The 62,180-nt window shown below is 46.7% G+C and overlaps 1 long non-coding RNA gene across 1 annotated transcript; it reads right to left on the bottom strand.

The window, feature by feature from the left end:
• Nucleotides 1-26,098: 26,098 nt before the first annotated feature.
• Nucleotides 26,099-50,397, bottom strand: LOC119878790. The gene is made up of 4 exons (XR_005387140.1): nucleotides 50,182-50,397; nucleotides 47,283-47,468; nucleotides 27,665-27,707; nucleotides 26,099-27,007 (listed from the first exon to the last, which is right to left on the bottom strand). It is a non-coding gene; the product is annotated as an uncharacterized LOC119878790 (long non-coding RNA).
• Between the last annotated feature and the right edge of the window lie 11,783 nt (nucleotides 50,398-62,180).

Raw genomic sequence — 62,180 nt, 5'->3', positions numbered from 1 at the left:
ACTTTAAAAAAACAAATTAAAAAAAAAAAACATAATTGTCTACAGAAATGCTTTTCCATTACAATAGCGGCACAGAGAAAGCAAGCCCCAAGCTCTCAGCTTGCCCGGAGGCTCAAAGGTGTACTGACTTCTCATTTCCCTTTTGTCATCCTCGGACACAGGGAGCACCCAGAAACCGGGCAAGAAGATGAAGCAGATACAGCGAGATCATCAAGTCCATGGGGTGGGGTGGGGGAAGGATCTGTGAAGTACTCCTCCCCGCCCTCCAGTTTGTCGATCAGTTTTGGGGTCACTTTTCTGAGCTCACCTTCAGTTAAAGGTGAACGAAGGGCCATTTGGGGGATTGAGTAGACACCTCGCAGGGAGGTGTCTGCAGACTAGGAAATACAAAGCAAGATGCACAGAATGAGATCTAAGGAAGATCTAAGATCTAATGAGATCTAAGGATCTAAGGAAGCCTTGGAAGGTATCGAACGGGGGACCAGGCAAGAGTCACGGAGAACAAATGCACCTGTCCTTCCCCTGGGTTGATGGGGCTGCCGAGGAACCCTGGTTAGGGTGGCTCAAACACCCACAAATGGAGCTTAGGGTCCTGTGCACGTCTCCACCCCGTCGTGCTCTGGGATTTGGGAAGTGGGAAGGTGATGGTTTGTGGTTTCCAGGAGGAGGTGCAGGGTGGGGGTTCAGGAAGGAGAGGACGCGTGTCTTTAAAAGTAAATAAACCCAGCGCAGATGTCCTCTCCTGGCTGGTAGGCAGAGAGACGGCCCTTGCTCATTGGGGAGCATCTGGAGGCCAGGGGGTAAGAGCCTGCGGAGGGGAAGCAAAAAAAAAGCTATAAAGAGAAGGCCAGAGAGCAATCATATACTTAGAAAAATGTCACATTAAAACCTCCGGCTGCCGGCGGCTGGAGGAAAAAGAGTTCCAGACAATAGCTGAGGAACAAGTCGAATCTTGTGTTCATTCCTGTGGTTAACAAGTCTGTACGACCACACAGAAAATTCCATTCGCCTCCGACCTTAACTCCCTGCTTCCCCGAGCTGCAGACACTCTTCTGTTGGAAGGCCCCTTGAGAGGACCCAGGGCATCTCTCCCACCCGGACCTTGCTCTCATCTTGCACCCTCGCATCGTGCAGATCACCTGCTCTCCTCTCAGGGGCCTCTTACTCCATTGACTCAAGCCTAAGGAATGAAGCAGGATTGGGGAAAAGGACACATTCTCTCACCACCCCCCTGCTGCCCACCCCCCCCCAGTGGCATTCATTTTAAACCTTGAGACCCATGGATGTCCCACGAACTTATTCACCAATTGAATAAATGTTTGTTGAATGCCTGCTAGGCCTCAGGCTCCAGACTAGACATTTGGGGAGGACAACCAAGGTCAAGGTATGGCTAAGAACATCCAAGGCAGGGAGCATGAGAAATATGAGCGTCCGTGTGCTGCTAATCGTGTGTCTGACTCGGTGACTCTTGTACCTTGCAAACGTGGGGCATCACATTCTCCTTTCCTTCTTTGGGGTTTTCGTGGGTCCAGCTGACAAGTGTCCTGCCTGCTGGAGTCGGTCCTGCCAAGTATCCCTCTTCCTCACCAGTAACCCCAACATCTGCTCCTTTTCTTCCCCCGCCCCCCAAGACAAGCCTAGGTCTGCTTGCTCCAGGAACTGTCCCATTGGAAGAGGAAGGTTATCAATAATAGTCTTGGGTCTAAGGGGCTGAGAGGAAAAAGTTCTCAATTCAGGGAAGTCTCTTTCAATTCAGGGAAGTCTGAGGACCCACTCAGAGAGGAATAGGATGTGGGATCCAACTTCCCCAAGCGAAAAGTGTAGCAAGTGATCTAATGCTCCAGGAAGGGGGCAAGGTTGGTAGACTGGGGTACCTAATGGAGATTATACCTTCTTTCTAGTCAAACTGGGAAAGATCTGTCGCTTGGCATATTTTCTGCTGCCCGCCTCCAGGGAGCTTGTGATAGTGGTATGCTTACAATTTAAATAACCATTTCTCCCAAGGGGGGAGAAAAAAAGCCCTGTTTTCTAGCTTTTGCCAATCTCCATGGTGTAAACACCCCAGTGGCTGAGTTTAAGGTACCAATATAAGGAGTTGAGAGGCAATGCCCACAAGCAGCTCTTGCTCGTTGATACAAACTAACACCAGACCACTAGAAGCTTCCAGTCTAACACACATCTACAGATAAACACAGGACATAGTGACAGAGTCTCCTGATCAATTGGCATATTGGCATCAGCAGGAACAGCTTTAAGCAAGCCCCAGAGGGGAGTATGATTTAGGGGTAGCAGGAAAAATGACCACGCAGCCACTGGGCAATAGAAAACAGTACCTACATTTCTCCTTTTGGTCCCTTGGAAACATAGAAAACCAGGGGATGTCAGAGCCAGCAAAGACCGTGCCAATAATCAAGACCAATCCCCTCATCCAGGCCCTTCCAGAAGAGGAACTAAATCATGCAGGCACGGAATGATCTAGACAGCCTCTGCTTGGGACATACTTCCGTTGACAGGTCAGGTCTCCCTTCCATGACACTGGAGTATTGAGCAGAAATTTAAGAAACTAGGTCATTAAAAAAAAAGAAAAAGAATTAGAAATCTCTGGGGCCTTCTGAGCACACATAGAGGCCAAGTGACTGCCTCTACAGCTGGTGGAAAGTGGATGAAGGTGCCACCAGCAAGGAACCACAGACTCTGTTCAAATTTGTTACTCAGAGACTTGTCCCAGACACAAGATTTTTGCAGCACAGAAATGAACCCCCATGTCTGCCAGGCTCTGTCTGCCTTGGCTTTTGAATCAGAGGTGAGGAATATGCTCTATCTAGGAAGGCCGGAAAAAAAAATTCCCACATGAAGAACCCCAGCAATAATTTTCTGGGCTACATCTCTTGGGCAAACGTAATGGGACGGCAAAGTCTTTGGTGCTGGGAGCTCCAGCTCCTTTCTGCCGATAATTCATGATCCCTGAGACAATTATGAGCAATGAAAAGGCGTAAGTCAAAGGAACATCAAGTAAAGCTAGATTTAGGAAAATAACACATTACTTTAAATATCCATATATATTTAATCTGTGTTTAATAATGCAAAGAATACATTAGTCAAGGCTTAGGCAGATTCCACGTTGACGTTAGCTGCAGAACAGCCTGGCCTTCTGAAGTTTCAGCCTTGGTGCCATAGGAATGAAAACTTCTGGAGGAATGGAGCATGTCATTGCAAACCTGGGGCCTGCAGAAATGCTAACGGAGGCATTGCAGAGGTCACCACAAAGTCAGGTTTGCTGCAAAAAAATAGAACTCAGGGTGAGCCTAAGAAATCCAAAGCTCCAGTCTCTAGACTGACTGACTGCATTAGCCACCCTCTGCAAGGCAGGGCAGGGAGCAGGAGGTCACTTCATGGGGGGGAGGGGGGGAGGGGAGTGGGCAGAGGGACCAGGATTGCTGTTGCCATTGTTATTTTATACTAGGTCTCCTCTCCTGTCCTCGGGCTTTAATTCTAGACTACCAGATGGGGAATGGCTGCCTGGGTCCCAGGGGAAAATCAGAACATGTCCCCAGTGGGCAATTCCCTGGGCTCCAAGGCCTTGCTGCCATCTGGAGGGGTGAATCAGGTGAGTGTACTCAAGGATGAAGGGGGAATCGCAAGCATGGCCAGCCTTTAGTGTAATCATGCTTCTCCAACAGCTGGAAAGGGAACCAGTGGGGACACCATGCAGTATATGCCAAGTGGCATCTAGGACCTGAGACAAGAGGCTGGACTGTCAAGAAGTAGGAGAAATCCTCATGCTTTGGTTGACCATCACGCAATTTAACAATCACCAAGGCCCAAGTACTTTGTGTTTATTGCACTTTGGACAACTCCTCCCCTAGACCCAAGAGTCTCTCTCTAGGCCCACAGTTCACTCACCATCTCAACCGAGGCAGTCTCAAGAACAAAGCTACAGCAAGAAGGTATCTCAGAGACTATCTAACCCAATCTTCACAGATAAGAAGACTGAAGCCCAGAGAGGCAATGCGGATCATCCAAGCTTACCCAAGCAGTAACAGGATAGCGAGGAGGGAAGCCCAAGTCTCTGACTCCACGGAAAACACTGCCCCCCTGTTAAGCCCTGTTTCTAGTTCTGATGGTCTGTACTGAAGGAAGGCAAACATGCATTAAATGCCAGGCACTCTACTAAGAGCCTGAATATATATTATCTCCAAAAGAGTAAGCACTAGCCTACCTCAATTAAGGTTTACAGTCAGATAGGAGAACTTGCTCGCGGTCTGGCTCTGCCAGGTTCAACTGTAGGGTGGTTAGGATCAGTCATGGCAACTTCCCTAGGTGTCCTTCTGCCTCTGGCACCTCGTGGTGAACCATCCCGTAGCTTGTAGAGAACCCTCCAAATGTCATTACCAAAATTGCAAATGGGGATGTTCTAGGTCTAGTAATCCGAGCACAAAGGAAGCGATGAGGAAAAAATGAATCATCGAGCCCTGGGAAGTGAATGAATGTGCCTCTCACAAATGCCTGGGGGAAGCAGCATTGTGATCGGGTTCAGATATGACCCAACCTATACTCTTGAGTAAGCCCTGGACAACCCTGATATCCCCCCTGCCTTGTACTCGGGAACTACCCATCCCAACTCCATTCCCTGTGAAGTCATTCCAACCAGTAGAAACAGTCCAAGCTTTTTCCCAGCAAAAAGATGGTGGGTGGGGGATGCAAGGACCACCCTCCTAGATTTTGTTGTTTCAAACCTTCTTTCCAAGAACTGAGCCCCTAAAGATTTCAATTATCTGAAATTTCCTCATCCCACACGGGACTCCTCCTTTGGAGGGAAAGCCAAATTACCTCTCAGTGTCTCTTCAGGTTAAGCACGACGTTGAGGAGCATGCTCATTCTAGCAGTGGGCACTTGGAAATAACATGAGCACTGACTCACCAGTCTTTCTGAGCCAGGTATTTTGAATTTGCTCAGGGCAGGAAAATGGCCAGGGGGCTGGGCTGGGGAGGGAAGGGGAGGACCCCACGCAGATGATGGCTAACAACTATCCAACTCTGTTCCAAAAAGGGCGAGTACAGGGGAGACTCTCAGAACATATGCTTCTGCTCTTGTTGTTTCCCTGCCAGGAGTCTCCTAAATCATCATGAAATGGCTGCTTTCTGCCTGCCTCGATCATGTATTATGGGGCATTAATAAATAATGGGAGGTTGTAGGACCAAAAGGCGGGAAAACCCAAAGGGAAGGTGATGGAGAGGCATAATTTAACAAGTAAATGAAAGAAGCTATTAAATCATAGTTAAATTATGCTGGCACCGGAAAAAAAAAAAAAATGGGGTGTGTGTGTTGGAGATTTCTCGCTGCAAAATGCTTTCGATAAAATATTGAAATTTCTCTCCTGGCTGACAGAGGCATCTCCCGATCACAAGGATAGAAGTCTGTGGCCTGTCTGTGGCTCCCATTAGATACTGAGCTCGGGCATGGGCCCGGAAGAGGGAGAGTTTCTAGATGTTTCTCAGTCCATATTTTTCCTAGGATGGGTCCACAGGCACCACTTGATACCCCGTCTGGGACGCATTTCTTGCTGGTGGCCTCAGTAGCCAGGTCACTAGTCTTATGCCTATTCTCCATTGGCTCCTTTTGGCATATTTTGGGGTTCCCACCTTAGAGGAGGGGAAATACCGAGTTGTGACTTAAAAATAACTCTTGTTATGGGCAGCTTTATACTTTCTCAAGTACCGTCATAGCCGTGAACACTTTGACATTTACTATAATTCTGTTAGGTAGGAGGTCAACTCTTCCTGTGGGGAAGTCATATTTTGTTCTTATTTGTGTGCTCAAAACCCAGAGAAGTGTGCATTTAATACATACCGAACTGGATGCAGCATGCTTGGAGAGGTGAGGGAACGAATGAACTCCCGTCTTGTAGCTGCGAGGCTCAGAGAGGTTAAGTGACTTGCCCAAGACTGAACTAGACAGTGTGGGAGTTGTAACCAGCAGCAAGGCTTTCCGAATCTCAACCTGTGCTCTTTCAACACAACATGTTGTCTCTCTTCAAGGTCACACAGTAAACTAGATCAAAGCCAGTCTACGGGACCCCTGTAAATTCACACAAGCAAAAGGCAGACTCGATTTTCTCTATTGGGATTGTGTTTTCAACCGGGGTATAGACTGTTGTTGAGCATCTGAAGGACTTTGGGAGTCTCTGTATCTAAAGGAAGTTTCTAGAATCCTCCGGCAGGAGATCCACACAGAAGCCAGAACACTTCACAGTAAGTCTGTCCCTTTCCTTGTTTCCAGGGATGTGTGCTATGGTCTTGGCAGAAAAACTTACTGCCATCCAACTTCTCAAATATGCTTGGGCCCCAAGCCCCAGTGGGAGAAGCATGTGTATCGACATGCCAGGGGAATAAAGTCACAGCAGAGTAGATTTGTTTGGACAGGCGGGCTTAGTGGTCTGACAGGGTGTGCAAGCTCTCCACGCTACCCTGCATTCTAAGATAGAGCTACTTGGCAAACATATCAGAAAGCTACGGGATAAATCTATGTGGGGTCCCTGAATGGTCAGGAGTACAGAGGTTTGTGCAAACATCTTTCAAGACAGCAAAGGGACCTCTGAACCCCTTTTCAGACAGTGGCAGCTCAACCAAACTGTGAATGCTTAGGATCTTTAGACCAGGAGAGGAGATGGGAAGTTCACTTCAGCAGCCGGCGCTCACTAGCAGGATGAGACTCTGAGGTGGGCTTTGGAATCAGAGAGAACCGGACTCGACCACTTACAACTTGCTACCTATGCGACTGTAAGCAAGGTAGCTAAATTCTTTGAGCCTCAGTTTCTTCCTCTTTTGAATGGGAATATTTGAACCTGCTGAATCAATCGTATCGGATTCAGCTACAAGTGACAGACACACTAAAACCCCAAGTGACTTACACAAGTTGTGAAAGGGAAAAAATAATAATCATTTGGTTGCAGGCAGGTTTTGACTAGTAGGGTGGTTCCGCAAAACCTCAGGAATCCAGGCTCCTTCCATCAAGCTGCTTTCCCTTTCCGGAACACAGTGCTGAGATCACATGGGTCAAGATGGTTTTGCAGGTTCCAGAGACTTTGTCCAAAGTCCAGCCACCATGCGTAAGGGGAATGCACTAGGCCTCTTTTAAGGACATTTCTTAGAAGTTCTACATAACCCTTCCTCCCATAGTCTGCTGACCAGAACTGAGTCAGCTGGCCACATCTGTGCACAAAAGGGAGCTGAGAAATTTCGTTTTTATTCCCAGTGTCCGTGTGCCCAGCTGAAACTCAGAGGTTCTGTTTTTTATTAGAAGGGGGGATGAATATTGGGGGACAATCAGTATAGTCTCTCATGTCTCATTTACAGAATAAAATGAGGTGATGGTTGTAAATCATCTACTTTAGGTCCTAGCGCATAGGTAGTGCTTGGGAAATGCTCATGACTGTTATGCTTAGGGTTGATATACCTCTACCCAGGAACAGATTTCTGTGGAAAATCTTGACAATGCCTGACACTTGACTTTATCCCTGAGACACCATGAAATCCTGCCAGGTTTCTTACTGAGTTGAAAGTGAAGGTCCCAATGAAGTTGAATAGTGAGCTTGGAGAGGACTCAGGAAGAGAAATAAGGGTGAGTAAAGCATTACTAAATGGGACCCATGAGGGCGAGAGTATGAAAACTGTGAAGATTTCAACTAGAAAGCAAGTGACTTCCAGGTTGCCATACCTGTTTTGTCCATCATGGTAGCCAAACCGTTTTCCATCACCAACTGCAAGAGCAAACGAACAAGGAACAAAGCAAAAGCGGGATGATATCTGGGGTTCTCATGTATGTAGGTTTTCGTGCAGGGGATGAGATGGAGGTAGAGAGTGTATTGTCAATTTAAAGAAGATTTTTATTGGCACTTTATGGATAGCCTATGAGTATTGCTTGAATAGAAGAAGAAATGGTAATCTTGCTGGAGGAATATCAGTCAGGGTTCTCCAGAGAAATATAATCAATAGGATATACATATAGGAAACACACACACAAAGAAAGAGAGAGAGATGTATTTATGGTAAGGAATTGCGGAGGCTGGCAGGTCCAAAATCTGCAGGGTAGGTCTGCAGGCCGGAGATCCAGGGAAGAGTTGATACTGTGGTTTGAGTCCAAAGGCCATCTGCCACTGCCTGGAGAATTCTCTCTTCCTCAGAATAGGTCAGTATTTTTCTTAAAATACTCAGCTGATGAGATGAGACCCAGCTACATACGACAAGATCAGCCCTTGACATTTATGAGCTCCAAGCTATTAGAGTCATGAAGGACCCTTCAGCACACATCCAAATCCTGAGCACAGTTCAGGATGACGCCTCTAAAACCTGGGTATGATCTTGCCTTGCTCAGCTCAGAAGACTCCAGAGGCTTCATGGCCAGACAACTTCAGCACTGGCATCTCTTACCCTCACATCAAGGCCCTAACTTTCCTTTCTGGCTTTATCTACCACTCTGCCCCTGCCCATGTCCAGCACTCCAGCCAAACCTTCCTAGACTGGCTGCCTGAATCTTTTCAATGTTTGCCTGCCTCTGTGTTTCCCTTGTGATGCGTCCTCAGCCTTGGAATTCTTCGTCCCAGCCCTCAGTCTATCACAGAACTCTTCAAATGCAGTCTCAGGCTGCCTTCACCAAGAAGTCCTTTCTTTTTCATTCTAATTTGCAAGAAGAATGATTTTTTTTTTTTGTAAAAATATTTCTTCATGCCAGCAGAGTACAAAGTAAAAGATTTCTCTGTGCCATACCTCCCATCGCCACTACCAGGAACCTGTCTGGTGCCAGGTGTGAGAGTTGTGATGAGTTTGGTGAACACGTAAAGCTCTCCTACCCCCAATTAGATAAGTGGAGAAGATCTTGCCAGCCTCTAAAGTGCCCTGGCACCTGCTCTCCCTCTTCTGATACTTTATCTTGTTCTGCATTGTGTCATATGTGAACTTATCTTTATTGATCTCCACACTTGTCTTTCTTCACTTAAATGTAATTTAGGTGAGGGTCATCTATAGGTATATTAACCTATATTTCCCTACCACAGAGATTAAAACTATTGCTTCCCTATTTGGTTTAATTCATCAAATGTCTATGTGCACTTCTCCCGGGCCTTATTCAGCTAGGGACCGAGGAGGAAACAAACAAACAAACAAACAAAGAAAAGCCACACAAGCCAGCCTTTAAGAAACCTGCAGTTTAAGTGACTTCTCTCTCCCACCAAAAAAACAAATCAAAAAATGTTCGCTGAGAATTGTTACTGTCCACTCAGATACTAACTACACAGAAGCAATAGATCCCAGCTCTGTGGAGGTGATACTCATTTGATCTGAAATTGCTTACCTGAAAGTATTTAAGAGGACTTAACAAAGCAGTCATTAAATCTGAACAAATGGCAGTGACTTCAAAATAGGGAAGGGGGCAGGGAATGAGAAGACAAATCGGTGGGGAGGGGGTTAACATTGCAAAGCTCTCTAGAGGAGTGTGACTGGAGCTGGTAGTTGGAGCACCTGGGATGTTATTTATGATGCATTGAAGGCTGTCAACAGCATTCTTCTGGAGAATTCCGCCTGCAAGGGGGAAGTCATTAAAAGAGGAGGCCTTGCTGCCACACCGGAATGGATAGAGCCTTCCAGCTTCTAGTTTAATCCCTCTGACTCTGGAGATGAATTTCTTTTTCTGTTGATCTTCCCTGATCCACAGTCATCGACCCTTATTTATATTTTCAGCCAGTGTAGCATATATAGTGAAGAGGCTCTGGTACCAGAAAGACCAGGGTTCAAAGGCCAACACTGACAGATCCTCATGGGGGGACAGCTAGAGCAACTGAGAACCCACATTTCTTCATCTGCAAAATGGGAATAACAGCATCTAATACATCGGGCTTTTGTGAGGGTGAAATTTAATTGCATTTGTGAAATGATCTAGTGCAAATGATTGGAGGCAAAACACATGCTCGATGAACAGGAGCTATTTTGTTGTTTGGCCCATAACCTCTCACTAGAGCATGATCATTTTCAAGAGAGGGAGAGTCCATCTTCTGCTCCTCTGTGTTCCAGAGCTTAGCCAGGTACCCATACACTAAGAGCATTCATTAAATTCTGCCCAGTTTCCTACCCGGGCTTGAAGAACTGGGCTCCCGGAGGAGATGCAAATACACAAGCTTCCACACCAGCCGTGAAGCCAGCAAGGGGGGTGGTGGGCAAAAAGTATGCCATGCAGATCTACAAGATGGTTTAAAAGCCCAGATAAGGATGAAAATAGGGTATCAGTACAAGCCAGAGTGTGAATGCCCACAGGACGTTTCCCATTAGGCTATGCGGGAGCTTGAAATGCCTTGTCCAAGACTTAGCTTTTTTCAGGTTTTGTTTTGTTTTTGTTTTTGTTTTTTCAAGACAAGGTTAAATATGTAAAGAGAGAGTTTACATTTTGTTCTGCGGAAAGAAGATATTTTTGTGAAATATGACATCTTGTGCAAGAGGCCAAAGCTATAGCTCATGAGAAAACATGGCTTTGAGGCAATGATCTGAAATTTTGAGAGAACAAATCTCAAATCCATGTACTGATCCCAAGGAAAGCAAAATGCCCCCAAAGAAGAGATGAATATGGATGATTTGTTCCACTTTCCTTGGGCCTCATGAACACATATTTTCTTACCGAATCTCACTCTATGTACTGTACACAAGATCAAACTTGGAGTAGATGAGATCAATATTGAAGCTCTGTCTGAGATTTCATCTCTTTAATACCCTTCTCATTTCCTTTAGTGGTAGAAATAGAGCTAATCTCTGTCTTTCAAATAGTTGGTTTGTATTTTTTGATTGGGGAGAATTAAATTGAATTAGATGGGTATGGGTTGGTTTTTAGAACCATTAAGTCTGGCATAATGGACATACCTAGAGAAAACATTTACATAAGAAAAATCAAAGCTGGACTCATTTTTTTATCCAGTGCTCTGACCTCTATTGGAGCTCTGACAAGCGGAATTTAGCTGAATATTTCTTAAGATGGTACATATAACAGAAAATGCATCCATCCCCTAAGATACCTATATAAATCAACATTTCCTTTGCTAAAAGGAAAAAAACTACCGAAAAAAAAGAGAGAGAGTGTGTGAAACAGAGAGAGAGAGAGAGATCTTTTCAAATATTTATGGGCATATTTTCCATTTGGGTCCTTATTTGAATTTTACTCTCATTTAGAATACAATTCTGACAACTCCATCACTTATGCCAGCCCTGGCAATATTCCATGAAAAAACACCAATATAACACAAAATCTAGATGCGAAGAGGATTATGATGTCATATTAAAAGAAGGGAAAGGAGCATTAAAATCAGAGACCTATCTGAAATGATCAGAAATGAAATTCTCTTTAGGATAAAATGGTCTTCCAGCAATGCAGCCATTTAAAATAAGATTAAAGTGATATTTTATAAGAACGAAAGCAGAATGCAAACTGTCTTTCCCTGAATGAACTTAAATTTGCATACAATGAAGGGTAAATGAAAAAGAGAGCATTTTTTAGACTATTAGACTCAAGCTTCTCCACTCTGTTCAGCGATTTCTCCACACAGGCTCCTGCATCACTGACATTCAGGGTCCCTGGTAGTGATGCAAACTCTAGGGCCCCATCACATCAGACTCAGAATGTGTAAGAGGGAGAGGGGTCGTCTACATTTTGAACAAGCCCCCAGGTAATTCTAAAACCCACTGGTGTTGGAGAACCTCTGGTTTGGCAAGTCTCCAGAAAGTACGGGTGGACCAGGACAGAATTCCGAACATGCTTTATATCCCAAAACTGTTCCTTCAACAGTCCTGAGTTTGAACCCTTCTCATCTCTATCCAATCGAGTGACATTAAACCAGTCCCTTAATCTCTTTAGGCCTCAGTCTCCTCATTGGTAAATAGGAAAATGTGTTTCAAAGGTTACCTTGAGCACTGGGGAGGTGAGAGTCTTCTATAAAAGCACTGCATCATAAAAGTCATTCCTTATTACCGTTATTACTACTATATGGCCAAGAGTCTGATCATAAAAGATCATTCTGCCTAACTAGCGGCATTGCCACTGCTAAGAGAAGGCATATAAAGACCATAAACTAAGGAGGCCAGAAAATAACTAGCTGGTAAAGCTCTGTGTGATCATCAAATGCTTGTCTAGAGTAAATATGAGTCAGTTGGCTGGCATATCCTGGGATGCAAAAATATTGATGGGAACGACAAAGGAGGATTGCGTCGGGACGCAGCCACGGTGATGTGCGCATGACCAGAGGATGGGGAGCATGTGGTTTTGCTTCTCAGAAGCGTCTGGACCATGGGGATTACAGACAGGTGACTGTCTTCGTGGAAGATCTGGGGACTGAAGTCAGAGAGGAAAAAGGCAGTTTCCAGAGACTCGTGTCCGAGATAAAGTGTGTCTGGATGGAGGAGGGTGAGGCAGAAATGGCATTTAGAAATCACAGCAAGGAAACAAGGAGGCAGCCTGAGATTAAAGTTGATTTCCAACTCTGCAGCAAATCATCAGAATGCCAAAACGGATGGAATTTTAAGATATTCCCCTGATTATGAAGGATGCCAGTTTAGCTACTGAAAACCAGAGGCCTGCCCTCCTGGTAGGTTTGCTGCACCTGTGGTTGGGGAAGGGAGGAGGGAGGGGAAGGGGGAAGGAGGGAGCTGTGCTTCTGGAATGGGAACTGGTACAGCAGGATCAAAAGCATCTGCATTCCAAAGAGGCAGAGCTCTGGCTTTTCTTTGTGTCAAACTCTTGGAGTTAGTTAAACTTCGGAGGGTCCCTTCTCTTGAAGCTCAGATAAATTGATGGTCTTCCTGGAAGTTCTAGGCTGTGCCCAGCTTTTACTCATTCTGTTCCCTTGTCTGGAAATGCCCTTCCTTGCCCCTGTCTCTGACCTTTGAAGGCGTAATTACTCCAAGTGTGGTAAAGACTGAGTCAAAGTATCAACTCATCCACCACCACCACCACCATCCCTTCATTATATCCATCCCTCCCTTCTCTCGGACCTGTGCCTATGGGCCCATGTTGAGGAGATTCCGTGAGGTCAAAGACTACATCTAATTCACTACATGTCTCTCTAGATGCCTTCTTCCGTATGGTAAGGATGCTCAACACACATACATGAATAATACCACTTCATCCTCTACCTTTACTGGGCTTTGGGATGTTGTTCACCCTGAACTGATAAAACACCATCCAGCAGACCCAACAGAGCCATGGGATTCTCTGTTGATTACAGGGAGGATTTAAAAAAAGCTGCTTCCATGTCAGCAAGCCAGAGGATCACAGTAAAGGGCTGCCTTTAACCAAAACCCCGTGTAAGGAGAGATCATGTATTATTGAAGGCTAAGGCCCTGGGACCCCAGTCTGCCCTTTCTCTGCCATCAGACCTGCCCTTCCTCACACGGTTGCATATGGCCAGGGTGCCTCAGCTCAGCGCATGTTGTGAGATCTGACGTCTCCATAGAACTCTCTCTATTGGTTGCCTGGCTCCCTACTGATTAAAGCCATAGCACAGACCAAATCAAGGAGACTAAAGATGTCAAGTCTCTGAACGTGGCTCCTTTGGACTCCTGGAGGAAGCAGCCAGGTGGAACTCCAGTTCATATGCTGGAGTTTTTAGCTCGGCCTTGGTTTTGAACATCCTAGTGAGCAAGTCCATATTAATAGGACATTCTCAAGCAGGGAAATGCAACTCCAGCTTCTGTTCTCAAAGGGCTCAAAGACTGTCTGCCCTGGAAAGGAATTTAAGATCACGCGATCCGACATCCTTATTTCAGGAAGAAACTGAAGTCAGACTGGAGAAGGGACTTCCCCGAAGGTACATGTTCCTGGCAAAAGTGGGGTCACAGGGGTATAGGTTTTCAACCTCTCCTGCAAGGCCTTCTACTCTAAGGAAAGCGACACTTCAGTTTCCCTTAATAAAGCATCCCAGATCTTCATAGTCCTCCCAGCCTGAGTACAACTTCCCACTTGGTTTACAAAGGGGTCAAGAAAATCCCCTCAGGGAGAATGCAGAGAAGGGACAGCTCACTTGAACGAGCTAAACTTGGCCTGCTGAGGTGCTGTACCTTCTCTGCTTCTTCTGCACACAGCATCCCCCACTGCATGCCACCCTCCCCCCATCACCCACCGCCCGCCTGTCTTCACACAGCACCTTCTCAGGCAGCATTTCTCTGGTCTCCGTCTCTAAATCGACACTGTCATCTGCTGTCATCTCTCTCGGGTTTTCAGTCTCCATGGTAATTATCATGACCTGAGATTATGGTGTTTATTTATTTATTTTGTTTATTGTTTGTCTTCTCATCCCAGAATGCAATCCTCAAAAGGTTAGAGACCTTCTTTGTCCTGTTCTCTTTGGCATCCTCAGCACCTAGAAGACTCCCTATTTTGTTTTTGTTTTTTGTTTTTGTTTTTGTTTTTTGTTTTTTAAGACTCCCTATTTTGTAAGTGACTGAATGAATGAACGGAAGAGCAGATGAACTCTGGCCGTCCCTGACCAGAAAACAGAAGTAGTGTGCACCCAGAGGGGAGGGAGGAAAGGATCTTTGATACCAGCTGGTGAAGTCTAGAATGTTCACACTTAATGGCCACATTCTCTTAGTTAACTACAAGTCAAGAGGAGAGAGAAGATAATGTTGAGCTGACTGTTTGGAGCAAATTGTCTGATTTATTCAAAGAGCTGGTGTGGCATTTTAATGCAGCGGTGATACACCATCATTGGCACTACACACATGCACGTAGGGAATGTGGGTGCCCACATATGCTCACTCACACCCTCCTATTTCCTCCTATTAGATACCCCAAGAAAAACTCTCAAACTAAAAATGTCATAATGTTGACAAATTGCTCAAGGGAATCTACCTCTCCATGGAATCAAAGACAGAAGAGAGGCTGGTCTATTGGGAAAAATAAAACAAAGTCCAGAAATAATTATATTTGTCAGTTTTCGCTGGAAATACTTATTTAGCCCAGGAACTAGCAAAGGAGTCTTGAAAAAACAGACTTTTTGACAGCATTTATCTGTTTTTTCATACAGATATAGCCCCTCTGCTTTAGAGGTACATCCAATACTAAGATGTGAACATCTTACAACTTAAAAAAAAAAAAGGAAAAATTTGTTTTTTAATAAAGAAATGCCCACAGTGCAATTTGTTTCTCATTAAGTGGTGTACTTGTCCAACCATAGCAGGGAATTTAGAAGGAAACAAATTCAAACTCCAGTTCAATTTACTTTTTCCTGTTTAGCTGCAAGCTCAGTAGGTGATCTTATAAGTTGACAGGGGTAACATTGCACCTATTAGCACTCGTCAACCAAAAGTAGATTGTTCGGGTTTCAATAAATGTTTTTTTGAATTGGTTTGGGTTGGTGAGAAAATAAATTAAGTCAGAAACTCTTTGAGGCAAATCACATATTGAAATGAGCAGTTTGATGCACAACTCCCCATCCCCCCTCCTCAAGAAAAAAAGGAAGAAAGCATAAGCCCTGCTTTTCTAAGCTGTGAGAATTTCTACTCGTGTTACATCTGTGAACACTTCATAAGGCAATGTCTACGGTTTGATTTTTATAGCCCGTGTTTGATTGGAGTTTGCATGACATCTGGGGCTGTATTTTTAGAGAAATTTTGAAGCTAGTGATTTCCAGTGTTTAATCACCAGAGTATTTATTTTCTACTATAGCGTAATTGTCCATGGCTCCACATTTATCTTTTACGGGAGCAGTGCAAAATGAAAATCAGAGTGAATTAGCAACTTGCTCTTGTATCTGTCAAGGCTCAATGGCTCTTACCTGCTCTAGAGGCTAAAAGCCAATGTGCTGACCTCACCATGTTGGAAAAATTGAACACATGGCTGTTGTCAAGGACAAGACACTGTCAGTCACAAGAACAAAGGGAGCAGAAAAGGCTAATGAGGGAAGAGGCTACACACCCCAGACAGGTACACGGCACCCCGCCCCCTCTGCTCAAAACCTGGGGTCAGGGTGGTGGCCCTGCACAAGAGAAGCCTGCGCAGAAACCGTGTGCACCCCCTTTCCACCTAGAAGGAAAGCACCACAAACCAGCAGCCTGCTCCTCCAGTGAGGGAGTGAATAAACACTTGCTTTTCCTTTCCAGTCTAACAGCCTGGTGTGCACACAAGTAAGAACCACAACGAAGGCCGCTCACCTGCGCACTCGCCAGGGCTTCTCCTACCCAGCATTATGGTGTTTGGGGGGCCGATTTCTTTTGTTCGGTTGGTTGGGTGTTATTGTTGACCTCTTTTCTTCTGCTTTCGATTAAGCTACCGCAAGTCAAGAGATAGTGGCCCCCTAGACCAAAATCTAAGAAGTGATTTGCCCAGGATCATGCAGTAGGTTAGGGAAAGAGCCAATCTTTGCAAGATTCCTTCACATAAACCAAAACAGGTAAGGTGGGGTGAAGGAGAGAGAGGGCACGGAGAGGGCTGACATTTATAAGAGCTGCATGTAAAGGGAAGGTTTTAAGAGAGAATTGATGGATGGGGTTTCAGCAGCCCAGCCGTCCCCTCCCACTTCTGGCTTCTACTCCCCCACCCCGCCCTGAACCCCCCTGTACACTGAGTTCCGTCTGGGCAAGTCCTGAGCTTCTGGAATGTGTCTTCGCCTTCCTTATCTGGGAGCTAATCACTAAATAGCAGGTGGCGGAGATTCGGTTTTTCATCTCTCTTGTTCTCTCCTCTCTTTCGCTCATTTCCTCCGGGCTGTGAATTTCTGAATCCCAAGCAGGAAACCTCCCTGATGTGTTCCCACCTGGAACATCACTCTCCTTTTCTTTGTTTGGAGAGGACAGAAAGATGCAGGGAGAAGCAAGAGAAGAGGCTGCTTTAACTGAAGAGGGGAAGAAAGACGTCAGTATTTAAGTAATAACCCACACACTCTCTGACGACGGATGCACACACATTTTTTGGAAATCCAAGCGTTCCTTCTTTCAACTCCTAGATTTCCCTACTCATCTCCCCTCCAGCCTTGTCAGTCTTACAAGACAAAGGGTGTTTACTGGGTGTCACTTCAGTTATCAACACTCGGCGCAAATAGGTTGACAGAGGAAATAGGCAAAGTACCCTTGCAAGCCTGTTTGGGGTTGAAATAACAACTAGAGGATCTAGAGGCTCACAGAGATCAGCTTACCTTTTGCTCCTACAAATGTTAGAAACTGGCTCTTGAAAGAAGCCGTCATCAATGTCCCTGTCTCAGCCGGTATTGGGAAGTTCCAGGCCTTCTAAGCTGCGCACTCTGTCCTCTTCATGGATCTATCATTTAGGGAGGGAGTTCGAGAGGTCAACTGGGGCTGGCTCCCACTTTTAGCTATCATGTGCCTCTAAACCCAGAGGCCAGTGTTTGTGGTCTACTGAACATTAGGCTCCCTGTGGGGGAAAATGGAACAAAATAGGGGATGTAAATCTAAATCCATGATGTCCAGTCTGTGGGCTCCCATTGATGGGGGCACCGTATTTGCATGAATCAGTACCTGCAGACGGACTAAAGAGGATGACTCACGTACATATACTCTGACACTTCTTTTTTAAGAAAGATTTTATTTATTTATTTGAGAGAAAAAGCAAGAGAGCACAAGCAACAGGAGTAGCAGAGGGAGAGGGAGAAGCAGGTGCTACGGAGCCCTACAGGACCCCGGGACCCCGGGATCATGACCTGAGCTGAAGGCAGACGCTTAACCCACTGAGCCACCCAGGCATCCCTACTCTGACACTTCTAGTGTATTAATTTATTCATTCTACAAATAAGGCACAGAGGGTGCCTACTTTGTGCCAGGAACCAGACTGCATGCAGAGTATATAATAGATAGTAAACAAGTCAGACCAACTCTGTCCTCGTAGTGCTTCCAAGTCCAGTGGTGAAGACAGGCACAGAGAGTCACAGAAATGCAGGGTGACAGCAGGAAGTCAGCTTCAGGATCGCATATAGAAAAGACTGTGGACATTGCTGCTAGAAACATCGGGGTGCAGGTGTCCTCGTGTTTCACTGCATCTGTATCTTTGGGGTAAATCCCCAACAGTGCAATTGCTGGGTCGTAGGGCAGATCTATTTTTAACTCTTCGAGGAACCTCCACACAGTTTTCCAGAGTGGCTGCACCAGCTCACATTCCCACCAACACTGTAAGAGGGTTCCCCTTTCTCCATATCCTCTCTAACATTTGTGGTTTCCTGCCTTGTTAATTTGCCCCATTCTCACTGGTGAGGTGGGATCTCATTGTGGTTTTGATTTGTATTTCCCTGATGGCAAGTGATGCAGAGCATTTTCTCATGTGCATGTTGGCCATGTCTATGTCTTCCTCTGTGAGATTTCTCTTCATGCCTTTTGCCCATTTCATGATTGGATTGTTTGTTTCTTTGGTGTTGAGTTTAATAAGTTCTTAATAGATCTTGGACACTAGCCCTTTATCTGATACGTCATTTGCAAATATCTTCTCCCATTCTGTAGGTTGTCTTTTAGTTTTGTTGACTGTATCCTTTGCTGTGCAAAAGCTTCTTATCTTGATGAAGTCCCAATAGTTCATTTATGCTTTTGTTTCTTTTGCCTTCGTGGATGTATCTTGCAAGAAGTTACTGTGGCCGAGTTCAAAAAGGGTGTTGCCTGTGTTCTTCTCTAGGATTTTGATGGTTTATGTATACAATGGAATATTACTCAGCCATTAGAAATGACAAATACCCACCATTTGCTTCGACGTGGATGGAACTGGAGGGTATTACGCTGAGTGAAATAAGTCAGTCGGAGAAGGACAAACATTATATGGTCTCATTCATTTGGGGAATATAAATAATAGTGAAAGGGAATAGAGGGGAAAGGAGAAGAAATGGGTGGGAAATATCAGAAAGGGAGACGGAACATGGAAGACTCCTAACTCTGGGAAATGAACTTAGGGGTGGTGGAAGGGGAGGAGGGCGGGGGATGGGGGTGACTGCGTGGCGGGCACTGAGGGGGGCACTTGACGGGATGAGCACTGGGTGTTGTTCTGTATGTTGGCAAATTGAACACCAATAAAAAAATAAATTTATTATTAAAAAAAAAACAAGAAAAGACTGTGATTACCAGCCTTCAAATTCCTTCAAAGGTGATAGCCTCTACTATTAAGCATTTGCTCCACCCATGCATTTCTCAAATGTAAGTATCTTTATCTGCAGGTCTATAAATTTTTTGAGATTAAAATGTGCTCCCCATCCTGAAAGCGGTTGGACACCGCTGACCTAAATCATCCCCAAGAGATGCCTTTTCTATCCCAGATGAATGAATTAATCGCAAGAAGGGATATTCCGCCAATATTCCGACAACTCCCAGCTGGACCATTCTTTCTTAGATTTGAGCTTATGTTGCTTCATGGAAAAGTGAATTTCAGAGCTCTCTGTACCCCGTCATCCAGGAATGCCACCTCTCTGGGGAACCCCGGAGAAATCAAGAAAGAACATACTCATTTGGTCATAGATTCCAGCTCCCCCGAGGACAGAGAGCAACCCCACCTCCACGCTTGACTTGGGTGAGGTTGGAGGCAAGGGCTTTGTGGTTGATTCTGGTATGCTGTAGAAGAGCCGACCTGGAGCCACGGGACGTGACTTGTTGCTCTATTAGACACGCTAGATAATCTCCTGAAACAAAGAAATAAAGCAATGATTCGATGGGAGGATTTTCCTGTCAAGAATTATGATTGCAAAAATAACCCAGAAAATATAGCTTTATTTGAACAGGGCCAGGCAAGATAATAGACCGGAAGACCTGTTAAATGTGAGGTCCCGTTTAAATCAAAATGATCCACCAAATCTCAGCTCCCAGTGGGGTCTCTGTTTGTGCATTCAAGAGTAGAAATACGATAGGAACAAACACTTTTAGCGTCAATTCTGTCTTAGACAATGTGATGGGCAAAGAGCAAGGAAATGTGGCCTTTCAAGTGGCTTCTCTTAGTAAAGAAAAGGTAAATAAACAGCAATGCTCATCTAAAAGATAATTAAAGAGTATTTGAGGCTTCGTGACATGGGCACAGCAGCAAGATTGCAGGGGTAGGGGGGTGCTGGGGGAGGGTGAGGGGGGACTGCGCAAGCCAACCTGTGCAAGAAGCACTAAGCTTTGAGTTCTGTGTCTAATCTGAGTCTTTAAACCTTTGGCGAGTCACTCCCTTCTTAGGTTCAACTCAGTTTCCTGACCCATCAAATGCCAAAGTTTACTCCCAGCTCCTGGCGCTAGGATTCCAGGCCCCACACCAAAAGGAGCTTCATAGAAAGGTCACCCTAACCCATCAGCCACCGTGGTGCTTCCTGTGAACTTCTCACAGCAGGACAGGAACTCCGCCTATCTGCATGAGGCCTGCCTTGCAGGAGAAGGTATTCTCTGACTGAACCCAAAAGTCTGTATCCTCAGGTCCTCGCCCCATGAGAAAGGATATCAAAAAGCCACGTGGTGAGGATGATCTGGGGTCAGCCTGTGGAAATAGGATCTGTCCAAGCAGGGGCTGGAAATATAAATGCATGTATCGTAGGTCTCCCTCCCTTACCTCCCCCCCACTCCTACCGTGGCTATCCCCCCTAAAAAAAAAAAAAGAAAGAAAGAAAGAAAGAAAGAAAGAAAGAAAGAAAGAAAGAAAGAAAGAAAGAACACAGCAGATCTTTGGCACACTTAGACCTTGCCCATTTTCAGCCCTTGTCTTTCTTTCACTGAGGTAATATCTTTACCTGCTGCCAACTGGACCTGTCGGTGTATGCAACTGTTGCTTCATTCTGACTCATCACAGCTCGCTTTGTGGCACTGAACCCAGGAGCCACTGTTCCCTGGTGATCTTTGGCCTACTTCTAAGACGCTGCAGGGCAGTCAGGAAGCTTGGAGCGGTGCACTGACTTTCCCTCGGTGAAGTCAAAAGCCTTGGGCACAGCTACCTCCTGGTCCCCTTTAAGCCCTGCTGAGAAGCCACAATGGAGAAGTGCCAGGAACCCGTCCTACATCCTGTTAATGCCATAGGAAGGGACTTCCAAAAGTAAAAACTGGACATCCAAAGCCCCCAGAAGGCAACGCGCTTGCCATGACCTCCAGAATCAACTAGTTCGGGAAGTCAGGCACAGTGGAAGAGTGCTTGCATTTCGAGATCAGATAAACCCCAGTTGGACCAACTGGGGGTGCAACACAGTGCAACACAGAACTGGTCATGGTTCCACATGCTCTGCTGTTTTTTTTAATTCCATCCTTGATTGTCCTACCTCCTCTTTCTGGAATTCTCTACCCCATCCCATGGCCTCTCTTCACTGAAGTAACTCCTGCTTATCCTACTCAGTTCAAACATCACCTCCTTCAGGAAGCCCTCCCTGACCCACCCCAGCTGCATTAGATGCCCCTCTTGGTGCTTAGCCTAATGCTCAATGTATGGCTCTGTCATTGCATTTACCGTATTATTGGGTAATTGCTGTCTTCTTCTCCTGCCCCGAATTTCTTGTTGGCCAGAACCAACACATTTTAGTCATCCTTTTTTCTCCAGTGCTTAATGCATCACCTAGTATGTTCATTAAGTGAATAAATAATCTGTCTCATTCACTTATTAGCAGTGTGTTCTGGGCAATTGAGTTCACTTCTCTGAACCTCTGTTTTTTCATCTGTAGATTGGAAGTAAGAATCCACCTCTCGTTGAGATGTTGTTCAGATTAGAAGTAGCGTATAGAAAAGTCTACTGCATTGGGGATGCCCACGCATGGCAAATTCCTGTGCACGGAGCTGTGGATCTGCACGGGGTATGAAAAAGAAAGAAAAAGAAGCAAGCTCATTTATGTGCAATGAAGACTCCTGCTGTCAGCATGCAGTCCTTTCTCCCTGGAGATACCATCCCAGCCAATAGCTCTCTCACTGCAGGAAGCCTGGAAGTCTCTTTCTTTGTTTGTTGTTGTTGATTTTTCGTTTTCTTTTTCTGTAAATGAGAAACACATAGCAGATTGTTCCTAAAAGTTTTCTCGGGACTGCAGGTCTCTAGCTGGGTTGACTGATTAGCAGAGTTACTCTTGTCATTTCTCCCATTGACATAAGGCCCTACAAGTCTAGACACCCTTTCCCCCATTCGCACATCTATCCTAAATAGGTCCTTTCAAGTGAGGTCAGGCTTACCCAGAGAGCTTCTGGTGATTTATCCACACACTTCAGGAAGGAAAAGAAGAAGCAGCTTCTGGTGATTTATCCACACACTTTGGGAGGGAAAAGAAAAAGCAGCAGGGATCTGAGCCCCTAGAAACTTGACAAGTAGCCTGGCATTTGGAGGGTTTGCTCAACGTGACCAGAAAAGTTTCCAAGCAATGGAGATTATAAAGGGCAGATTTTCAGAAGCCAGGTAATCCTGTGGTGTCAAGTGCTGGCCGCAGCCTGTAATATCATGCCACAGGACCATCACTACCCATTCCCAGTCCCTCCAAGACATACGTGCACAGCGGCACCCCCCCACTCACATGGGCGCGTGCACGCACGCGCGCGCGCACACACACATGCTATACAACCTCCCTTCTGGGAATATGCAAGGCCCTCCATTGCTCAAATCCCCACCCATCCTCTGGTGAGTCAGGCTGAATCAGATCCCTTGAGTTATCCACAGCATATGCAAATCAGGGTTCATTTATTCATCAATCTTTTATTAAGCAAGTTCCCAGTGCCGGCTCTGTGCTAGGTACTGCAGGCCAATGCCTTCTGGAACTGCAGGCCAAGCCACTCCATAGGGGAGAAACAATTGTGGTCAGAAAGTATGGTAAGGCGAGGGCTTGGCATGAAGGTATGGCCTGAGGAGAGATCTGTGCTGAGCCAGGCACAGATCATTGGTGTTGAATTCATTCTGCAAGGACATGCAAGAGGGTGCCAGACTACTCCTGGGGACCTGCGACACAGCCATCAAAGCAGGGGCTGGGTGCAGTGGTAAGATAGCAGGGCAGGGCCACGGATCGGAGGAAGAGTAAATCGGAGGGCTTCCCACAGAATTTCTACCACTTTTAAACTCAACTAAGGCCAAAGAACCAAGAAACACTTAAGCCACTTCCCCATGGTTGCCTCCAAAGCATCCTAGGATCCAAGAAGTAAAGAGAAAGGGGCTCCTTACAGAGAAAGTGACTGAGTGACACGAGGCCTAGCTTGGATCTGGCAACATAGGCTACTCTGGAGGGTTTTAAACATGTTAGCAAATGCACACAATCATCCCTGGGATACCCCTTCCCTTGAATCTGGGCAGGTTTCTGACTTGCTTGCAATCAGTTGAATGTGTCAGAAGTGATGTTCTGTGACTTCCAAAGCTACAGGGCAAAAGGCCTGGCAGTTCCTTTTTCCCTGGAGCACTTACAGTCAGAGCCCTGGACTCTGAGCCACACATCAGACAGGCCACCTCGCTGTAAGGCAGCTCAAGCCTGTGGAGTGGCCACGTGTGGGTGTCCTGGCTGCCAACCCACTGAGATCCCAGCCCACAACGAGTGCCACCTGCCAGACCTGTGAATGGATGAGATTCCTGATGACCCCAGCCCCATGCTTCCCCAACTGAGGGCCCAGATATTGTGAAGGAGAGATAAGCAGTCCCTGCCATCTCCTGTTTGAACCCCTGGCCCACAAAGTCTGTGAGCAGAACGAGACAGTTTTGTCTTACGCATCTGAGTTTGGGTGATGTGTAGTGAGTGGCAGGGCCTCAGTGATCCAATGATCCCAGAGGTGAGGCTGAATGGTGTTTGGAGAAGGAGAGGGGGACGCACAAATAGAGGATGACCCTGTGGGACAATGGGAGAAGGACAATGTTCTGAATGATGCTGTTTATACTCTGTTTCCTTTTGTGAAGTGAGAAAGGAACCGAGGGCAACCCCATTTCACATGGGATGACTGGTCTTGCCTCTGTTGGCCCAGCCTTGCAGTGAGTGCTGGGCACTCACGCCATGGTGGCATGGCCTGCCCCTACTGCCTCTCTGGTCTAGGACAGGGGCTTCCTGCCCCTCAGAGGGCCTCCTCTGGTGAGAAGCCAATCAATGGGACGTCAGTGCTATGACGGATATGATTTGAAAACCTGCAGTCAAGAATTCATCATCAGCCAGAGAGGGAGGTCACTTCCGATGACTTAGATCTAAGCAGGAGCTTCTGCTTTTTGTCCCTGACTGTCTCCCAGGGGTGCTTCAGGAGGTGATGAGGATTATGTCTCCCCAAAGGTGTCCCAGAAATCATCCAGTTATCTCTGAGATGGTTTGTAGTCATCTATTAGAAACCCCTCCAATAGCCTTGCTTTAGGAGGAAAGGGAGGAGGTCCTCAGTGGACCAGGTTAGGGGTCTGGGAGCTGGCCCAGCAAGAGGACGACAGATTGGGGAGCATCCAGGACCTATGGAGTCCATGAGGACCATCTGGCCCCTCCACATTCAGTGGGGAACCCAAATCTGCAGGGTCCACCTACTGACCTCTGTTTGGATTTTCTGAGCAGCTCCATCTTCCAAGGATCCACGTGTATTGTCAGAAGGGCTTTTCAGTTTGCTCTTATCTCAATTTCCTCCTTTAACTTAATGGGTGACTGAGACCTGAAGCTGTAGACTCTGAACTAGAAGGGACCTTAGAAATCACCTCGGGCAATCCCCAGGAAGGGAAAGTGACTTGTCCATGGTCACACAGCAAGGATTCATAAGGGTCAGAACTGGAACTAAAACTAGGGCCCCTGGCTCCCAAACCAAGGCTCTTCACACAGTGCCATCAGACCACCCAGATGGCCTTCTCCCTAGAGAGCATGAATTCAGAGAATAGAGCTCAGCCAAACTCCTGCGTATCAAAGGTCCCATCTGCAAAACCCCACTCCTTCTCTCTCTCCTCCCTACGCTAATCCTAGCCCCCAAAACCTCTAGAATATTTTGGAGTAAGCAGAAAGACGATCTGCCAAGGCAGTGTTCTACTCCTTAGGCATCCTTAGAATCAAAGCTCCTGGTCATTCTAGGAATTAAGATTTTCCCACCTACCCTTTCTCCCCACCTGCCTCTGACCTCATGTCTGCTTTTTTCATTTCTTTGGCCACATGAAGCATGTCACATGGCCACACTTCTGTATAGATCATTTCCTATAAATGCAAACAACACTATATCTGAACATACGAATAAAACTTAATTTTGGCCATGTGCTTGTTTTGTTTGTTTTGTTATGTTTTTTTTTCAATAAACCACATCCCTTGAACACATTTTCAAACCAAGTAAATACCACGAAAAGAACATGATTATTTGCCGACAATGGAAAAATCACTTAGACATAAATGTTGTAATAGGAGGGCAGCCTGACTTATACTTGTTTGTGTGTCTATTTTTCCCACAGGAACTGGCTTCTAAAGAGTTCACATCAGGTCTTTTGCAATTCTGCATCCCTTACAACCTCACATATCTATGTTTGTTAAATTATCTCTCTATAACTCTCTATAACTCTATAACTCTATCAATGTTTGTTAAATTGAATTTTGTTTAATTTAGTGAGCGCTCGCTATGTGATAGGCAGAGTGCCAGATGTTTTCACAGCTTTTTAAAAAGTGACTCCCATGACTATCCTGTATCAGGTATTTACTGCCACTGTAAGATGTTTTACAAACCACCCTAAAAGTCTAGTAGTTTAAAGCAAGACTGTCTTATCTTGCGTGGGTCTCCACGTTGGTCAGCCAATGCTGCTGATCTAGCCTGGGCTCCACCCATCTCAGGGAAGCACATTCATGCACCTGTGGTTCCCTGGAGGGCAGCTGGGGGAAGCTGATCTAAGATGACATAAGCCTGGGTGACAAGAATGATTGGGGCCTCTCCCCACATGAATTTTCACTCTCCAGCGGGCTTCCCCAACCTTACGTTCGGGGTGGACATAGTAGGATTCCAAGAGGGCAGAAGCTTGCAAGTGCTTTAGAGCTCTAGGCTCAGCACGGACATGCACTCATTTGACCACACTTTGTTGGTTAAAGCGAGTCACAAGGCAGCCCAGACGCAAGGGCTGAAGAAATCAATTCTCCCTCTTGAGGGAAGAACCAACAAAGTCCCATTGCAACGCATTGAAGGATTACGCTCATTTTCACAGTCAATCCCCACCACGTAAGTCCAATTTTAAGATGAAGAAAGAAAATGGATGGAGTTTAAAGATTTATTTAAAATGTTATACAATTGCATTGTGGCGAGGGTTGCACAACTCTATAAATTTACTAAAAATCATTGAACTGTATACTTTCGATGGCTGGCTTTTATGGTATGTAAATTTTCCTCAGTAAAGCTGTTTAAAAAAAGCTGAAAAAAATTAAATCTGTTGAAGATCATTCAACTCATAATCCAAATCTGCATTTAAACTCAGGTATTCTAGTATGAAATTCAGCAGTCTTTCCAGTGAACTATATTTATCAGACATAAAGTATCTGATTTTCAGAATCAGAGGGTCTAAGGGTGAAAGAGATCTTCTACAGATTATTTTGTTCGTCCCTCTTTCTTCAAGCAGTCGAATGTGTAAGCCTTCTGGTGCAGGTGCAGACTTCTCTTCTTAGGCTGAAAAATAGAAACAGCACTACGAGAAACCTGAGCCAGGTGGAAAAAAAACAGGTCTCGTCTTCTCAAATGCTTTTAGGATCCAGGATGATCGGTACTGATAAAGAACTCGGACCCATTGTTTTTGGAACCAGAAGCTGCAGATGGTTCTTTCCATTTTAGCTCCTCTCATCTTACACTGACCATATCCTTTTGCCAGAGTACCTAGTGGGCTTAGATTCTGGTATCAAGAGCAAGAGCATTTATCTTCTTATTTTATTACCCAGTGTCCAAATCGAAGTGTCCTCCTTGGAGCTGAAAGTGGTTGCAGTCAAATTAAAGCTCACCTAAGGAACTTCTTTTGGGATTGAAAACCTCCAACAGGAAGACACTGGGAATAACGACAGTTTGTAAATGGTGGGTTTGTATAATCGGGGTCGTTCTCTTGTGCGCATGAAGGGATCCATTAGAATAACAAACAAATGGGAAGTGCCATGGTTTCCTCTTCTAGGTTGGTCTTGTTTCTGGAGGGGAAAAAGTGAAATCCTGAGGAGATGCATCCCAGCTCACCATCAACAGCTTTGAAGAGCAAATTGAGTAGCTCTCATCAATCATGCACAGACGGCATCAAAAGCTGCCAGAGGAGAATCATTCACCCGATGTCAGGCCTAGTCAGGCAAATGTTATCAAACGCTCCTGCTCGATATCATAAAGCAGCATCACCCAGAGAAAAGTACATAAAGAAATCGGATCATGTGAAGAAGAGAGGCAAGTAAGGCAGAGAATAGGATGGAGTGGCAACGAGGGGAGGAGGGAAGAGAAAGAGAGGAAGCAAGAGGGAGAGGATGGGAAGCAGGAGGATAGATAAATAGACAGCAAGAGATAGCCAGCAAAAGCTGGAGCAGACAGCAAGCCCTGGGGAAACAGGAGAAAAACCAATCAATGGCTAAAGAGAGGCTAAACAGAAAGGAAAGCTTTATAGGGGCGAAGGCCATGCTGGCGGCCATCTGGCCTGAGGACTCGCAGGCCACAGAGACTTCAATTGGAAGTGAGAACAGTTCCCTTTCTGCATCTGGAGGAGCACCATCGAATCTCCGTAAAAGGCACTGAATGGAAAGCAAAGCAAAAATACACACTCCCTCCTCCTTCTTCTCCAGCTCCCCAGATTATCCCTCACCTACCATGAAGGGCTATTTGATCATCCTGGCCGGCTTTACTCAGGCTCTGAAAATCAGAGGGAACAGTCATTAGGAAGCCAGCCCGATGTCCACCTAAGCCTCCCACTGGAGTGATTTCATCTTTTATTACAACAAAGCTAAGGCAGTCATGTATCAGCTCAGGCTGTAAATCTGCCTTCTTCATAGATCAAGTTCGATTTTCCAACTAATTGGAGGGAAACAAATCCACTTCTGGGTCGAACCAAGCAAATTTCCCCTTTCTTGCGAAGCACCTGGCTCTGTCTTAATCAAGAGGTAAGGAGCCGGGTGCCTGTGTGTTCTAATGTGAAGCTTTGGGGAGCCCAGTGTCAGTGAGGTGTCGGCAGGTCTGAGAGAGGGGAGTCCGTGCAACATGGGAACAATATGAGGAGTGGGGAGATGGAGGGGCTTTCTCCAAAGCAAACTTTGCTCTTTATACCTTTTCACCACATAAAGAGATACTGGAAATAGCGATGCATTGAGAAACAGGGCCCTGAGACAGCCTGGCTCCTGGCACCCTACACACATTTGCTAAACTAAAGCAAAGATACTGGGAACCGTTTGAGAGTGGTTCCCAACACTTAACTGCAGGGCTTACATAGGAGCTGAGAGACTAAGTGATAAAATGTACGAGCCAGCCACTGACATGCATCATTACATATAATCCTCACAACGACCCTACGAGAGAAACATCTGTCTTATTACTATTCCCGTTTTACGGATGAGGAAACAGATGCCAGAGAGGTCAAATGATGGGCCCCAAGTCATAGAGTGAGAGCTCGGAGCTAAGCCTCACCCAGGGCTGGTCTTCCACAGCCACCATGGGTTGAGCAGCGTGATGGAAGGGCAGCGTGTCTCCTGTCCACCTGGAGCACTGCACGGGATGGAGAGGAAGGGGACAGGTCAGAGCCTCAGTCCAGTTGGGCAGGGGCAGGGCTCTGAGTAAGATGCTAATGATTCGTGTCATAAAGAAGATGCCAAATTTACCATATGAAATTTTTCTGAGCTTGGGGAAAATGGTGCAGCCATAAGCCAAGACAGAAGGCAGCATTATTATGGGCAGCAACAAGTTTAGGGAGCTCTCTAAACTCTTCTATTTCCCTTTATGAAAGCAAAAGACCAGAAAATTATCCATAATTACAGAGCCATCAGCAGCGAATTGCGACATCTCTTGCATGGGCCAAGGTGGCAAAGGACTCCTCAGCATTCATCAGTGTCCTAAATTCCTCCTCCCGCCCCTGCTTGGCCTTGGCCACCCCGGCTCTAGGCAGCCCACCCCCCACAGCAGTGGGGGCTGGAGCACAGGCTGTGGGGGCAGACAGACCTGTGTTCAGATCTTGTCTCTTGATCCCTTACTACCTGAGTGACTTCAGACACTTGGCTCGGTGCCCGGGAGCCACTTGCCTCATCCGTAAAATGGGACACTACAAGTTGCCTTAGACCCAAGTGACGTTGGGATAAAACAAAAAGATGAATGATGAATGTATGAGGTCGAGAACAATATCTAGCATATAATAAGCACTCTTTCCCCAAAGCTATCATTATTGTATTTTTTTCCATCCCCTTCATCTTCCTTATTTGAAGCTAAAAGAGGAAGAGGCAAACCAAGTGCAATTGCTTACATAAAAGCCAGATAGAGCCTGGCTATTCCACCGGAGGCAATAATTACAAAGCTGCTTCGGAGCACAGAGAGTTCCAAGAACAGAATACACATTTGGAACGAGTTCATTAAAAAATTGCTTACTCATAAAAGCTGCTATCGTTAGAGCCTGACAAATGGAAGACACAGCGCCGATAAATAAGAGGCTGGCGGTAAACAAGCCGACTACACCAAGAGGTCGCTTGATTTCTCTCTTCCCATCCGTCAACCGTTTCCTAACCTTTTATGGGGTTATAATAACAAGTTCAGGTAGGTTTTATGTGCCTGTTTACTCTGAGTTTTCCCCCAACTCCAAATAGAGGGAAGAAGTTTCCAGATGTCTCTGCCAGGACCCGGAATGGAAGGGGAATGAGGCGGCCCTGCTCCCAGGGCTCTGGCCCAGGGTGGGCTGCAGGCTCCCCCCACCCCTCGGCCCTTCTAGAGACCTGGAGCCCTGGGCACCCCCGCTCCAGCACCCCCTCAGCAGGCCACTCCAAGAAGAATTGTCTCCCCACCAGCCTGTACCCCACTGCCTTGCTCCAGCCCAAGCAGGTCACCCCCGTGGTGCTGGAGGGAGTCCCAGCTGGGAAGTCAGGAGATCGGGGTGGTAGCGCAGCGCAGCCACTTGGGAGCCAGATATTGTCACCGAACTGCTGCGAGCTTCGGGTTTTGTGCTCTGTAAAATGGGGGTGACACCGACCCCCTCTCAGCATTTCTGGGAAGCTTAGAGAAGGTTACACCCGAGAACTTTTGCTTGGAGAGTCTGGCACGTGTGGCCACTGCTGCAGTCAGCCAATCACGGTGATTAAGCGCCCCCAATCCAGGCTGTGTCCTGTGAACTTGAGGGGAAAGGGCAGTGGGAAGTGAGGGGAGGACCCCCAACTATCTGCCCTCAGAGATTTGAGTCACAAAGAGGTAGAGACCACTGAGACTTCAAATTGCTTTTGAAGAGTTTCTAAGTGCAAATACGACCAAAGGAAATGGGACAAAGAAAGCTGGGTCCTGTCACCCCTCCCCTGCACCACCCCCCAGCCTACTCCATCCCTGCCAGGCTGGACTACACCTTGTGCCCTTGCCCAAGAAGACCAGCAACATCAGAAAGGAAGCAGCACAGTGCTTTTAACAGGGCCTCGGGCCAAATAAACTTGCCAGCATTTACCAGAAACCATGGCAAATCGTAAATTCTTATGTAATGAAAGCCAGTAATTTCCACGCGCTCCTTTCTCACCCAAACCCCACCTCCCTGACTACTGTTTTTCTGGAGGTTAAAACAAAAAGGACGTGTCACTTAGTTACACAAATCAACAGCCAGTTCAAGCTTTGAAACCTTTATTTATTTTGTAAAAAGGGGACTAAATACTAAGTGATACCTTTCGGGAGCCAAATAGCTTCCAAAACAAAGTTTCCAGAATCCCAGGCTGGCTTTCCGTGTGTGGGTGCTTGGAGACAGGAAATGGCTGGCTTGGGTTCCAGTATGCAAAAGCTAGGCTTTGAGGATCCGCTGTATTATTCTAGAAATCTTTATCAAATCCCCGTTATGTGCAAAGCACTGTGCTAGGCCCTAGGGTATAAAGACACGTCCTACACGTGCTTATTTCTTGCTCAACAGAATCACCTGGGGTGGCAGGGATGGTATATAATGCAGAGGCCTGGGTCCCACCATTAGATAATCAAATTTAATTGAAATGGGATAAGGCCCAGACCTGTCATTTCTTTTTTTTTTTTTCCACAGGTGAATCTCATGCTCAGTCAGGGTGGACAATGAACGCACAACGAACAATGCAGGTGGGGTGGGTATAGGAGTCCGGGCTGGAAAGGAGCAGGGCCAGTCCTGGCAAGCTTGATTCATTCCCTCCACAAAGAGCTACAGACCAAGGACTGTGTTAGGTGCTGGGAATACAAACGAGCCTAAGACCTGGCTCCCGTTATCAAGAAGTGGGCAGAGTAATGAGACAAGTACAATTATTCCGTGTGTAGGTTCTGGGATGAACTTGAGCACACAGGCAGCTCCTGGCTCACTCTGACAAGCCAGAAAAGACTTCTCAGAAGAGAGGATGCCCAAACCACATCCTGACAGAAGAGAAAGAGCTAAGCAAACATAGGGACAGATAGAGCAAGCATTCTACCCTCCCAAAAGCCCAGAGGCTAGAGAGAGCTCCTTGAGTTCTGGGAAGTGCTGCAGGTGTACAGAGCCACCAAGCTGACAGTGGAGGGCCGGCTGCTCAGTGGGGCAGGATCAGAGCATGATGGGCTTCCTCCCATCCCAGGCCACTTGGCCACTTGGCCACTGCTCCTTTGTCTCAATCCTCAGCGGAAAGCTCGGGACCCGACACATGATCAACATGTAATAACTATTTTTTGGACAAATGAATAGAAGGCAGAAAACAGAGCTCTGGGGCAAAACACTTAAGAGCTGAAGAAGAGAACCTGCAAAGAGAAGGTGTAGTCAGAGGGACAGGAGAAAATGAGATTAGTGGAGATTAGTGGTCCAGAAACCCAGGGAGGACAGAACTTCCAGAAGCAGGGAGCCAGTGTCAAAGGCTGGAAAGAACCCAAGGGAACACAAACAAAAAGCCAGCTGTTGGGGAGCGACAAGGTGGTCATGGCAGTTGACCTGAGGGCCACTGCACCCTGGTGCTAAACAAGAAGCACGGTGGTGGCAAACTCAGGGCAGAGGGGATGGCTAAGGGAAGGAAGGGACTGTCCAAGCAGACTCATCTGTCACGAGGCTGACCCACAAAAGGGCACATGAGAGGTGAGAAGGTGGTGAGAGAGGTCAATGAGCCTAAAAGAGGGTTTGATTTTTTTTTTCTTCTCGAGATGAGTTTTTGTAACATGTTCAACTGGAAGTTCCTGTAAAAAAAGGTCAGACACGTAGGACAATGTGCCAGAATGAAAAGAGCAGACCTGCCAGTACTGTATGACTCCAGGACCGTTCTGTAACCTCTCTGAGAGCCCCAGTTCTCAGCAATAAAACAAAGGACAATAACGCTCAAATTGAATGGATATTGTAATAAGTAACTCAAATATGCCTAGTGCATGATTGGCTCCTGTAGGTTTTTATGGTAGTTGTGGGTTTTTTTTTAAACTTTTGATTGAAAAAGGAGGCCAGGGATCCCTGGGTGGCGCAGCGGTTTGGCGCCTGTCTTTGGCCCAGGGCGCGATCCTGGAGACCCAGGATCGAATCCCACGTCGGGCTCCCGGTGCATGGAGCCTGCTTCTCCCTCTGCCTATGTCTCTGCCTCTCTCTCTCCCTCTCCGTGTGACTATCATAAATAAATAAAAATTTAAAAAAAAAAAAAAAAAAAAAAAAAAAAAAAAAAAAAAGAAAAAGGAGGCCCACTTGAAAGTTGGTGGGGGATGGGGTGCCTGGGTGGCTCAGTAGGTTAAGCATCTGCCTTCAGCTCAGGTCATGATCCCAGGGTCCTGGGACTGAGCCCCACATGGTGTGGGGTGGGGGAGGAGTGGGAGGGGAGGTCCCTGCTCAGTGGGGAGTCTATTTCTCATTCTGCCCCTCCCCCTGCTCGTTTTCTCTCTCTCAAATAAATAAAATATTTTTTAAAAGTTGGTGGGGGAGAGACTTGTGTTCTCTCTCTTCTCTTAGGAATTCAGTCCATAAACATCGTACCTACAGTTCATTTTCTTCAATCAAGTAAGGACCCTGTTCCCTGCCTCATAAAGCTGGGGCTTTTAGATTTACTAAGAACATAACAGTAGAAGACACTTGCAAAAGTTGGAAGTGTCGCTGATGTGATATGATTACTATCCAGGCGATACAAAACAGAGAACCTTGAGAGGAGTGACCAATATTTCCTTAGAGTCAGGTTGAATCATGGGTTCATCCTTAAAAGCTATGAGACCTTTGGGAAGCTGAACAGAGTTTCTGCATCTTGATTTCTAAAAGTACCAAAAAATTTTTAAGTGTATGAGGTTCTCTGAATATAGTGAATGTCAATAAATGTTACTCTCTTCTCTGATCTGGACATTTTAAAAACAGTATTATCTTCCATCTACATAGAGTAATAAGAGTGGGATTTGGCTTGGTTACAAAGGAAAGATAAGGTGCAGATTTAAGTATGTGCAATGATCATTAGAAAGCTAAGGAAGTAAAAGCAGGCTATTTTTAAACCAGGCTAGTCTGGGGAACCTTCGTGACAATTTTTTAGCTTTAATAACAGGCCACATATTTAACAGAAGTCTTGATTCAGTCAACTCTTGTGCCAAACTAGCACCTTGATCAGAAAATAAAGATCGGTCTCTCTTGGGGCACCTGAGTGGCTCATTTCCTTAAGCATCTGCCTTTAGCTCAGGTCATGATCCCCGGGGTCCTGGGATGGAGCCCTCAATGTTGCACTGTACTCCCTGCTCAGCGGGGCCTCTACTTCCCCCTCTCCTCTTACCCCTTCCCTTCCCCCTGCTCATTCTCTTCCTCTCTCAAATAAATAAATAAAACCTTTAAAAATAAATAAATAATAATTTTTAAAAATAAAAACCAAAAAAAAAAAAAAAAAGTTCAGGCCCTCGGACTCGATTCTAAGCTCCTTGAGGGGACAAAAACAGGCCTTACTTACAATTTCCCTCCAGCTCTAGGTTCAGTGCCCGCTGAATCCTTAGGAGGTACTCTACAGTGGAGCTGGGGAGACCAGGGCTCCAATCACTGTAGCATTCTACGAAGGTGCCGTGGACAAAGCAATGCACCCTGCTTAAGCAAGTGTCCTCATCTGTAAAATGGGGATGATTCAAGGCAAAAGTTGGAGGAAGGAACAGAGGGAGGGTCTGTAAGGAGCTGGGCTGGTGACCATCAGCACATCATGGGAGCTCTGCTTGTTGATAAGGCTAGAACCACCCAGCGTCCCATACAAGGGAGCCCAGTGAAATCAGGGTGCGGACAGAGGAAGTAGAAAATGAGCAGTCAGATCTTACAGCTAAAAAAAAGAGAGAGAGAAAAGAAAGTTCAAGTGAATTTTTTCTCTATTTCACTAAAATAATATGCTCCAAGCCTGAAACCTTTTTCCTCCTGTCTACTGCCCAAAACTCATTTCTCCAACAGAGATCTAAGCTACCATAAATCCCAGCAGGGGTCAAAATGGCTGACACAATTTTAACTACAAGAGAGCACAGCATAAATGGCATCATTATTATCCCCAAGGGCTGCTCTCTGCCTTTTCGAGGGGACAAAAGAAAAAGTCATATTTTTTAACAGGGAAATATACAGTATTTCAGAATTTTTGAGGGACAGATTCAAGAACTCAGAAGCTCAAAGGCTGTTAAAAGAAAATATGACCAGACTTAAAGGGAACAATCTTTCTGCTTTTTTAAAGACTCCTTACTGTTGTTCTACCCAAAAAACCTAGAGATACTGTTTTTAAATAAAGTCTAAATAATGTCCTATGATTGCATGGTCCTCTCTGTTCCTCTGTGCTTTATAACCAGATCTCTTCTAGTAGCAGGCACTCACTCCTTCACTGGGTCCACATGCTTTCTCCTGGGGAGCTTACCGTGCAGTGTGATTCGGACACTAACTACCCAGAGCTACCTCAGGCTTCATGAGTTAAGGGCACAGTCACCAGACAAAGGCCACAAGTTCAGGGGTCCTCGGGAACCTGCACTTGTGAGCAGCTGGCCAAAACGCAGGGGTTCCCATAGCTCCCTCAGGCTCACTAATTCAGAATGATTCACAGAACTCAGGAAAGTGCCGTACTTACATGAGAGTTTTGTCATAAAGGATATAAATCCCCAGGCTGGCCAAACAAACATACATGGGACAAAACCAGGGAGGGTCCTGAATGTGACACTTTTGTGTCCTCTCCCAGTGGAATCAGGATGCACCACCCTCCTGGCACATGGATGCATTCACCAACCCAGAAGCTCAAGCAAGCTTCAGTGTCAGAGTTCTCATTGGGGTTTCATTATTCAGGCATCATTAATTGAATCATTGGCTACGTGGTTAAATTCTTTTCCCTCTATTCCCGTAGACTGGGCCACAGTCACATAGTTCAAAGCTCCAATACTCTAATCATATAATGAGTCTTTCCGGTATGGCCATCCCCCATGATGAAACTATCTAGGGGCTCATTATGAGTCATTTCATTATCATAAATTCAAATGAGGTCCCAAAGGCCCACCATGAATAACAAAGACATTCCCATCTTTTTGGAAATACCAACAGTTTAGAAGCTCTACCCCCCACGAACCCAGGACAAAGACAAGAAAAATACTTTATTGTACAACACAAGGGAAGGTTCTAAAAAACTTAGAAGTTAGAAGGTTCTAACTTCTAAAAAAGTCACTACTAATGCTCTAGATCCAATGATTGTTTACCTGTTGACACTTTTAACAATTAAAAAGTTCCTTGCTGGCATTTCAATCTCAACTTCTGGCACCATCATGCCTGGCCAACCTCATTTCCAATATTCCCTATCACAAAGTCTGCACCCAACCCCTCCTGCTGTGCCTCAATTTCTCCCAGAGAAGTCATGGAATGTTGAGATAACCTCAGCAGCATGGATGAATGAGACCAGAAGAGGACCTGAGACAGAACCCACTCTGATATTTAAGAATAGGCAGAGGAAGAGCAGCCTATAGAAGAGCCTGAAGAGGTAGTGGGGGGAATTTAGCTGCTGCACTGCTGCATGTGGTCCCAGAGACCCAGGAAACAAGCTTCAACACGCAGAGAAGGACCAACTACGTAGTGTCAGCTACGATGGGGAGGTCAGAAGAATAATGGCTAAACATTTCCAATAGATTCAGCAGTAAAACAGTCATCGCTGACCTTGCTGAGAGCAATTTCAGTAGAGTAATAAGGGCAGAAGCCAGATTAAAGTGGGTAGAATAGAGAAGGGAGAGGAAAGAAGTAGAGCAGCAGATATATATGTCTCTTTAAACAGAAAGCAGTCCCTGCAAGGTGCCATGGGACCTGACAGGAGCTGGATCTTCAGGATGGAAGATGTAAATGTGTTCAGGTGTTGATAGGGAGAGGCCAAAACGGAAATGGATGGGGTGGACTGTAGAGGGAAGAGAGAGGGAGCATCTATCAAGCCAGGCTACCAAGACCTGGGAAGAAGAGCTCCAGAGGACAAGTGGAAGGATCTGCCCAGATGGGGATGCTCCTCTTCCATGACAGTGGGAGTCAAGGAGGGAGGCACGGAGGTAACTGTCACACTAATTTATAGGTTTGGGGACAGTTAAGTGGCAGAAAGGGAGTGTTCCCATCATTGGCTTCTTCTACTTTCTCTGTGAAGTAGGAAGCAATGCCATATGTTTAACCTATGAAAGTCAAACATCTGAGCGAAGGAGGCACGAAAAAGCTAGCGGAGGGAACTAGACAGAGAACGGGCTAAGGTACCATGCAACCATCACAGGGCTCCAGTGTTGATCCAGGAGCATCCCAGACCTGCGAAGCTGCAGTGAAATTCATCCGTAGATATGGGTTTCTCTACAACAGGAAGCAAAACTGGTAACAAAGGCTGACAGTTCATCAGAGCCAGGGTTAGGGTTTCACCAACCGTGTAGAAAAGGAAGCCAATGGCACAACAAGATTGGCTGGACAGAGGCTGAAATAACATGAAGCTGGACAGGGGGTGAGGAAAGGGCTTATAGTTATGAAGAAGGCAACTAAAGGGAGACCCAGGGCCTGAGAGTCCCCAGTTTGAGAGATACAGATAGTGTAGACTATGGAGTGAAAGCAGAAAGATCAAAGAGATTAGGATACGACTTAGAAGATGGCCAGGTCCAGGGTGGAGCCATGCATGTGTGGGGCTCAACCGGAGAAGAAGTGAAGGTCACGGTCCATGAGAAGCCCCAGAATGAGGAAGTCAGAGCGGTGCTGAGGCACCCTCATGACCCCTGAGCTAACCCAACATGAGGCAAGGGGTTCAGATGCAGGAAAAGACTGCGAGCCACATGCCACTACATTTAGTGAAAGGGAGGAGGATGAAGAGATTGTTACATGATGATCAAGAAATACAGCAGAGACATCACAAATGAGAGGTGTAAGGGCCAAATCAGACCAAGAGCCAGGCTCTCTCTGGCTGGTTGGGGTTTTTTTTTTGCCTATTTGTTTTATGATAAATGACTTCCCACCATTTAAATATCAGGAGAGTGCATCTAAAACTCTGTATTCTTTGGACGCCTGGTTGGCTCAGCAGTTAAGCATCTGCCTTTGGCTTAGGGCATGACCCCAAGGTCCCAGGATCAAGCCCTGCATGGAGCCCACTTCTCCCTCTGCCTCTCTGTGTGTGTGTGCCTCATGAATAAATAAATTAAACACACACACACACACACACTGGATTCTTTGGAAGGCTGCTCCTAAGAACTATCAACATCTAGCAATGTGGGGCTCATTTCCCTCCACCATGATCTCCAGAGCAGAGGAGCAATTGTGACCTTTGAGACCTTTGAGACCAGTTGTGACCTTGCTGTCTCTGGTTCACCTGAGCCCCCTTCGGTGCTCACCCAGGGCCCTGGCAGGCCCTTGCAGGCATTTCATTAGTGATCTCTAGGAGAGGGCAGGAAATGCCATTGAGCATGAGCCTTAAGTGGGCAGAAGGGTTTCCATGAGTCATTCTGGGGAGTCAGAGTAGGGAGCAGAGCCAATGCCAGCTGCTGACCCTGAGTAATGGGAGAGCACGCAGCTCCCCTTGAGAAGGGAGAGGCGGGTTCAAACAAGAAGATGGAGGGAGTGGTCAGTGAGAAGTCAGAGATAATGACTGAATCTCTTGCTCATGGAAACTCCAGAGAACAGACATAAATTTGTGGTAGGAGCAGGGCCAGGGAGAAGAAGCACAGGGCAATGGTAAAGGACAAGGGGAAGCAAGTGCCTGGAAGTCCCTTGGGCAAACGGATATTTGAGATGTGAGGCATCTCATGTTAAACCTCAAAATTTTCTGATTAATACTTCTTGGGAGCAACTTGGTAGTCGGGGGGTGACGTCACCGAGCTGGACCCTGGGTTCCCGAGGCAGAGGGACTGCCAGGACAGCTCAGGAACCCCTAAGAAACACTCTGAGCCTGAATCACAGAAAGCAAATTAGACTGAACTTCTCACCTTCTTTATCCTCCACTCGGGCCCACTGATCCCAGGATCTCGGTAGGAAGAGCCTCAGCCTGGCACCTGCCCGTTATCCAAGGTAAGAACCCTCCCGACATCCTTCCCAACAACATCACCCTTAGTGACCGTGGGGGTGGCGCAGAGCCCCGACAACCAGGGCACGAAGGAGCGGTGAGAGCACAAGCCAAACACGCGCTGTGTCTACTTCAAGATTTCACCAGAACTTGGCTAAAGGTCCCGGAAAAAGGCATGCAACTCTTCTCTTTCCTCATCCCTCACCACATGAGCTCCCGTCTCCATCCCAGTAAACCTCCCAGGAATACATCTCAGCCAAAATCGTATGTCTTAAATGGACTTCACTGAGCAGGCCGAGAAACCTGCCCACCCTGTTAGAGGACCATGTCCGGGGAAATCATAGTCTGGTGTTTAGACACCCAACTCGTAAACCTCAGGCACACAGCTCGTCAGCACGGCGAAGAAGGCCTACGTATGAAACCAGATTAGAGAAAGCATACGTGTTTCAACCTGCTTTGCTCAAGGAGCCTGTCAATGGAAGAAAGCATGGTGGCTTACCCCTCTGACAATAGGCAGGGAGTCATCAAAAGCTCCCTTCTCTTTGCAAGCAGCAGAGCCTCTTCCCCTGCTGTTGGCTCATCTTACAAAGAGCTGCTCGCCCATCCCTTCCTGGACTCGGTCCAGCCTCCTCCTGACAGGGCCTGGCAGGTGTCAGGACCCCATGGACCCAGGGGCCCTGGGAGCTTCCTGCAAACTCTGGTGCGGCACCGCGGGGCATTGGGGGACATGGCATGAACTCAAGAACCAACGCGGAGACAAGGCTGGTCCTTTATGTCCCTCGCTCTCCAACAGCGTAGAGCATCCCAGCCCCTCTCTAAGGCCTTGCTATTAAATCTTAAACAAACTCCGATTGATCTTTGATCTTGGAATAGCTTTCCACTTGGATTTCTGATGGTAGATTTCCTCCTCCTTTTGCCTTCCTGCTGTTCTCTCCTCATCAAGAAAAGAAAGAAAGAAAGAAAGAAAGAAAGAAAGAAAGAAAGAAAGAAAGAAAGAAAGAAAGAAAGAAAGAAAACAAGAAAGCAAGCAAGCAATAAAAGGAATTAGAGAAGAACTCACAGCTTCTCACCTTGTCTCGCTTCAGTCTAAACAAGAAAATGTCTTATTAAAAATAAAAAAAAAAAGTGGGGGTGGGCTGGGCAGGAGAAAGGTGATATTTAATTTTATTGGGGAGAACGAATCATTGCTGGAGAATGCCTGTGGCTAAATGAGACCATCAAGCCGAGAGCAGAGCAGCGAACCGCGTGCACAAATATGAAGTAATATCTTTCTACTCGGAGGGAAACTGACACTCAATTTCAGAAGCTTCTGGCAGGCGGCTCTGAGTTTGGAGAAATCACAGTCCCCTCCTTGGAACCATTTACCACTGCTTCTACTCTCTGCAGTGAAAGCTTAAAAATGCAAATGAAATGGGGCCATTTAAAGAAAAATATCCCTGCTAACTGTGCTCTGGGAAAAAAAAAAAAAAAAGCCTATAGCTCAGAGGGCAATCTTAAAGTCAATGAAACTCGGCAGCGCTGGATGATGCTTCATTCTGATGGATAATATGTGCTGTGCTTCCCTCTCATGAGTTTAGAAGTATTTAAAGAAAAGGGTAAAATCACCCTGTTTAGGAGATTAATTTCTTTTCTGAGGGAAAAAAAATGTCTGTTTTTGCTGTCACTTCTGGTCTGGTGAAAAGTAAAAACCAGAGCTTATTCTAAATGTTTGCTGCCGAACATTACCAAGGGTAGGGAGCTGGGGGGAGAAAATCCCAACCCTGAAGAGGTCAAGTCCTGCTCCATCTCTCCGGGGCAAAATCACGCTTTATATTATACAGGAAGCCATCGTCAATGTAGTTCTGGAGGGAAACTGATAATTTGTGCCACATTTATGGGACACTACATGTCAGGGACAGAGCTTAGCACTTCCCATGACTTCTGACCTCTCCCCATGCTGGCACAGGCAGTAGGTCTTACCACTCTACCCATTTCACAGGTGAGGTAACAAAATTTAAGGAGATCAACTTAAAAAAAAAAAAAAAAAAAAAAAGGAGATCAACTAACCTGCTCCAGGTTGCTGGAAAGTGGCTGAGCTCTGAGCTAGACCGAGTTTTAAGTTCAGGCTGTCAGCGCTGGAGCCAAAAGCTACAATGCTGTGTGGCCAACATCCTCTCAAAGCCACTTCATTTCATTTCAATTCTATTCAGGAAGCCTCACCACACCGTAACATTGACACCATTCAGTAAATTATATCTCGCTCTGAAATGTCTTTCTTTGAAGACTGCACTTTGAACACAAGGTCGTCAGGATTTGATGAGCAGGGGCTATCAACCTAGATCTGAGGGACCAGGTGGGAATGGGCCAGCCAACCAAAGGATATGTAGCACTTCCTGCCCTTCGTGTGCTTAGGATCATCTCTATTAAAGCCATTTTATTCAAAAGAAAAACCTAACATTGATTTGGAGCCGACATTCTTCTTAAGGCAACTCGACTACATTTGCCCACTTTATGGCAAGATCTTAGAGCCAGGCTGCCAACATCACCACCTTCTCTAGTTCTCAGGTAAAAAGTGCAATCTGAATCTGACAAGTACTGCTGACCCTTGAACAACATGGGGGTTAGGGGCACTTGCCCCCCACCCCTCAACACAATCGAAAATCTGCATAGAACTTCTGATCCCCCCAAAGCATTGATAACAGCCTACTGTTGACCAGATACCTTACCAATAACAAAAAATAATTGGTTAACACAGATTTTGCATGTTACCGGTATTATATGCTGTCATGGTATCATAATAAAGTAGGCTAGAGAAAAGATAATGTTATTAAGAAAATCAAAGGAAAAGAAAAGACATTTAGAGTACTTTACTATAAAAAAATATATTACTGGGGGAAAAAATAGCGACGGTGTAAATTAAGACTATCATTAAAAAAGCAGTTGGCATTATCTTGAACATTTAGCAATGTGTATCCTACAACACCAAATTTCTACCCCCAGGTACATTCGCTAGAGAAATTCTTGTACCTGAGGACCAGAGGTCATGCCCATGAATGTTCCTAGCTGCAGCGTCTGTAAAAACCAAAAGCTGGAAACCATCCAAACGTCCAACAGTAGAAACAATAAATAAATTGTGGCATATATACACGAGGGAACACTCTGATCTATTGAAAATGAATTAATTACACTTTCAATGCATGTATCAATGCCAATGAATCTTGTAAACCTAATGAGCTAAAGAGAGAAGTAACAAATGAAAACATATTATATGATATACAGGCCTTTCAAAACAGGCAAAACCGAACTATGTTGTTTAGGGATGCATGATAGATCATAAGGCTATTTCTGAAAAGGCAAGGAAGCGGTCATCACGAAAATCCGGAGACGGGTCATTTCAGGGAGGAAGGAAGGGATCTTGATGGGAAAAGGTGCAAGGCAGGAGTGAGGAGCTTCTAACGTAATGGCCATGTTTCAATATTAGACCCAGATGGGGGCTAAATGGGTATGTATTTTTTTAATATTCATTAGACCATATATATCGCAACCCGTATTTGTCATGAAACATGGTCTTATGTTTGTATGATATATGGTATATGAATACACTCTTGCGTAGATGATACGCTATCAAGAAAGGATGCTGCCTGGCTCAGTCCGTAGCATGGAGGAAGCCTCCGTTTTCATGCAATTATAGAAGTTTTGAAGTCACTGACACAGTCTCCTCTAATCCTGAAATTCCCTCCAGGACGTGCCACCATAAGGCTGTCCAGCTCCTGCTTGGATACCTATAGTTATGGGAAACTCAGGACCTCTCATGGCAGCTCATTTCTTCTGTGGGTTTTTTTTTTTTTAAGTTTGATTCTGGAGGCAATGGAGTCCCGGATTTATTAATTTTTTTTAGCTGCAGTAGGACGTCAATGGTATAAAATATCGCCCTCTTCACGGTTTTTAAGTGGACCGTCCTGTGGCAACTAAGTACATTACAGTGTTCTGCAACCATCACCACCACCCATCTCCAGAACTTTTTCATCTTTCCAAACTGAAATTCTGTCCCCGCTAAATGACAACTCCTTATTTCTTGGCAACCACCATTGTACTGTCCGTCTCTATGAAATTTGACAGCTCTAGGAACCTCACATAGGTGGAATCCTACAGTACTGATCCGTTCATGACCGGCTTATTTCCCTAAGCCTGATGTCCTCAAGGTTCATCCATGTTATAGCATGTGTCAGAATCTCTTTCCTTTTTAAGGCTAATTTTCCAGTGTATGTATATATCCCATTTTGTTTGTCAATTCATCCATCTGTAGACGGACACTTGAGTCGCCTCTACCTACTAGCCATGTGACTATGATCACGAGTGTAAGCCCATTTCTTCTTGACTATTACTGAGTTTTTCCTTATACTCAACTAAAACCTGTCTCCTTGTAACTTCTGCCTGTTGTCTTCACTGTATTGCCTTAAGTTCTTGCAAGGCAAATCCTCCGCCTTTTCCTCACAAGGACACCTCAAGTATTAGAAGACGACCTTGACATTTTAGTTACCTCTACTTTAGTCCAGATATTACAAGGTCTTTTGTTATTTCAATCATTCCTCATATGATGTATTCTCCAGTCTTCCATCAACCCAACAGGCTTCTTTAGATACAGTTCAGATTTCATTAACTTTTATGAAAACCACATCCTGCTACATTTTCATCTTCTGCTTATCGTCCAATAGAAAGTTCTTCCCCTGGAAAGCCCTCTTTCTTTCAGTATTAACATCTGCAAAACCAGGTCTCCTGATTTCAATGCCTGTGTGATTGATTTTTTGAGTTTCAATGCAACAGATTAACATTTTAGATGTGTTAAATCTCATCTTCTTGAATTTGGTCCAGACTTCCAGTCTACTGAGATCACTTTTAACGTTATTCCATATGACTCTTTGTCATACAAAGAAATTGAAAATCCTATTTGTTACTGTGTCCCTTCGGAGTATTGATGCAGTAGTGATAGAACACAACATGGTTAAGGTGAAGGTAAATTTCACTGACCTCTCCTTCCAGATTATCATTTATTAACATTCTTTAACTGCATTAATTCAAGAACAGGAAGCCCACTGAACTACAACATCGCTTAATACACCTATTGGAGTTTTATCCACTAAGATATCACAAAAGACTTTGTCGAACATGTTGCAGAAATCAAGACATGCTAGGTTTGTGGACCTTCCCAGATTTGCCAATGTGGTTGATCCATAATAGGTCCATTTATGGCAGCAGTATCCATGCTGGCTGCCAGACATCACTTCAATCTTTTCTAAGCATGCCTAAAGCATGAGTCTCACATACTGCTGAAGAGTTTTATCAGATCTGATGTCAAGTTTTCTTGGAGTTGGCTTCTAAAACTTCCTTTTTGCTCTCTCTGAAAATTAGAAGACTATTTTCCTATTTCCTGTATTCTGGAAAACTTTCCATTCTTCATGATTGCTGAAAATAAGAGTTTTGTGATTTTCATCTGCCAGTGTATTGAATACATGGGGATGTAAGCTCCTGGACTTGGACACCGTGAACTGATCAAAATGACTGCATATTAATATCTCTTACCCACTCCTAATGCACATATTCCAACTTTTCTCATTTGACTTCTCTCTTCCTGATGAAGAGTGAATTTAAACCCCCATTGATCTTCCATCTTCTCTAGTTTATCCATTACCTTCACAATTTCCTCAAAGCAACTGGCTTCATCTGTTCTTGGTCATTTTAATTTTCACTGTTCTTCTTGCACTATTAAGCCCTTCCGTTGGTTGGGAAAACAAGACTTGCAGTCCCCACAAATAGACAAGGAGGAAAAAATAGATATCCAGGTACCAAGATGCACAGGCTTTGATTGGTTCTCTCACTGTATGGTGGAGAAGGTCTCTTCACACCAGCTGTGCAACTACTATTAAAATTGGCATAAGAGGACAACAGAAAAAAAAACTGGATTATTTCAAAGACATGTAAATCAGACCCACTCACTGCCAGCTTATTAACCTGGGGAATATCAGGCCTCGATGTTTTTATAATTCAAATGATGAGCTGGACTCCATCTCCTAAACATGGGCACAATTGCCCCTCTGGACGGGGAAATTCTCAGCTGTGTGAAACTACACCAAAACATGTGGTGCGGAAGCATGTAGAATGCTTAGCATCCATCATTTCAGAACAGTAAACTCAATTGCGTCCTCAGTCACTGTGACATTCTAGAACAGCCATATGCATTTCCAAGTGCCCCTGGTTGAGACCCACTGACAGAGGATCTTTAAAGTCCCTTTTAGCTTTGAATTTCTGGGTCTATAATTCTTTGCAGACAGAAGCTTTGAAGTTTTAAATCATTAATAACTCTATGTTAAGTTTTAGTCAATAACATATTACATTATTGAAAGTCATTTTCTGGATGAAATAGAAGTCTGCTTTTTTTTTCGGCAGGCACACAAAATTTTTCTCCATTTTTTTAAAATTAGCAGGAGTAACTAATTACAAATCTAGACATTCAGAAAAACTAGTACACAATTAATCACTTCAGCCAATCGGCTGAAAACACTAGATGAATAAAAAATGTTGACAAATTCTTATCACAGTTCACAATATAGGAAAGCACGTTGCTAAATCTATATGTCCTTTCCCTTTGTTTTAAAGGAGTGGAAGCTAAACGAGTCTCTTATTCTCAACTGTACCTGGAAATTCTCCTGCAGATCAAAGGAATTTCCCCAAATCCAGGAGAATTATCATCCTGCTCAGAACTGTATATTTGCCTTGTCTCTGAGCAAATAATTTGGTTCATTAACACTCCGCCTTCCAAAGAGGCTTATTCTTTATCCTTCCCCTTCCCAGTACCTTCCTGTCCCCACCTCCCTCACACACACACCCCAGTCCCTTCCCTCACCCCCATCACCACCACCACTGGCATGGCGTACACCACCACCCAAGGAGAGCAGAGCCATGGCCGACTGGCTTCCCCTCTGCAGAAATTGGCACAACTACTCCTAGTGCAATGCAGGGGTGTCTGCAGCCAACAAGCGCAGAAAGTGTTTTCCCTCACAGCAGAAGGCTAACCTCCTACAAAGATACCTGGCCCCTTCCAAGTCTTCGGAGGTAGCCCAGACAGAGAGACAGGGTTGTGAAACTGAGGACGCCTCTTTTCTTTGCTTTTTCCCCCCCCTTTTCTTGGTAAGAGAGTAAAAATGGGGACCAAGTGATTTTAAAACAATGCATTCTCTCTGGCTTCCTTTCCCTTCCCATCAGCTCAAGGATCTAGCATCAGCAAAACATGTCATGTCATGTCCTGGTCTGGAGACAAAGAGAGGAGAGAATTCAAGCACTTTGCAATGGGTGAGGCTTTGAGGCTCTTCATTTTTCCCATTGCTCTTTTCTTCCTGGTTTGGGGGCAGGGAGAAAGAGTGCAAAAGCTTCAGGGGCTGCACAGATAAGAGATGGGACAAGGGAAGTATGTCCCTAGCTACTCAGAAGACATTGGAAGTTGGGCCCAAACCTCAAATTCATTTTTAGTTTTGTGCTGATTATTCAGCAGAGACAGCCAGCCAGGGGCAGCTCTTCTCCCAGCAGATGGATTCAGATCACCAGCCTGGATGGGCACCAGACTTTGGACAAAGGCTGTGGAATCCCTATGGCTTCTGCCACATAAAGAAGAAATATGATTCGTTATACTTCCTTGATGACAAAGCCAGTGAAGACGGGCTTACACTGTAGCTGTTGGGATCTAGGTTAGATAAGGAAGTCACTGGCAAGGAGCCCTGAAGCAAAGGAATGTTATGAAGACTTCCAGCCAGAGCTCTTAACATCTGAAGAGCTTCTCATCTCTCTCCTAGGTCTGGTGTGGTCTCTCCAAGAGGTGGTCATTGGTAATAGCTTCGTTTGTCTTTCCTTCCTTTCTCCATTTCTCCCTTTAGCAAACTCACCTTCAACATCTATCATGTCCCTGTGCTTGGAACTCGCAAGAGGGAAAGCGAAACCTTCTCATTTTGCTCCTAATCCAGGTAATTGAGATTTGTGGTCTGCACCCATCTAGTAGCTATGGGGATGGACCAAAAGTGGTGGGTTTCAAGACCTGTTAAGGGTCTTGAACCTGATGGGATTTGCAGACGAAGAGGTTGTGGAGAGTAAAGGATAGAAAAGAATCAAAGGTGACTCCTAAATTGCTGGCATGAGTAACTGGGTGAAAGTTGATACCATTTACAAAAACAAAACAAAACAAAACAAAACAGCGGGGGACTATTTAGGGAGGGGGACACAGGTTTGAGGGACAAGGTTGGGGGAAATCTGATTAATCCAATTTTAGACAGGTGGAGTTTGAATTGCATGAGAGATATCCAAGTGGGGATGTTCAACAGAAAGTTGGGCAAATGGGCCTTAGACTTAGAACAAAGACTGAATTTCAGAGGCACGCACTCAGGGAATTTGTTAAGTGGGAAGAAAGGAAGTGTTGGTGAAGATCCGTATATCTTTCCAGCCCCCAAAGAGATAAGAAGCGCCACATGAATATCCCCTGGTGCTTTGGGAATTGATCACCGGCCTAGATTTCAAAGAAAGATGCTTAATTAATGAACACTCCATGAAATCACAAAAGGCAGCCTTGGTTGGGCCCAGGGGATCAGCACCTTTCAGCAACAGGCAAACGAACGGCCTTGAGCAGAGGCAGCCGCACAAAGCCTCTCTTTCCATTTTACCAGGCCAAGCCAGTGATGGCGGGAACTTGCAAGCGTCATAAGAGCATATGGTAAAGAAGGCTTTACAAGCAACATCCCCTGGGCTCCACTTAATGGCACCACCAAAACCAGCTTCCCCAGAATGATTTCACAAGGTAGGGAGTTAGCATCAGAGTCAATACTTTTTAAATTGATTTGTTGAAGGGAAGTTGACCTGGCTCCATCCCAAGAGCTTTGATATCTCCCCGTCTCTCTTGGCCTTGCCTCCACTCGCACAGCAGCACCACCAGAAGCAAAGAGGTTCTTCCCACGTCCAGCACGGAGTTCCCCACAGCATGTTTCCTACAGGTAGAGAACTTTGGTGGGTGCTGTTGGAAAAAAACGCCATTAGTAAAGGAGGGTGGAATGAAATGGCAGGGGCAGAGCTGAGCAAGAGGAAGAAAGAAGGGTGGGGTGTTCCCCACCACCACCACCACCCCCCCCACCACATGGCAGTGTTAGGGTGTGGCTGAGGCTGCCCGCCAAGCTGTAAACCTACTTCAGTTCCAGCTGCTTAGATGTCACACCAAGTCCCCCCTCCCCTTGGGGGCTAAATGTGTTTATTCTTGGCTGAGGAAGATTTCAGTTTTTCAAAAAGGAGAGAGGAAATGAGAAATCAGAAGAAAATCCTTAAGATCTTGTTATTAAATGGCACTTAAATTTTTCTGTCAATATAAAAAGCACCAGAAACAGAGATGTTCCCGCAACATCCGACGGCAAAAATAGGCTTCTAGGTTACCAGGAAGTTTTTCTACAGAAGAGGCCATTAAAACATTAACTAATAAAAGAGAAAAATAGCAAATCTCTTTGCAGGATTTCATTCAAGACCTATCTCTTCCCAACTTCTGGCCAAATTAAAATACATGTATATAAAATCTTCAAAAAAAAAAAATTACACCAGAAAGGAGCCCCCCTGGCCTGACTGGTGACAGGGGCATGGTAAGAGTCCCATCATTTTTCTTCTCTTTCTTTTCATTTTGCATTTTTAATAAAGTTTTTACTTTTCATTTAAAAATAAGGTTTGTTTGGGTTTTTTAAAGATTTTATTTATTTATTTATTTATTTATTTATTTATTTATTTATTTATGAGAATCACAGAAAGAGAGAGAGAGAGAGAATGGCAGAGACAACAGGCAGAGGGAGAAGCAGGCTCCATGCAGGGAGCCCAATGTGGGACTCGATCCTAGGACCCCAGGATCACGACCTGAGCCAAAGGCAGACGCTCAACCACTGAGCCACCCAGGTGCCTTAAAAATAGTTTTAGATTGACTTTTCCTTTCTTTTCAATTTCCTACAATACTGTATCATCAAGTCCTGACTTTGAAAAACGCAGGAGTTGAGGGGGGAAAAGTTGAGGGCTGACATGAGAAACCAGCCGTCAGCCTCCCAAGGGTATCAGTGGCCTCCGCGACAGCATTGTTGGTAGGGCCAGAGGAAGCCAAACTCTGGATATTTGCACAAATCAGAAGTGCCATAAAAATATCCCTCATTTTTAGCACTCCACAATTGAGAGAAAGAGCTTCCACGTGCTTTAGTTCATTCTGCCAGCCATGTGACGGTGACCATGCTGTGTTACACACAGGCCCAGAGAGGCAGAGAGACCCAAGGGAATGACTCTCAAAAGGCTGGAGCTATGACTGAAATAGAGGTGTTCTAAATCCAAGCCCATTTGTCATACCCCCGGTACTGAAGAGGGATTAGGGGTCCTGCTCAACAGGGCAAAAGACAGATATTAAGAAGCAGAAATGCCTGTTACAGTCATGCTAAGCCAGCATCTGCAATGAGCACTTCCAAACTGGCCACATGAATCCTTCTTCAAAATGCTGTGCCTCCAGCATGACCCGACACACAGTGTGCAGGCCAAGTGGTAGCCCTCTCCTGCCTCCTCAGCTAAGCCTGAAAACAAGCCTTGCGGTTTCCCATGGCTGGTTCCCCATCCTGGGGATGACTAATGCACTGCGGCAAGAAAGAGCTATGGCCCACACCTCCAACCCCAGGCGACCAGGCCCACGTACTTCAGCAAAAGAGGTGATGTATCTCCCGTTGGGTCCTCACATCACCTAGCTCTCCAGGCCACAGAACGCTGATACAGAGCAGTGCTTCTCAAGCTTTGACAAATCACCTGGGGATCTTGTTAATCTGGGGACGCAGATTCTGCTTCAGTAGGTCTCAAGAGGGGGCCTGAAATGTTGCCTTTCTAACGAGCTCCCTGGTGCTCACTCACTGCTGGCCCCAGGACCTTTGAGTAGCAAGGAAGGGCTGGAGACTGTCAGAGCTAAAACAGTTAATAAAGATGATTCTTCGCAGTTCTTTTCACACTGGGTTCCTGGGAAGCTGGGATAAGGTATTTCACAGGATAATTTCAAAAGCCGAGAGGAAACCAAGAACCCCTCCGCACCCCTGCTTCAACCAGAATGGCCCTGCTCTTCCATTCCGGAAATTGAAATGCTTCATTATATCTCATTTGATAAAAGAGTTCCTTCGTTTTATAAAAGTTTGAAAGCAGGCAGCCCGGGTGGCTCGGGGGTTTAAGCGCCTGCCTTCGGCCCAGGGCGTGATCCTGGGGACCCGGGATCGAGTCCCACGTCGGGCTCCCTGCGTGGAGCCTGCTTCTCCCTCTGCCTGTGTCTCTGCCTCTCTTTCTCTCTGTGTCTCTCGTGAATAAATAAATAAAATCTTTTTGAAAATAAAAGAATAAAAATTTGAAAGCTACTGCGTTAGTACAACTGCCTCAACTTACAGAAAAGGAAGCTGAGAGTGGGTGAGTCATACAAGATGACACAGCTAGTTGGTGGCCAAGCCAAATCGGAGCCTTGGCCTCTTCTTCTCCACCCTAATGTCGCTCTCTTTGGGCATTCAAAAATGCCATGATTCAGTGGTTTCTCTTTCTTTTGGGTTTACCAAAGTAAACCCACCAGAATCCCACAATGCCCAGGAAAGTGGATGTCCTGCCTCTCCCTACCAACGGTTGGCTGTTCAGAGTTGCCCTGCCATCTACACCTGACAAGTCAGGGCAGCCAGTGGAGGAGGGAAGAAGCTTACCTGAGCAAGGTAAAAGTCAGGAGCGTTCCCAGAGGCAAGAGGAGGGTTAGCCATGGAATCGTTCCACAGATGGGCAGGCATGTGCTTGCAAGACCTCAGAATTCCTTGTCTCCTAGGAGGGGCCCTGACTGACTCACCAGGGCACTTACAGACAGCTTACTTCAAGCTGATTTGCAGCAGGCATGCTAGGGCAGCTGCAGGGCCCCAGCCAAAGAAGAAGGCTTGTCACAGGCAGGAGCTGGGGGAGGTGTGTGGGGGCGGGGTGGGGACACCCGTCTCCAGTGAAGAGCATGTCTAGTACAAAGCCTGTGACCATGAAAGTTCAGACTCCCTGAGGCCAGTAAGGCTGGGGCCGGTGGGTGATACAAGAAGGCCAGAAGCCCTGGTCCCTGGCTCCAGGAACCCCACAATCTGGAGGGGTTGTGGGGCGGTAAATGGTATATGCGAAAACAATTAGAGAACAATACAAAACAGCATGTAATTAAAAGCTAGACTGAAGGATTCAGAAGGTAACAGCCAAAGCAGGTCAGTGCAAGAGATCACCACCGCAGGCGGGAGCATCTGGGGGGGAGAAAAATGTGGTAAAGACCACACAGCAGCACAGAGGATGGGTAGAGCAAGACCAGGGGGGAGAACGAAGTCATCAGTGGTGATCCATGTGGTCAGAAGAATCAGTGGCTGCTATAAACAGCACGTGGAAGGGTGCAAGGTGCATTAAGATCTTCAGGGCAGCAAGGGAGGGCGTGGCTGACTTGAAACCAGACTCCTCTTAGCAGAACCACCACTGATCCAACCCAGGCCAGCCCGATTTCAATCTTGCCTCCACCTTTCCAACAGAACTTTTCTCATTTCTGAAGCTCTAGGGCAACTCCGAGAGCTCTGCCGGGATATAGGCAACGGAAGAAACTCTGCAATGCCACCTCAGGGTGGTCCTGAGCCGAGGTCAAGATCTCACATCCAGAAAAAAAAAATCAATATCTGTGCCTTATTTCTGGCTCCAGCTGAAGCCTCTCTATCCAAAGACTTGGATACACCCAGAGAATAAGATCAGGTCAACCCCAGGAAGGACACCTACCCCAGAGATTCGGAGAGACTAAATGCTTTGTTGGAAACCGCTCAGTTGGTTATGAAAGGGAAATCCGTCACCATTTCTCTTCTGTACACTCCCATCTTTGGTCTGACCTGAACGGAAGAGCCAGTCTGCTTAAAATCTCAGCCCCGACGCACGCACAGTCTTCACACATCTACATTTCTAGGTAGGTACGTTTGGGTGAAACCCACTGCCCAAGGAGGCACTGTCCAGTCTATAAAGCTAAGTAAGAATGGAATTGCAAGGCCTTCTACTTCCCGTTTCACCATCCCCCTGCCCCACCTCATGGTACCATCTCCTGACCCCGGCACTGTGTTCAGCCCAAACTCAGCGGCCTGGCATCCTTCCAGCTCATTGGGGTCCCCAAGGGTTGTAAAAGAACAAACCAGAGAATCTGTTTCCTTGTCCCCAGCCTCTCTCTGACCCATCGAGCCCAGTAACTTCCCTCCTGTCCCACAGCAACTTGACTAGGGTCCTTCTCAAACTCTCTCCACAGCCTTCTGAAGGTTAATAGTCTTCTGTTAGTAGTCACCTAAGACTGATAGAGCCGGAAGGAGCCTCAGAGTCCATCCTCTCCAGGCCCATCTTTCAACAATTGAGAAAACAAAGATCCACAGATGTGAAGTGACCTGTCCAGGGTCACACACAGCCTTGGGAGTGGGTGTGGGCTGGAATTCTGGTCGTCTCTCTCCCAGACCGTGGGGAGTCTGAATCAGCTTATGAGAAGATGGCAAGGTTGCCCAAGACCTCCCTTGGCCCCCACCGAGCCCTTGAGGCCATCTGCAAGTGAAGACACATGTCTGATGACTACATGGTACATAAAGATCCTGGTGGTGGGAAGGAGATGAGGCTGGATCAGCTATTTGATATTATTTTATTTTGCTTTAAAGAGCCAGCCAGAGGTGATGATGGTGCCGACCTAGATGTCACACCTTTCCTGCACGGTCACCTCAGAAAGGATGGCAAGGCCTACCCGAAGGTGAGTCTGTGCAAACCGCCTCGTCAAAGAGCGACATGGTAAAGCAGAGCTTATTAACACCCTGGCGATATCTCGCAACAATTGTGTGATTAATTCAGGTCACTCCCTCGATGCTTCTTTGCAGACATTCAAACCACTCATTGTCCGCAAACCGTTTTGTCAAGCCCCAAGCAACAGAAATCCCACGCTCGCTGCATCTTCAGTTCTCCTGGAAAGAATCTGTGTGGGGCTGGCAGGCTGGTCCTGAGTGAAATGAGCACTGGGCTGAGAGCCCAGGACACCTGGGTTTATTTGTTATTCACTGAGTTACCTGGAGCAGATAGGTTTACCTCTCTGCAGTTCACCTGTGTGAGAAGGTTAAGGTGGAGGCAGAGAAGGAAACAAAAGAAACTCCCCAGCTACCTGTCGTTGACTGATACCAACATCCTCTCTCTGCGTCCCGTCAGGGCGGAATGAGAACATGGGAAACTAGTGGTTATTGAATCCCCACCTTGTGCCAACAAGGGTTGTGCTGGGAGGCTCACACCAGCCTGTGACATGGTGCCATGTGCGTCCCAGATGTGGAGAGCGGGATCAGAAACGTAGAGTTGGCATCCAGAGTAACACAGTTAGAGAACAAGGGAGCTAGGATTTATAGAAGTTTCTGGAATTCGGAAGGCCTTCCTTTTAACACTGTATCACACTGCCTTCAAAAAAAGATCAGCTCTTATTACAGAGAGGACTGGGGGTGGTGTTGAGAGACGGAGGCTCAAAGATCCAAAAAAGACAAAGGCCAGTTAGTGAAGACGGGTAAGTGGGTGAGTGACGATGGCCAGAAGGTAAAATGGTTGCCTTCTTTAAAGGGCCTGAGATTCAGGCCCAAAAAAAGTGTTCTGATGCAGGACCTCAGGCCCTGGATTGACAGATTTTTTTTTTCTTCCTTTTGAGGGAAAGCTGAAATCCAGAATTTTATGTGAAACTGTCTGATTTCAATCTGTTCCCCTCAACTCAAAAACATCTAAACATCTTGCAAGCTGAATAACAAGAAGCCCAAGCCCAGATTTACCCACAACCCGCGGTTTGCAAAGTCTGGGTATTTAGAATAATCTCCTAACCAAAAGAGTGAGAGGGACTGGAACACTTCATGTTGGGGCCCTAGGAAAGCCTCATCTCTGGATTTCCTTTTTATTTTATTTTTTTAAGATTTTATGTATTTATTCATGAGAGACACAGAGAGAGAGAAGCAGAGACACAGGCAGAGGGAGAAGTAGGCTCCCTGCTGGGAGCCCGATGCGGGACTCGATTCCAGGATCCTGGGATCACGCCCCGGGCCGAAGGCAGGCGCTCAACTGCTGAGCCACCCAGGCGTCCCTCTGGAGTTCCTTTTTTAGAGACAGTGAACTTTCTGGAATGTTCCAAGCTGGGATACAAGGGTACTGTGATTCAACCAACCCTTTTAAATGACCAGAACTCACAGCAGCAATTCCTTTCTCTCTTGTGGAGTTTGGGGCAGCCATATACGCATGCCCCTAAAGCCAGTAAGAGTACCCATTTTTTTCTAATAAGCAACAAATTATTTGAGGGGACTTGGTTGAAAACTCGTTCTAGCCCTATAGTTAAATTCAATTAGACAGTAATTATAGGGAGTCTGCACACATCAGAGCTTAGCTGGAAGAGAAGAGGAGCGCCACAGTTTCTTCAAATGTTTGGCCTAAGGTAAACCTATAATTTTACCTGCTGTCGTTCTGGCGGAACCTTCATGGGAAAGCAGACATTCTGAGCTTTGGATTTTCCATCAGAGGACAACCCAGTGAATGCCTCCTCGCCACTGTGTGGCGTTGGCTCTCTTGTGGTTCAGAAAAGACATGAGCAGGTCTCTTACCTCCCTTCAAAACTGGCTGGAAAATAGGGTGGGCTCGTATTTCCAAGCCCAGATAGAATGAGGCATCAGGCCTGTGGAAAAAAGAGGAAATTCTCATTGCTGTATCCTTACCACTCCCTACAGTTTTTTTTTTTTTTTTTTTTTTTTTTCCTCAAGGTGTGGGAAAGAGGACACCCAGATGCATGCATACAGACACACATGAGAGACTACAAGGAAATCCTCAGGAATGTCTCTCATTTTTGTTGTTGGTTTTGGGGGGGGGGGGCAGTGTGTTTTTTTTTTTATTTAAATTCCATTTGCCAACATATAGTATAACATCCAGTGCTCATCCCATCATGTGTCCCCCCTTAATGACAATCCTTAAAAAGAGCTTATTTCCTTGTAGACTTTGCATTTTCACATGGGCTCCTGGCTCTCCAATTTGAGGGAAACTGTGAATTGGTGTTGTGCTGGCTACAAAGCCAACAAGAGGCAGGAGAGCTTTGCTAAGCTTGGAAGGTTTGATGTGTGTGCCATTAGAACTGCAATTTATTTATTTATTTATTTATTTATTTATTTATTTATTTATTTTAGAACTGCAAATCTTGTTAAATAGTCTTCCTCGGCCAGAAGTCCACAGGCTTGTCCCTTTCAATAGCCTTTACACAAACTCAAGGCTTTGCTCTGAAGGGAACATCTAGGCGAGTGCCTAGTGAGGGGGGATGTATTCTCAGGGCTTTCCAGGGGGCTGGGTTGATCTTGTGGAAGTAATATCATGCTATAGCTCCTCCCTGATCCCCATCTCATTTTCATTACAAAATCCATTATTGAAAGGAAAGGAAGTTCTAGTCAACTCATCAAGCAGGCATTTAACCCTGACACTGTGGGGCACTGTGCTAGGTTCTTGGTCCGGGAGAGAAAATGACCCCAACTAGGGAAACATAAGGGAAGAGGCAGCAAGAGCCCAGGCCCAGGCCCACGGAGTCAGAAAAAGCCTTTTCTCAAATCTAAATTTTCACACTTACTGGTTCTATTACGTCTTCTGAGTTACTTAACCTCAGTTCCCGTATCTGTGAAAAGTCTATGCCCTGAGGATGCCAGGAGCAAACCATGAGGACAAACCCTGGTATAATTATTGTAAGAGAGGCTATCGGGACATGTGGATGGCATCTGGCCCTGCCTCAGGAGGACGCCCCAGCCCTGCGGCGGTGGGGGGGCCCGGCACCCACTTGCCCACCGCAGTAGGAAGAGGTGCCACGGAGAGGTCCACATGGAGGGGTCTGGGAATTCTCGAGATCAGGGAACTTTAGACACTTTGGGAAGGAGAATGCTGCTTCAAGATCAAGTATATTCAGAATTCAGAAGAACATTCTGGGCGGAGGGAGGAGGGTACCGAAAAGCACAAGAGTACAGAACCCTATAGATGACATCCAGAGACAGAAAGCAGCCGGGTGACAACAGGAGTTTGGGTTGCAGGACCAGACCCAGGCCCCTCCAGGGTCCTCAGCATCCCTGCTCCAACGCGCGGAGTGTCCCGGGCAGCTGGCCCTAGGGAAGCAGCACGCAGCACCACGGAAGGCAGAAAAGTGGGGGTCGGGCCTGTGCTGGTAAATGCCTATACCGCTGCCTCTCAAGAGGCCCCTGATTTCTGGCGCAGGGTTAAGTCCTCCCGCTGCGGCTGATTCCCCAAAAAAAAACCAACGTGTTCAGCAACCAGATGGCAAACTATTTTCTGGGAATTTTAATACTCGGCTCTCATAAGCCGGGGTGGCAGCCAGCTGCAAAAACATCTCTGGGTTGGCTTGAGGAACACGGGGGACGTGCCCGCATCAAACACTGAACCCGGACCACTTGGATGCACCTCGCAACCCCCAAGTCCATAAAAACTCTGCGTTTTAACATTTTGAATCTTAGCTGTGATAAGCCTTCATGATGACTGCAAACCTCTTCAGAGTTCTGGGGGGACCGTTCCCACGCGTTACCTAGCATTACCCCTGTGCCCATCTTACAGACGAGGAAGCAGAGCGGCAGAGGCCAAGTGATCACGCTGCATAACTAGCCTTAACGGAGTCTGGGCTCAAACCTACCTCTGCTTCCCTTCCCACCCCCTACCCCCCCATTCCCCCCCGCCCCATGGGCTGTGTCACCTGACCCCCAGTGTCTTTCAGTTCAGTGAGAAACAGGAGTCCCTTCCCTTCCTCCCCCCATCCTGAGTTTCAAGCAGTGCCCAACCGACTTAGGCTATCATTGTGTCCCAGCCTTCGGAATGAATCCCAGGGTTTAGGCTCAAGGCCGGGTCCTCTTCTTCCCCAGCTTCCCCTCATGCCATCCCCCACCCCAGTAACACAAACCCCAAACAACCTTCGCACCGCTTCCCTCCTGATTCTGCCGAGAGACGACAATCTCATCACCCAGGAGCAATTTGCTTCAGCCCTGCCGCATGTTCCTGCTTATTAAATTGTAGGATTATCCCATTCCCCTGCAGTGAAGGCTCCTGGCCTGTTTTATTGCTTATGTGTGCTCAGAACTGCTGCACTCAGCAGCAGAGCTTGCTTCCCCAGGAACTCGGGCAAAGATGGATGAGCTGGCACCTGCTAGCACCTTCTGAGAGCCCAGCCTGTTGCCCCCCGCGCCCCCCCCAAATGAGCCCCCAGATGAAAGTCTGGTTTCTCGTCGTTTCGTCCCATTTCTAATTGTTTTGTTTAAGTGTGTCAGGTTCCGAGAAGAGACACCCAGACTGGATCACTTCCCCATCCAACAGCTCGGTATGTGCAAACGCACCTTCAAGGAGGAAGTTCTGCGACTACCTGCCTCCCCCCCTTCTTTTTCAGCCATTCTGCCCACCTGACCGCCCTTCTGCGACTCCTGGGAAGCCAGCCTGGGAACAGGCTTGCATCCTCGTTAGCCGTCGCACCGCGTCCGCATGCACGCGCACACGTGCACACATGCAGGCGTACATGCACACCCTAGCCCGCACCGCATCCGCATGCACGCGCACACGTGCACACATGCAGGCGCACATGCACACCCTAGCCCTCCCGGGCCCTGAGCTAAGCAGCCCTGGTGGCCTCGAGCCTGCTTGTCTCACTTTACCAGCTCACCAGTCGGTTGTCTCCCCCGACTGCCAACCGTCCCTCTTTATTTAGCAAATTCGAACTGGCATCTCATGAAACAGAGAAAACACGACGACAAGGCAGCCAGCAGAGATTGCCACCGCGATTACCTGCGCAGGGCCATCCTGCAGAGATGCTCATGAAACAGTCTGGCTTACGTTTTTTTTTTGTTTGTTTTGTTTCCTCCCAGGCAGAGTGGGCTCCTTCAATCGCCTCCCCTGCGTCACTCTAGGCCCCCCAGGTGGGTACATCTGACCTCTGTCCAATGACCCACCCCGTTTTATCTTTTACTTAGGAAGAAAGACAACCAGTCCATCCCTGCTGGGCCCTCTGCCCCCAAGAATACCCCACAACAAATCCCCTCTTTTCTCCAGTTGGCCTATTTCCTCTTGAATTTCCGAGCTCAGCCGTTGGCACCTCCTCATGAAGCCTCCCTGATCTACTGGGCAGGGATAGAGACTCCTCTCTGGACTCCACAAGGCTAGTGCAGGGGCTCCCAGCCTTGCCCCTCCGTGTCACCAGGCTGTCTCCCTCACTGCACCCAAAGTCTTTGTGCTCAGGGACCGAGTCTTAGCCACCCACTTATTTCCCAGCACCTGGTGGAGTGAGTGTCTGTCACATAGTAAGTGCATGACATTGAGGGAAGCTATGACTTAACAATGACACCCATCTCTCCTCTGCACTGTCCACACCCTCGAATTCTCCTAAAGGCGGAACCATGAGTTAAAGACAGAAGAGGCAAGTGCTCCTGAAATCTCCTCCCTCTACTGTTTAATAACTTGGACTGTTCCAACTTATCAAAGCCTTCTTCAATTAAGAATGCTCCTCTCTTCCAAAAAAAAAAAAAAAAAAAACCCTAAACAAAACAAAAAAAGAATCCTCCTCCCACTCCTCTGCTTCCTCTGGCTTTTCTAAAGGAGTGTTCAGATGTTAATGTCGAAAACTAAAATTTCTGGCACCTGGGTGGCTCAGCAGTTGAACATCTGCCTTCGGCTCAGGTTGTGATCCCGGAGTCCCAAGATCGAGTCCCACATCAGTCCCAAGATCGAGTCCCACATCAGGCTCCCCGCAGGGACCCTGCTTCTCCCTCTGCCTGTGTCTCGGTCTCTCTCTGTGTCTCTTATGAATAAACAAATAAGATCTTAAAAAAAAGAAGAAAAGAAAAAGAACATTTGCAACAACCATTCCCCGAGGAAATGGAAGTTCCCCAAACCCTGAAGGCCTCCAGGCAAGTTGCAGAGATTGTTTGGAGCAGATAATAGTGGGAAATGTCCAGAGTGGCTGAGCTAAAGACAAGAGGGCTTCCCTAAGATGTGTCTTGGGGTTTTATCATTTGAGGGGATAAATTAGGCCTTGAGAGAGAGGGCCTGGAAGAAGAGACCATCCTTAGCCTCCAGAGAATACGCCCACCTCAGGAATGGGGCCTCTAGCCCAAGCCCAAGAAAGGAAGAGCAAGGTGATGAGCTCTCAGATCCCATGGAGCAGGAAAAGCTCTGGTTGCAGCTGCTGGTTCTGATCAATCCTTGAGGAAACAGTGAAACGAAGGCGGGGGGTTAGACCCAGACCCAAGCCTCGGTAGCAAAGGGCCACACTCCGCCACGCAGGCCCCGCTTCATTTGCACCCACTCGACAAACACTGAGCACCTATCACGCGCCAGGAGCTCCTAAGCATAAAGCATATAGGACTTTCCTTTCTTTTAAGAATGTCACGGTCTCTTGAGAGAGAAAGACAAGAAATCAGTAAGTATAGGATGATGTGTGATGGAGGTGTGCGCAGATCACAGGACGCCCCGTGCAGAGCGGGGGTGCTGGGGAAGCGCCCCGTGTGCGGAGACCTGGCTAGGCAAGACCAAACCCTTAAACCGCCGGCTGCACAGCCCTGCACCAGGCTCTGGTCAATTAAAGAGAGAAGGATGAAATGGGAGGGAAGGTGGGGTCAAGATGGGAGGAAGAGACCTCGGCTTGATTTATGGACTCGGGTTGAGGCTTTGCTCCCACCTGTTCAGACAGGTGTTCTGTACCACCTGGTGGGAGTGTATCTGCTCCTTCCACTCACCCCTTGAGGAGAGACTTCGCCCTCTCCTGGGCCCTCGATTGCCTCCAGAACCATCAGATTTCTTTTGCTGCCTGCCCGCATCCTCCCTAGTCTGTTGCTAAAAAGGCACTTCCCTGGAGAAGTGGGAACAGGGAAAGAGATTGCCCCTAATTCTACCCTTTGGGGCCACTAAGAGCCAATATGAGCCTCCCCTACGTGGCAACCTTCATATCATTGAAAATGGCTCTCACATCTCCCCCCGCATCCCCCAGGCATCACTTCTTTAGAATAAAAACCCCATTTCTTGATCTTTCCCCAGAGTGACATATGATCAAAGCTACTCAAGCATTTTTTTTCTCACTTTGAGATTTGTCTTGGCCCTTCTTAAGGTGGGAAACCCGTAACTGAATGCAATGAACCAGGTGTGATCTGATCAGCCCAGAGTAGAAGAGGAATCTCACCTTCCTTATTTCCTGTCTCATATTTCTAATAACACAACCAAGATGGAATTTGCTCTTTTGGGCAACTATCTCACGTTCGTGGGGTTTCTTAAAGTGTATCATAAGTTCAACCTAGGTTGGGTTTGTTTGGTTTTGTTGTTTTTGTTTGTTTGTTTCCTATTTCTGCTGCTGCTAAACCACATCGTACCCGTCCTACCTTTGTACAGTTACTTTTTGGACCAAAGTACTGAACCTAGACAGTGATGAAAGAATCAACATGCAAGCTGGCTGACTTGGGGCCCTAACTAGAAACCTCCTGGGGCGAGGTCCTCCTGGCTCTTCAAAACATGGTGCAAAGCTAGAAGCAAATGACCAGTGGGAAGCTGGTGATGAAGGCTCCACACACACTCCAGGCCATGGGTGCTGAGGTCCCCACCAGGTTTCTGGGGACAAGCCATCTCCTTGGGTCACACTAACTTTCCTGTCTCACGCCAAAGAGATCAGCACATTCCAAATGTTGTGCCATGTCGGGGCGTGGGGGGGTCTTGGAAGCCTCTCCTCAACCCCCTCTCCAGTTGAGAGAATGACGATGGATTCCACAGACCTTTACGAAGGACATCAGGCCTGGCGTGGAGGCAGAGCCGCCCAGTTAGAGGAGCTCACAACCAGAATTCAGTCCAGGGGGACTGATGGGTAACACTGAAGTTCAGCAGGTGTCGGAGCGCTCGGGGGACTTTGCAATACCTTCCTTATTTCCTCAAAAGCCAAAGATGGGGCAGGAAGCTATGGGGCTGGAAGTCAAAGCAGAGGGAATGGTGGTGGGTTTTCAAGACCCAAGGATGCATGTAAGGACCAAGGATCTTCCAGCGGAGAAACCATGGCTCCGGCCTGTTGGAGGGAGCGGAGGATGGAGGAATGAGGAGGAAGGGGTGAGACACCAGTCAATCTGAAACGTGAAGCCCTACTTTAGAGAAATGAGTATGCACCCTTCTAGTGGTGAGCTCCGGCCTGGAGATTGGAGGCAGCCTGTGCTCCTGGTCTAACCACCCCTCCCTCCCAGCTCCGTTCATCTCTGCCCACAGACACCCTCAGAAGAGCCTGGCAATGCCTCTTCAAGCCTCCGCCACTAGATGTGTGGAGGAAGGGAAAGCATCTAGGTCTTTTGCCTCTTGAGCTGACTTTGGAACAAAGAACCAGACTGAGTGGCGGGGGGACAGGTGTCTTCCAGCAAAGCCACCCAAATGTGCTTCCAAACCCTTCTAGACCCACCATACAAACCAGTGTCCAGATGGTTCACAGAGCAACCTCCTGGACCTTGTTGAGTCAAGTGGAGAGGAATAACAACAATAATAGTAAATATTTATTATTATGATCTGATGATGATGATGATGATGATGATGATGATTTAGGACAGGGGAGCCCTTCCTGGCTGTGTCAACTGGGCTATAGTCTATTCCCATTTTTCAGAATGAATGGAAAGGTCAAAGATGACCCTTGGAGGGAAGAGTATAACCAGTGGGACTTGTGCTACTGTGCTCCCCTTCCCCCTCCTTTCTTCTCCTTTTGGGGCGGTCGGATTCCTCAGGCTTCCATCGCCCCACCTCGAGTCCTACCCTGGACCACAGTGAGCTTCGGATCCACAGCGTGAGGGCTCCTTCTCAGCACTTCCACTCAAGCTGGGTCCTTCCCGGCCGCCTGTCCTCCCTCATCTTTGCAGAATCAGCTCAAACGTCGCCTTCTCTCTGGGACCTTTCCCTGCATCCCGGAGACAAAACTTGGCCTTTCCCTCTTAGGGGAGCACTCACGGCGTTTTTCTCAGTGGCCTGTTGCTGATGCCTGTTCCCGTATGCATCCACCCAGTCGGGAGCTCCTAAAGGGTGTGATCTGCATCGCCTGGTCCTGACTTGATGCTTTTAGGGCGAGAGTAAATGAAGGAATGAGTGAGTGAGTGAATGAATGAAACACAGCAAGGGACAGACAAGGCCTCTAACCCGTAAGTGTGCATCTTGGCCAGGGCCTCTGCTTCCGTCTCTATGCTACTCCCTGCAGCGTGGAAGAGCTGCGGCTCCATGAGGGCACAGTGGGCCTGGCTGGCGGGACGTCTCGGGCCCTGACAGTGAGGGGGGTCTCCTATTAGGGAAGGGATCACCTGGAAAATCTCCCTCCCCCCCCCCCCAGTGGAGCTTTTTCTTTTTCCACAAAGAGTACAGGATATTCTGGACAAATGTGAGGCCCTCCGGAGGCAGGGGTGCATGGGCTGTTTGCTCCCAAGAGCCCTTCCGCGGGGGCAGATGCAGATAACATGAAATTCTTGCCCCCTCTCGGGCTGCGTGAACCCGAGACCGAGGGCGTCTCTATCCCCGGGTGCCCCGGCGGTGCCCTGACAGGTTGGGATCTGCTGATTTCTAAAGAGATTTTGAGCAGAGAGCACGCAGTTTTAGGAAGGGCCGTGGGAGGGGGGCTTGCCTCAAGATGCCCTAGATCCTGGCCTCCTGAGTCCCC

Source organism: Canis lupus, unplaced genomic scaffold (genome assembly GCF_011100685.1).
Source record: "Canis lupus familiaris isolate Mischka breed German Shepherd unplaced genomic scaffold, alternate assembly UU_Cfam_GSD_1.0 chrUn_S1915H2114, whole genome shotgun sequence".
In the NCBI taxonomy this organism is placed as follows: Eukaryota; Metazoa; Chordata; class Mammalia; order Carnivora; family Canidae; genus Canis; species Canis lupus.
Note: the sequence above shows the minus strand (reverse complement) of the source record. Positions and strands in the feature narration are given on the sequence as shown.